The 72,089-nt window shown below is 42.4% G+C and overlaps 1 protein-coding gene, 1 long non-coding RNA gene and 1 pseudogene across 4 annotated transcripts; 1 reads left to right on the plus strand and 2 right to left on the minus strand.

Annotated features, from left to right (window-relative positions):
- Positions 1-9,742: 9,742 nt before the first annotated feature.
- GOLGA5 (golgin A5) lies at positions 9,743-38,757 on the minus strand. 2 transcript variants are annotated; one of them, XM_055418409.2, is made up of 13 exons: positions 38,555-38,757; positions 35,525-36,101; positions 29,856-30,080; positions 28,716-28,935; positions 27,847-27,970; positions 26,223-26,426; positions 22,275-22,445; positions 19,750-19,878; positions 16,907-17,005; positions 15,950-16,175; positions 13,887-13,992; positions 11,634-11,697; positions 9,743-10,301 (listed from the first exon to the last, which is right to left on the minus strand). In XM_055418409.2, exons 2-13 carry the CDS (start codon positions 36,069-36,071, stop codon positions 10,221-10,223), a joined length of 2,196 nt encoding a protein of 731 aa, XP_055274384.2. In that variant the 5' UTR covers positions 36,072-36,101; positions 38,555-38,757; the 3' UTR covers positions 9,743-10,220. The 2 variants fall into 2 exon arrangements, with proteins under 2 accessions (XP_055274384.2, XP_055274383.2); XM_055418408.2 differs by having other exon boundaries at positions 9,744-10,301; positions 29,856-30,083; positions 38,555-38,756.
- Positions 38,758-38,888: 131 nt separating this feature from the next.
- Positions 38,889-53,978, plus strand: LOC129550602 (uncharacterized). The gene is made up of 3 exons (XR_008684854.2): positions 38,889-39,005; positions 52,816-52,919; positions 53,842-53,978. It is a non-coding gene; the product is annotated as an uncharacterized LOC129550602 (long non-coding RNA).
- LOC129550598 (serine/threonine-protein phosphatase PP1-gamma catalytic subunit B pseudogene) lies at positions 49,519-53,958 on the minus strand (annotated as a pseudogene). Its single transcript, XR_016035611.1, has 3 exons — positions 53,821-53,958; positions 51,652-51,911; positions 49,519-51,429 (listed from the first exon to the last, which is right to left on the minus strand). The product of XR_016035611.1 is annotated as a serine/threonine-protein phosphatase PP1-gamma catalytic subunit B pseudogene (transcript).
- Positions 53,979-72,089: the final 18,111 nt, after the last annotated feature.

The following is a 72,089-nucleotide window of genomic DNA, read 5'->3' on the forward strand; positions in this document are numbered from 1 at the left end:
GTCCCTGGGATTCTCCAGGCAAGAACACTGGAGTGGGTTGCCATTTCCTACCCTTACCCACCCACCACTATATCCTCATTTACTGAGTATTTACAATTGAGCAGTAGAAATCATTCCTTCCTAATTTAAGAGGAGTTATCCTTGGGAAGTGGCTAGATAGCAAAGTGCGAAAAATGCACTAGAGCCTTTTGCTCTGCATATGGTATTGCTTTGGGCTTCCCTGGTGGCTCAGATGGTAAAGAATCTGCCTGCAATGCAGGAGACCTGGGTTCAGTCTCTGGATCTGGAAGATCCCCTGGAGAAGGGAATGGCTACCCACCCCAGTATTCTTGCCTGGGAAATCTCACGGACAGAATTGTTTGGTGGGCTACAGTCCATGGGGTTGCAAAGAGTTGGACATGACTGAGCAACACACACACTTGGTATTGCTTATAATTTTTATAATGAGCATGTAGTACATATTTTAGAAATACGATTAAAGTTTAAAATTATATATACGGTGTAAATTCCACTATAAGCTGTTTTTTCTCCACTTCTGGACCACTCCATATGTATACACATACACACACACAAAAAAAAAAGACTGGAAGGAAACAGGCCCAAATGCGAAGACTTACTGATTTAGAGTGGTGGGTCTATGGATAAATGATACCCTCTTCTTTACACTTTTCTGTATTTTTCACAACAGGAATATTATTCTAATAATCAGATTTAAAAAAAAAACAAGTGATTGGAAATGTTTTTTAGGTCTAATATTCTGACTAAAAATAAAGCAAACCCTCTTGTTTACCTTCTACGGAAGGGTAATTTCCTGCTGGGGCGGCTGGTGGAGTGTCTGCTTCTAGATCTCAACGGAAGAAATCAGATGGCAGCGGGGAACACACACCTGCTTCCTCTCATGCTGATAAAGAACAATTAACTCTCATCAGAATATCTGGCTTCGGCCCAGGACTAAGCGTTATTTGAAAAAATATGGCAGGTTTTCTCCAGCAACTAAAAGCTACTGGAAGGTTCTAGCCACGATGAGAAATAGGAGCCTGGGTGCCAGACAGATCTGGTGAGTTGACATGTTCAATAATCAAATAGCCCAAGTCCATGGTGATATGAAAACAAACACAAGACAAGTTTGATATCATTTTTGTAGCTAATTGGAGGACCTTGATGGGTCTCCTAATCTGTTTTCTTGTCTGTGAATTTAAAATTAATTATGAAGAGCTTCCAGTGGGCCAAAGACCACACCTGAAGTCAAAACATATAAACAAAATACAGACTCCCAAATTTAGGTTTACCAAGCTTGCTGTAGCCAAGGAGAAGGTGTCCTCAGGAATGTCCCAGCAGGGGAGATGAAAGGGGCTTATTCTAGGGTTTGTGTTTGATGATTCAGAGGTATGTTAAAGTTCAGGGGCCTCCCCTGGGTTTGTGTGTGTGTATGTGTGTGCACGTGTAGTTGTGCCCTACTGTTTGCAATCCCATAGGCTGTGGGCTGCCAGGCTCCTCTGTCCATGAACTTTTCCAGGCCAGAACACTGGAGTGGGTCACCCTTTGTTGAATGCTGTCAAGAAGCAGGGGCAACTGGATGACCGAGTACTTAAGTGATTGTCATCTAAAAGGAGATTTAATGGGGCTTGACTTGTTATTGGTTGAAACAGCAGCAATTTCTCAGAAAGGAGGAATGCATGTCAGAGAGTGTATTGGAGTGTTTAGGAATTTGGGGGTTGACAAGAGTGACTTTGCCAATGTCTTGTTCTGAGCATTGTTCATGTTTGGCTGGGAACATGGCTGACTGGATGTCAGTAGGGCTGTTTTCCATTTTCTCAGTCCCATCCAACTTTAAAATAAACAGCATCTGATTAAAAAAAATACAAACGAACGAACATTTGTATACACTTTCAACTTAGAAAATGCTCTTTTACCTGGGGGAAATTCTTTGTGTTTCCCTTCAGCTTCTCCATTCTTAAAGATGAGGACACTGAGGAGCAGAAACGTTTAGTGCCTTGCCCAGTACAGCTGATTTAAGCAAACCAGAAAGTAGGAGCCTCCAGCCTAGAAGGTTTATACTTCTTTTCCCCCATCACTGTTCCTCATTAGTCCTGATTGTTTGTTCATTCCAGAATGATGGAGTGATGGAAAGTGAAGAAACAGTTCAAGTCAACATCAGTATTATGCTTAGGGGACTACTGTGCTATTGGAGTTCATAACCAGGGAAGGACACTGCCTTAGTAGTCTATATATGCTATAAAAAATTACTAGAAACTTAGTGCCTAAAAGCAACACAAATTTACTCTCTTATAGTCTTGGAGGTCAGAAGTTTGAGTGGGTCTCACTGGGTCAAAATCAAGGTCTTGGCAGGGCTTTCTTCCTTAGTAGAGACTCAGGGGAAGAATCTGTTTCCTCGCCTTTTCTAGCTTCTAGAGACTGCCTCCATTCCTTGACTCCTGGCCCCTTCCTCCATCTTCAAAGACAACAATTCAGTCCTTCTGACTTCTGCTTCTGACATGACATCTCTGACTCTGCTGCTTTCTTCTTCCATCTTTTAAGGACCCTTATGTTTACACCCAGGCACAGCTGGTTAATTTAAGATAAGCTTCTTTTGTTATAATCCTTAATCACATCTGCAATGCCCCTTTTGCTATAACACATTTATACGTTTCGGGAATTAAGACATGGACGTACTTTACAGGGGGCCATTATTCTGCCTACTAGAGACACCCAGCCTGTTATTTTTTTGCTGGGGAGGGGAAGGGAGGAACTCTGACTTAATAGAGAAAGAGTCATCTAAACTGGCAGCAGGAGAGGTCAGGAACCAAGAAGGGAAGTGTCCTCAGCATAGAGGAGGTCTGGAGGTGAAGAAAAAGCAGGATACATTGGCAGGTCCATTAGTCATCTATTGCTGAGTTATGATGAGGTTAACAACCAACCTCCAAAATCTCAGGGGCTCACAAAAGCCAAGTTGTACTTTTCGTTCAAGCTCTATGTCCATTGTGGACACATGCCATGTTTTGGCTCTGCTCCATGTCCTCTTCATTCTAGGATCTAGACCAAAGAAGTAGCCCCTGCCTAGAATACGTTGGGCTCATCATGGAGAAACAAGTTGGGGAGTAAAACTACAAGATGATACTTAAAGCTTGAGAATGGCTCGTGTCCCTTCCACTCGTATTTCACCAACCAAATCAAGTCAGGTTAGGTGGCTGAGGCTGACATTAGCGGGACAGGAAATTAAATCTTCCCACAGGAAGAGGCAGTGAATAATCAGAACAGCAATCGACTAGATCAGTACAAGACTGGAGGGTCATAGAAGATGTGGAGGGTGGCTTGCAGTTCATGAGGCAGTGAAGGCAGATCATGCATGACTTCAAAGCACAGTTTCCTTAGTTAGAATGTAGGCTTCACGAGGGCAGGACCTAGGTTGCTTTATCTTTCGAGTCCAGAATTTCTCAACCTTTTTTTTCATTATTACCCTGCACCCCAATAAAATCTTAATGTCACAGATTTACTGTTACATACTGCATGTATGTTGTTCAGTCACTAAATTGTGTCTGACTCTTTGTGACCCCGTGGACTGCAGCACGCCAAGTTTCCCTGTCCTTCACTATCTCCTGGAGTTTGCTCGAACTCATGTGCATTGAGTCAGTGATGCCATCCAACCATCTCATCCTTTGTTGCCCCGTGGAGAAGGGAATGGCAAACCACTCCAGGATTCTTGCCTTGAGAACCCTATGAACAGTAGAAAAGGCATAAGTGAAGTGAAAGTGTGAAGTCGCTCAGTCGTGTCCGACTCTTAGCGACCCCATGGACTGCAGCCTACCAGGCTCCTCCATCCATGGGATTTTCCAGGCAAGAGTACTGGATTGGGGTGCCATTGCCTTCTCCGTTAGACTCCCTGATGCTGCTGCTGCTGCTGCCAAGTCACTTCAGTCGTGTCCGACTCTGTGTGACCCCATAGACGGAAGCCCACCAGGTTCCCCCGTCCCTGGGATTCTCCAGGCAAGAACACTGGAGTGGGTTGCCATTTTATGACACAGGAAAAACATGACACTAGAAGATGAGCCCCCAGGTCAGTAGGTGTCCAATTTTCTCAATGCTACTTGGAAAGAGCAGAGAAATAGCTCCAGAAAGAATGAAGAGGCTGGGTCAAAGTGGAAATGACACTCCGTTGTGGATGTGTCTTGGGGTGAAAGTAAAATCCGATTCTGTAAAGAACAATATTGCATGGGATCTTGGAATATTAGGTCCATGAACCAAGATAAATTGGATGTGGTCAAGCAGGATATGGCAAGAGTGAACATCAACATTTTAGGAATCAGTGAACTAAGATTTAAAAAAAACTGCATGTATATCTGAGCTTTATATATAAAAACAATATTTTTCCCCACCTAAGAATCAATTTTCACCCCGTTGGAGGTGATATCAATCCATGTTGAGTATGCATATTCTAGCCCCAATTACATTTAATGTTTTAATTAACTCATTATTATTATTTTGGCTGTGTGGTGTCTTCATTGGTGCGTGAGCTTTAGTTGCAGCAAGTGGGGCCTACTCTCTAGTAGCGGTGGACGGGCTTCTCTTGTGCAGCACAGTCTCTAGGGGCTTGGGCTTCAGTAGTTATGGTGCATGGGCTTAGTTGCTCAAAGCAAGTGAGATCTTCCCGAACCAGGGATCGAACCTGTGTCCCCTGCTTTGGCAGCTGGACTCTCACCCACTGTACAACCAGGGAAGTTCAGGTTTTAATTAAATCTTGATTTCAGTTGACTTAAGCTACGTTTGTGAATTAATGCAAATTGCTAGTAGTTGATAGGTCTATATGCATCCATCTTATTACTTTGTATGAACTCAGTTTAACTAGCACCACCAAGCAAGAAGTTCATCGGCTAAAGAGGAGGGGTCCGATGGAGTAGAGAGGAAACTTGACATTAGGAAAGAACCTAAAGGTATCTACATGTTGCTTGGCAGAACTTTCAAAAATTGAATCTAAATAGCTTCTTGCTGTCAGAAGTCTTCTCCGCTATAAGCAGCCTTGCCTGTTTTTTCAGGGAGAGAGTCATTAAGCATGACTGAATTTTCCCTGATGATTAAAGTCTTGACTATGAACAGCTAAGATTAGCAGTGTCCGCCGGTCACCTTTTGCTTTTGTATTTTAAACTCATATGGCTTTTCTTTGTGAAAACCCGGACAAGCTGCCCAGTCTAAATCCTCACTTCTAGCAACGTACCTGGCTGGTTAGTTTCTGTTCTTTGCTCCAGTTTTGGAAACTAGAGATGCGGCATGAACAGGGCAGATGTTAGTGAAGGCCCATAGAGCTCTAAAGGAGTTGTATGTTAGTTTAGTGTTTTGGTTAAATGTCAGTCAAGTTCAGTGAGCAACTGAAGGCCGACTCTGTGTCAGGCACTGCTCTAGGCATTAAGGATATAATGGTGGATAAAAAAAGATATCTTTGGGACTTCCCTGGCGGTCCAGTGGTTAGGGCTCTGTGCTTTCACCATCAAGCGCACAGGTTCAGTCTGTGGTTGGAGAGCTAAGATCCCACAAGACGTGTGGTGGGGTCAAAATAATAACATCTTTGTCCTCACAGGATCAGAAATGTCATTGTACGAGTTCTGATAGGGATGACAGTGGAATTCCGGACAGGGGAGCTGTGCTAAGGCTGGTTGATCAAAGGATGGGAGACATTTGCCTTCAGACATGAAGGGCTCTGCTCTTGGATTTCACTTTTCTCTTTGTCCTTGAACGAAGATGAGGCATCAGTTATGAATGTGGAGACCAAGGAGTTACGTTGGAAAGTTACCAATTCTTTGACTTGGTATTCTCTGTAACTGCTCAGGAAAATCAGCCCTTCCTGTTCAGCCTGTCCTCGCCTCAGCAAATTTAGCATTTGCATGTGGAGCAACTGTGATCTGCAGATTTCTGTAACATATTTATTTACTTGCTGGCTGCCCTGGGTCTTAGTTGCGGCACATGGGAGCAATAGCTGTGGCATGCGAACTATTAGCTGTGGATGTGGGATCTAACTCCCTGACCAGGGACGGAACCCAACCCCCTGCGTTGGGAGCATGGAGTCCCAGCCTCTGGGCCACTAGGGAAGTCCCTGCAAATCTGTAGATTTCTAAGTCAGAAGATTTTTAAAGCTTTTCCCTGTTTAAATAAGGCGGTACTTCAGGGGCAGAGGGGCTACTGAGGAGACACTAAATGGGATTTCAAAGTCCTTACGTTGGTCTACAGGTCTCTATCCCACACCGACCCCCACGCCCCACATCCCCTCACTGTGTTCCAGCCACTCTGGGTTCCTGACCCTCTGTTCCTTGCTTGCACCAAGCACATTCCTCTTAGAGGGGTTTGGCACTTTAACCGCTCCACTTTGCATGGCCTGCAACCTTCTTCAAGCTCTGCACCAGTGTCACTCCTGTAGGGAGAACTTCCCTCCACCTTTCCCATCTCCCTCTATACCTTTGTCTCATTTTATTTTTAATCACAGCATTTAACTCTGAGTGACAAGTTATGCATACGTTTGTGGTCTTCCCACCCCTCACTCAAAGGTAAGCTCCACGAGGGCAGGACTTTTGCTCACCACTCTATTCCCAGTTCCTAGAAGGGGCCAGCACAAGGGGCATGTAATCTGACCTATCTTGTGATGGCTTAAAAAATTATTTTACCACCACTTTTTTTCTTTGAGACATCCTCTACAAATGAGGTTTCTGTATGTAACACCCTTGACAAGTGTTCGTACGAAAAAGAACATTTCATTTACTTTGAGGTGTTTGTGTTGGAGTCTGTGTCTGAAGACAGATCCCATATTAGAACTGTGGAAGTTCAGAGCCATTCAATCCACAGTCTTCTCACTCAGGAAAGAGCTCCTAGGAATACGAGCCTTATCGTGTTCAGAATAACCAGAGACACTACGCTGTCATTTCTTTCTTCTGACCAATCACAAACTGAAGTGCTTCAGGCCACCAGTCCCTTTGGCTTTACCCATTCTGTCCTACTTCCATCCAGACCCAGATGCCCATACGGGCCTTTTCCAGTACAGCTGTCCTCCTGCAGTAGAGCTGGAGCCCAGTGAGGCATACTCACGTAGGTTCGATTTTCCCCTCCAGGGTGAGTTGTCTGTTGTTTTCAGTTGCTAAGTTGTTCTGACTCTTTGTGACTCTTTGTGACCCCATGGACTGTAGCATACCAGACATCCTTGTCCTTCATTGTCTCCCAGAGTTTGCTCAAATGCATTCCATTAAGTCAGTGATGACATCCAACCGTCTCATCCTCTGGTGTCCCCTTCTCCTTTTGCCTTCAGTCTCTCCCAGAATCAGGGTCTTCTCCAGTGAGCCAGCTCTTTGCATCAGGTGGCCAAAGTACTGGAGCTTCTGCTTCAGCATCAGGCCTTCCAATGAATATTCAGGGTTGATTTCCTTTAGGATGGACTGGTTTGGTATCCTGCAGTCCAGGGGACTCTCAAGAGTTTCCTCCATCACCACAATTTGAAAGCATCAATTCTTCAATGCTCAGCTTTTTTTGTGGTCTAACTTTCACATTTGTACTGGAAAAATTATAGCTTTAACTATACGTAACTCTTTCTAAATGAAGGCTAGTCTGTCCAGCCCCAGGCTTTATTCCCTTATTGGGACTATAAAACTAACCAGGGTAGACCTAGTTCCACACTTTAACGAAACCCATACTTTTCCTTTGAAGTTTTTGTTCTGCAGCAAGAGAAATGGTAGGTTTTAGCAAACACAAAGTCTAGAGAAAGGGAAATTTCCTTATAATAAGAAAATAATCTTATTTTCCAACTGACAGCCATAAATACAAAGCAGTACATTGAGAAGGCAAAAAAATTCAGCTCTCACACAATCCTTTTAAGTAGGTCAAGAAGGTTTTGTGTTATCTGAGGATAAGTGAATGGAAGACTTTAAAAAAATCCCCTAGTGTGTTAGTGGTCAAGAATACTGAAACTGAAACTCAATTAAAGATTTAAGCAACTGCAGAAAAATAATCTCGGAAACACTTTGTCAAACTATTTCCAAAGCCAAGAATGTGTACAAACTCAACAAAAGATTTAGAGCTGCCCCAACAAAAGCCAGCAGGACACGCAGAGACAGGAAGTCTGGCCATGCAAAATGATGAAGCACGTGCCATTTTCCATTTCAAGTATGTAACCTGGTTTTAATCTTTTTCCAGAAATGTTTCCAAATTAGAAGAAAAAAAAAAAAAAAACCTTTAAAAGATATTAATAAGTCTAAACTGTACTCTGACATCAGACTTGACTTTCCAGCTCAGACTGATAGGCTGTGACACCTGAATAAGAAACAGGACATGTAGATTTAATAACACATCTCTACCCCACCCTGCAAAATCTCATATCCACTTGAGATGGCGTGGAACTCTTTTTCATTCATGGTTGGGAAAGAGAGCCCGAACACACCTAACATGACTTTTAAAACTTCATTTTCTGATAAAAATAAGAAACATCCACAGCTAGTATACCAAAACCTTTGAAGAATTTATAGGACAATTAAAGTCATAGTATCAATATTAAGAATAGAACTGGCCAGGTTTTTGGTTAGGCACTGGCAGGCTACAGAAAGGCAGTAACATTTCTGATAGGAGGCACCATACCCGGGCCCAGCCCAGGATCTCCAAATGCTACTTACGGACAAAGAGAGACTACCAGCGCCCAGCGTGGACACAGTGAGAATTCAGACATGTACACAGGAAGGAAAGCCAAAACGGACATTATGCTGGACTCCAGGCAGAGAGAATGTCTCTTTTTAAAGAAGAATTTGATACCGTCTCTGCACTGGAGTATTTTAAAAATGTAATGGTGTTGGAGAAGACTCTTGAGAGTCCCTTATACTGCAAGGAGATCCAACCAGTCCATTCTAGAGGAGATCAATCCTGGATGTTCATTGGAGGGACTGATGCTAAAGCTGAAACTGCAATACTTTGGCCACCTCATGCGACGAGTTGACTCACTGGAAAAGACTCTGATGCTGGGAAAGGTTGGGGGCGGGAGGAGAAGGGACGACGGAGAATGAGATGGCTGGATGGCATCACCGACTCTGTGGACATGAGTTTGAGTGAACTCCGGGAGTTGGTGATGGACAGGGAGGCCTGGCGTGCTGTGATTCATGGGGTCGCGGAGAGTCGGACACGACTGAGCGACTGAACTGAACTGAACTGAACTGAACTGAATGGTGTTAAACCAAATCTGATGGATGTCCCAAGGTAAACCAAGGTATAGAATGGAGAAAAGGAAAGGGGTGGAGGAAGACAATGGATGTGGGGCGGGACTAGGGGGAAGGGAGAATCAGGTAGTTTGGGATCGACATGTGCGCACCACTATACTTAAAATGGATAACCAATAAGGTCCTACCGAATAGCACAGGGAGCTCTGCTTTGTGCTATGTGGCAGCCTGGATGGGAGGGGAGTTTGGGGGAGAATGGACACATGTATATGTACAGATGTCCCTTTGCTGTCCCCTGAAACTGTCATCACACTGTTGATTGGCAAAAAAAATAAAAAAACTTTAAAAAGAAACTATTTTCTTTTTGAAAAGAAAAATAAAAGGAAGACAGCACGTGGGGTCTGGATAGGCAGGAAAGAGTGTATAAACCACTAATGCAATTCCAAGTGACATTGGCTCTGATTTCTGGCTCTACTCATGAACGCCCATCTGGAAAGGTCTTGTTTAATGGGGATGAAAAACTAATATTTTGAAAAAGAAAAACGCACAGTCAACTTTATTCACATATTTATAAAAAGATTTATACCAATCAGGTCTTTAACATGTAAAAGTAAATCTACATTTGCAAAGTTAAATATATGAAAATACAAGGCAGACTGAATTATCAAAAAGAAAACATTTTATTTATATCACTAAATACAATTAGTTTCCCTGATTATAAGCCATAATGAGTGTCACCTAAAATACAGGAAACCTGTACAGAGGTGTCCAACCCCAGCATCTCTGTGGGTACATATATACACCGTGCCGCTGACCTCAGAAAAAGCAGAGCTGAGCTTGCTAAATTATTTTTGTTTCAGAAACTCTTATCATTTGAAGGAAATCAGAGGAAAATTTGGGTAGCAGAGTACTTGTATAATAACTTAAAAAGTTCAATACTTGTAGTGATAAAATAATGTTGCACACCCCTCTCAGGAATTTTAGGCAAGTGACCCTTCCGCAGACCCCAAGTCTGGAGAAAGGTTGATCACTGAATCAACCAGGCTCAGTTCATTTGCCACGTGGCTGGTCATGGTGCATTTCTGGCGTGTAAGTCAACAGAACAATCATGACCCAGAGATGAAGCAAAGCCTAAAGAAAGAAAAAACAACCTACAGATTAGCCAATCAATCGACCAAAGGCCCACCATGCAGCGCAGAGTGCAGGAGCCGCGTCCCACGAGTCTCTGTATTCCTGCCCGTGCTGTGCCTGCGACCCTGCAGGCACTCAGGACATGTTTACTGGAGAAATGAGGAAGAAACAAACGTACATTCGAGTGAGCTAATAAGTGCAATGAAGGGTGATAAAGAGCCATGATACCTACAGCGTTCTCAGCTGAGAGGAGCAACGTCGTGACCACACTCATAACACGCACATGGACACATAACTGACCGATCAGGGGACTAAAATACAGGGTAGAGGGCCTGATTAAAAGTGCTAGATATACATGACGTTGGTTGGAAAGGGTCTCTGTTATAACAGAGTTATGGCTGCTATTTTGAGAGGGAGTTTAGCCGTGATCTGTGAAGAGGAGATGGGAATAATGTGTCATGTTTCAGAGGCTGACTTAGGGTCCAGCACAGGACCTGCTGATCAGTTTTCACTAACTCCCTCACGGTGGAGCTGACGTGAGGCGGTTCCATGACAAAGCACCTCGCACCCCAGATGTGCAACATCGCATCTCATGCTCCCAGACGGTGCCTGTAATCGCACAATCTCCCAACCCAGATGCGGGCATTTTCTGAATCCTCTCTGATGTTACTCAGTTTTTTTTCCTTTTGCTCTACTACCCATCCCTCTCATATCAAAAACTTTTTATTTAAAGGAGTAACTCTTCCCTCTAGTGGATCACAAGGAAATTTCTAGGTGTGCTTTTATTTCTTCTCAAGAAAATTGCCCGTCTTTATTCAGTTCAACTACTTTTAGACAGCCCCTTTCCAAACAGTTAGTAGGCTCACAGAAGATAAGACACAGCAACCCAAACTATGGTAAGCAATTTATTAGAGATAAGAAATCTAAAAGAATATACAATAACTTTGAGATCCCTTTAGGAAGTAAAGCAAAACTTATGGAAATAAGCTTTACTTCAAGATAAAAATGAAGTCAATTGTTTTGTATTGTATTTTTATAAAAATGAAGTCAATTGTTTTGCACTGTATTTTTATCATTCGAAGGGCTTAGAAATAAAGGTTAACTATTAAACTGCACTACAGTTTCATTATAAGAAAAGCCTTTGAGCAATTTATTTTTTAGACATAATGAATTATTGACTTTACTTGCATACTTTAAGAAAAAAAATTATCAGAGATGAATTCTATACTCTTTCCAAAACTGACTGCTAAACATTTAATTAAAAAGATGAGCACCTGAAAAAACTAGTTAAAAATCAAACGCAGCACTGTTTCCTCAAACAAGTTTACTTACCATATATATAATCACAAAAACTCGTGCGATGGGATATCTTCGGAGAAAAATTCCCAGACGGATGCTGAGCAAGGGGTGGGGGTGGAGAGAGAGGAGACAGTTACACTCAACACGTTTCTGTGATAATGTCTCATGTTTTTTGTTTTTAAAACTATACTCATTTAAACTGTGTGGCCACCATAAGAGAAAGATTAATTTTGTTTTATAGTAGACTGTTCAGAGAAGGCAATGGCAACCCACTCCAGTACTCTTGCCTGGAGAATCCCAGGGACGGGGGAGCCTGGTGTGCTGCAGTCCATGGGGTCGCTAAGAGTCGGACACAACTGAGCGACTTCACTTTCACTTTTCACTTTCACGCACTGGAGAAGGAAAGGGCAACCCACTCCAGTGTTCTTGCCTGGAGAATCCCAGGAACGGGGGAGCCTGGTGGGCTGCCGTCTACGGGGTCGCATAGAGTCGGACACGACTGAAGCAACTTAGCAGCAGCAGCAACAGCATAGTAGACTGTTAAATGATTACTTGTAATAACCATATAAAATATCATAGTAGTGAACAAATACTTTTATCGTTATTTGGCGATTACTAAACTTTTACCACAAGCTACTTCTCTTAATTCTTTTTCCGATGTTAATATTCTAGATCGATTTATTTTTCATAAAACATTTAAAAATTCTTTTTAAGTTAATTACTTATTTATTTGGCTGTGCTGGGTCTTTGCTGCTTGCGTGGGCTTTCTCTAGTTGTGGCGAGTGGGGGCTACACTTTGTTGCATTGCAAGGGCTTCTCACTGCAGTGGCTTCTCTTGCTGTGGAGCACAGGCTGTAAGCACACGGGCTTCAGCAGTTGCACCATGTGGGCTCAGTACTTGAGGCATACAGGCTTAGCTGCTCTGCCGTATGTGGAATCTTTCTGGTCGAACCCTTGTCCTCTGCATTGGCAGATGGATTGTTATGCACTGTGCTACCAGGGAAGTGCTAGATCTATTTTGTTTATAACTTCTCTTCAGCTACAACTGCAGAAAGCAAACTTAGTCCCTTTAGCAATCATTTTTCTTTTAGGAACCAAAGGCAAGTGTGAACACATGAACAGGAAAAAAAAGTCTAGTTGGAATTAACCTCTATATAGCTAATCTGGGAGCTTTTGCATGGACACATACTTGTAAAAGGTTCAAAATTACAGAAACCCAGGTAAACACTTCAAGTAAGAGTGGGAAGCATTATGACATTCAGACCTTACTGGTCATGTCTTTTTGCAACATTTTTTCCCTAAGACAAATACATGTACCAGTACACCTTTCTTCTAAGACCTTATGCTTCTTTCATTATCCTTAGCACAATGACTTGCATACATATTCTCTAAAAATTAATATGTATGTTTAATTACTCAATAGTTGAAATAGATGTGCTCAATAATTTGGAGATAGTAACTATGGCATCCAAAGCCCACAGCTTCAGGAATTCAAATTAGTAAATCATCCTCCTTATTTTTAACACCATAGCTCCATTTTGACACAAAAAGGTAAGAAAAGATTGCTCTATTGTGTAACAATTCATTTAAACTATGTTTAATTACAAAAACTAAAAGGGCAGAGAGTTTAGCAGGTTATTTAGACATGAACTTTCTCAAGGTGATATACATACACTAGCAACACATTTTCTTTATAAGGTGGATGACTGCTAGTATAAAAAGTTTTTTTTACAAATATACATAACATATATATATATAAATTATCCTATTTATATAGTATATATTAAAATCAGTACTATTCATTTGTATACATAGCATCTTCTACTCTAATCATATGATAAAGGAGATAAAATGTTCAAATGGATGTATTCAAATGACAGAGGCTTTCTCAATGAAATTTAATAAATTTTTAAATAGAGTTTACTATAGAAAGGAGAGAAATGGCCAGGGTTAATCACCTTCAATAAAATACAGGCACTGGCAGACTTCTTAAAGAAATTTCATGACACTGAAGTATCATGACAGGAATAAAGTAATCATCGCTTTAATCATCAGCTTGGGAATTCCCCAGTAGCTCAGTGGTTAGGACTCCACGCTTCCACTGCAGCAGGTGTGGGTTCCCTGGAGGGAACTAATCCCACAAGCCAAGTGGCATGTAAGTAAGTTAAGTAAGTAGGTAAATAAATGAGTAACTATATCAGCTCTGCTGGACAGGACTCACTATGAAACCACTGAAAAATGTTATAAAGATACAGTCCATTGCTCATTGACACTGGCATGGCTTACCTAAATTGGTCAATTGAACTAGCAGCTTTGCGGACTTTCCCATACATTCCTGCCAGATTAGTTTCTGTGTCATTAAACAGAACAGGAACGTTTCGCAGACGTGTGCCTGTTTAAATAAGAAAATAATTAATGTACAGACACCAAATCAATTTTCTAACAAAATTATAGTTGAACATACATTATATCGGGTTTCCCTGATAGTTCAGATGGCCAAGAATCTGCTTGCAATGCATGAGACCTGGGTTCAGTCTCTGGTCGGGAAGATCCCCTGGAGAAGGACACGGCAACCCACTCCAGTATTCTTGCCTGGGAAATTCCATGGACAGAGGAGCCTGGTGGGCTACGGTCCATGGGGTCACAAAGAGCCTGATATGACTGAGCAACTAATACTTTCCCTTTCATACATTATGTTACATGTGGAAGAAGTTCTTAAGGCCAACTTTTAAGCAATATAACCAAAGATGAAAACATTTTTTAAAAAGTTAAAATATTTAAACTTCCATGCCCACAAAAGTAAAAATTTTAAAACTAAGAAAATTATTTTCCCGTGAAATGATCAAAAATTAGCATTTACCAAGTGTTGGCAAGAGGTAGCACTAACGGGCACTTTCCTCCTGGGCCAGCAAAAATGAGGCTGCACATTCTATCTACAAAGCTGGTAACTCCCAAACCTGTATCTCCAGCCCAGGCCACCCCCAACTCCAGACTCCAAGTACCCGTTCCATCTCCATGTGAATGTCTGGTGGACTCCTCAACCTAGCACGCCCCAAACTATCATCCTGACTTCCTGCTCTGCTGCCAACCTCTTCTTCCTGCAGTCTTCCCCATCTAAGTACACGAATACTCCATCTTTCCAAACACTTTGACTCCTTCCTCTCAAACTCCACATCTGATCTGCCAGCAAGTCTATCTGCTTCCCTTCAGATAAATCCTGAACCCATGCCTACCGTCCCCACTCTGGTCGGAGTCACCAACGTCTCTCACATGGGCTAACACTAGGGCCCCTCCCTGGTCTCCCTGCTTCAGTGCTTTGTTCTCTGCAGTCTACTCTTGGCACAGCAGCTGGAGCCATCTTGTTAACACAGATAGGCAGCTTAGCCACCCCTCTCCAGACCCATCTATGGCCTCCTAGTTCGTTCAGAGTGAAGTCCTGACACAGCCCTCAACAGCCCCCTCCCAAGGTCTGCCCCCTCACCCAGTCTACTCCAGCTGCCCTGCCCCCTGCACTGCGCCAGTTATACTGCTGCCTCAGGGCCTTTGCACCTGCTCTTCTTTCTGCCTGGAATATTTTTTGCAGATCTCTTCACAGTCTACCACTTTACTTCCTTTGAGACTTCAATAAAATGCCACCTTTTCAATGAAGTCTTCCTTTACTGCCCTATTTATTACCCTGTCCTTACACCTGGCACCTTGTACATCTTTCCTGTTTAACTTTTGTCTTAGCATGCATCAGCATCTCACATAACTTGTTTACTGTATGTCGCCTCCCCTGTATTCCCCCATGACACCAGAATGTAAGATTACAGGATACAGATTTTGGCCTCTTTTGCTGACCACTGTTTTTCTGCAACAGCACCTGATACTGAGTAGGCACTTCGACTGAAGTTTATACTAAAATCTTCAACATTCTTCTTGATCATGTATTTTGAGAATCTATACACTTCTCTACTTATAGAGCAAGCATATACTCATGTGACTGACTATATAGTAACTCTAATATTCACAGTTATGTTTTTAAGCAACTTTTAGAGTCCTGAAAGCCCCTCTCAGGTGAATGATTTGTCCTTGACAGACTGTGAAGTGTCCTTGGACCTCCTTCTCCAGGTTCCAAACCAGTGAGGGATATTAATCAGCCCACTGTCCAGTTCTCCAATGATCATATCAAACAGCGTATAGACCAAGCGTCACATCAGGAGGAAAGCGGGTGCTCTGCTGGATACAACTTCTTTTTAAACAAAAATGTCTTTCTGTGACTTTTCAGATCAGGTTTGAATTAGCAAGGTTGGAAATTAAAGCAATGAAATATTCCTTGGAGACTCCCCACCCCACGCCCCTTTTTTCACCTTCTCCACTGTCAACTCCAGCCATGTTAATAGAAGAACCGTTACTACTGCTTCCGGCAGCACAGTTTATCTGCTGCTCGAGGCGCTCCAGCTGGAAGACCAGAGAGTTCTTCTCTGTGCTGAGACTCTCCAGCATGGTCTGCTTCTGGATAAGAGTCTCAGTCAGCTGATGGAGTCGGTTTTCTAACTCGGACTGACTGCTGTTGCTTAAAGTTTTATTGGTAAGCTGAAAGGCAAGGTGTTCATATGATTATTGTAGCAAACGAAAGGCACAGAACAACATAGAGACCACATTACTACATTCCCCCGCAAGGAATCCATGGCACTCAGTGATTTCTCAAAACTCTACAATTCTTTCACCATCTATAGAAGCGATTTTCTGTTATTCAGAGTGTCAGGAATCAATTTGGTGGGTCACAGTCGCCACTTACAAAAGCAATAGAACGGAGTTGCACATAGAGGGCACAGCATATAGGGTATTATTTTGTGAAACTTCTGTTTTGGTTTTATATGTATAAGTGTGAGTGAGTGGGAGGCACATGTTATTTTTTATGTTTTGCATTTTCAGCTAATAAAAAAGTCGGTAACTTTAATGAAAGACCTATTAGTAAGAAGATTTATCATTGGATTTTTCTTAGGAAACCACCATTATAATACTGGCAAACAGAAAACCACCGATGAGGTTAGAAGACATGAAACTCTAGAGTAATTAATCGCTCCTCGGGTGACTGGTTACAATATACTTGTATAAGAAGCAAGCCGAAGAACAGAGCAAACGCAGAGTCAAATGGCATTAGATGTAAATTCTGTATCAGGTTGAAAATAATATATCATTACTCCAAAAATAAGACTCAGGTAAAAATGTGGCGGGGGGGGGGGGGGAGTCTTAATGTATCCTTAAAAAAATATAGGTTTTACAATGATACCTTTTCCCAAGTTGTGAATACTGTTTCATACCTGGTTCCTGAGTTTTTGAATTTCATCTTCTCGATCTTTAATCCTGCTTTGCAGTGTGTTCTTTGTTCGATACAGATCTTCTTCTATGTAGTGGAATTCCTACACAGTGAGGCACAAATGAACAAAAGCTAAACCAGTGCTCCCCATGCCATCTCCAGTACCTAGAACAGTGCCCGACACAGAGTAAGCACTCCATCAGTATGTGCTGCCTATATACTGAACAGACTTCAAGAGATAATGATGACAAGTTAACACTTCAGCATGCTGCAGCCATCTGTATATGATGGACTACCTAAGCACAGGTTTTTATTAGTCATATGTTTCCTCTTTTCTTGGGTAGATTACGTAGAGACAGAGCTGCTTGATCATACGATAAGTGAATGCCTAACATATCGGAAGAAAACCTGCCAAACTATGTTCTGAATGGTTTTCAAAATACCTGTACCATTTTGCATTCCCACAGGATGATGAGTTCCAGTTCTCCCACATCCTTTCCAACATTAGGTACTGCCAGTCTCTGTAACAGTGGCTATTATGGGGGCAAGGAGTGCAATCTCACTGTGGTTTCAATCTGCATTTCCCTGATGATTTTGAGCAGCATTTCATGGGCTTATTTTTATTAGGCACAGTGGAGACAGTGTCAGACTTTATTTTTTTGGGCTCCAAAATCACTGCAGATGCTGACTGCAGCCAGGAAATTAAAAGACGCTTACTCCTTGGAAGGAAAGTTATGACCAACCTAGATAGTATATTAAAAAGCAGAGACATTACTTTGCCAACCAAGGTCCGTCTAGTCAAGGCTATGGTTTTTCCCGTGGTCATATATGGATGTGAGAGTTGGACTGTGAAGAAAGCTGACCGCCAAAGAATTGATGTTTTTGAACTGTGGTGCTGGAGAAGACTCTTGAGAGTCCCTTGGACTGCAAGGAGATCCAACCAGTGAATTCTAAAGATCAATCCTGGGTGTTCATTGGAAGGACTGATGCTAAAGCTGAAACTCCAATACTTTGGCCACCTCATGTGATGAGTTGACTCACTGGAAAAGACTCTGATGCTGGGAAAGGTTGGGAGCGGGAGGAAAAGAGGACGACAGAGAATGAGATGGCTGGATGGCATCACCGACTCTGTGGACATGAGTTTGAGTGAACTCCGGGAGTTGGTGATGCACAGGGAGGCCTGGCGTGCTGTGATTCATGGGGTCGCAGAGAGTCGGACACAACTGAGCAACTGAACTGAACTGATCCTGCAACTGTTTTGTTCCATCATTGATGAAACAACGAGAGAGGGAAAAAAAGAAATACCTCCAAATTCACTAACAACTGCACCAAACTAGTTTATACAATGGACACAATCAGTAAGAGTCAGGTCAGAATTAAAGAGTAAAGCGATGATAGGAAAGAGAGAGCAATCGTTAACTCGGCACCTTCAGAAGCATTACCTAACTGCAGACAAAGCAAAGGGAGCTGAACGAAGAAGCACACGTGGTATGGACTCAACCTGCTTATTGCACAGGCTGAAAAAACTGAGCAATTTACAAGAAGGTTTGCGGCTTTCTTCTCAGCTCTAGGCTGGCACAAAATTTAAGGCTGAAAGTACTTAAATTACTAGGACTATTTGATCCCAAGATTAAGTACTTCCCATCCAGAACATCTGATTACTAAATAAAGAGCCCAAAGCTACATTCAGTTCCACTTTCCTCTGTTTAACTCCCTCATCTTAGAAAAGGGCACTGGAAGTGGGGTGGTAAAACCATCGGTTATAATAAAATGAAAGTTATCTCACTAACCATCAAGAACATCAAATTCCTGCCTTTTAATATAGACTTAAGTAAATTAAAATGCAATTTCTGGAAGGACAGCTAATCCTATAACTAAATTATCTAAGACAGTCTATGATGTACCCTACAGATTGTTACTCAGTGAATTTTTCTTATACTACTCAGGAAACAATCACTTTCATAATAAAAACAAACACATCTTTAAGAATAGAACCAGTTTCAGAAATGATAAATCCTAATGAAAAAATTCTTAAAAAGAATATAAATAGGCAAAGCTGGAAATGTTATAAGTGATACACTGAGAAATATACAAACAGCTTTCTCTTTTGTAAAATGAAAAGCATAGTATTTCATTGTGAAGATGAAATAAGATAATGTATACTAAGTACCTATAATAATGATGTTACTCAGGATATTATAAAAGTTATGAATATTAAATACAGATTCTTATTGTGAAAATGTGGCTATAAATATGCTTAACTCTGCTAATACTGAAACTATCATATAAGTACTTTAAAGTAATATAATTTGGCTTGGAGAGCAGACAACTGCTAATTGAATAATGAAATATAATTTTAAGCATGATTTGTAAAAAGAGCCTGTGACAAGCATTTTTTTCTCAAACAGAAAGAGCAGTCTATAATGGCACTAATGTCGTATTTCTATTTCTAGTAAATAAAATTTACTATTGCTTCTAGAAAGTAAAAATGTGATAAAATATGAAAATCAACTGACGTCGTTAAGTGTTCTAACATACACACTCTGACAAGAAGATACAATAAAATACAGACAGAGCAGCAGAAAGAATTTTGGACTCCGGGACAGGAATCCTGGATTCTGTTCTCTAATTAGCTGTATGATATTAGGCAAATCTCAAAGTCATTCTATGTCTCTAAGTTTCATCTGTTAAAACAAACAAACAATGAGGAGGGTGGGGTAGTAATAAGGTAGGAGGGACCTCTGAGCTTAAGCTCTAAGAATTTCAATAAGCTGCTTTACTAGAAATCACCTCACATGACTGCTGGTGAACAGTCTTCCCTGGGAATCCTCAATCAAAAATCCGTACCTGCTTCTGTCGGTCCAATTCTGCCTCTAGTTCTTGTTTAGCTGCTCTTTGCCCGGCTATTTGGTCTTGCAGATCCTGTAATTGTTCTCTTGCTGATTCTGCTTCACTCACCTGCTGAGCCTCAATATCCTAAAAAGATGAACCTTGCATGTGAAAGCAATAACGAACTCTCTGGCTCAATATTTACTGAGTGGTCATTATGTGCCGTGAACGGGGCTCAGCAGGCACTGGAGGGATAACGATGAATGAGGCAGACACAACCTGGAAGGAGCTCATACACTGACCCTTCGTTATGTAACACGGCAAACGGTGAGAGAAATGAACAGCATGCTGTGGCAGAAACTGTTCCGTTTAATGGCACGAGCAGACTGCGGCTCACTGGGAGATTTCTCTCTCTGTTCAAAAGCTAACGATTTCAAGAGAAATAGAAATATAACATCAAGGAAGACTTCACTGCCTTAGTCCCCTAAAACTGTAGATTATAATTGGTTCTTGTACATGAGTGGGTATCAGAAATCAACATACAGTAAAAATATAACTTTTTTCCTCATATCATGAGATTAGCATATTATTTTTTTTTCTTTTAGCTCTATTACTATTCTCTGTTTTCACATCTTCCCAAAAATATTTCTCTAACTCCTTCCTTTGGTGTCACTATCCTCACTTCTTCAAATTACAAAACCACCTTCTAGACTATCTGCGAACTCCACTAGCGGCAAAGAACCCGGCTTTAGGTTTCTGTATTTCCTTCTATGGGGTGAGCCTAAGTCCATTCATATAGTGCTACACGAGACAAAAACTGGCATCTCAATTTTGCTTTTTATTTTTTGGTACACTGTGTATATATGCTCATCTCCACAAACTCTGCACTTCACATATCATTTGAAAAGAACTGATAGATTAATGATAACTCCCAGATAATCAAGGTAAAATACTCTTTCACACAACTGTGTGGACATAGCAGGAAACAGCAGTAAGTTAAATTATTTTTCCTTACCATTTTCGGGGTTAGTAGAAAGTAGACTAATTTTTGTTATCAATTTGACTAAATCAGACGAATTCTCAAGAGGTGGGCAGTGTGGTTAAGGGTACAGAGTCTGGCATGAGACAGACCAGGGTTCTAATCCTAGTTCTGCCACCTTACGAGTCACAGCAAGTTACTTTCCTTCTCCACACCTAGATTTCTTCAGACTGTACAATGAGAATCCATCATCTCCTTCAAGGGGTTAAAAGAAGGAAGAAATGAAAGGATACATGTCGAGTGGCTTAGTGCAGTGCTTGGCACATTAAGTGCTCGGCAAATGACAGCTACTACAGTTATCAGCGATTCTTCCATTTTGCCAGACCTAATACTATGGCCCTTATTATCAGTTTCATAAACTTCTTGAGAAAGGGTAGAGATGTGTCAGTGTCATCAGTGATGCTGGGGTAGGGATGAGACATTAAAACCAATCATATTTCCCATCTCACCAAAAAGACATGGAATATATGAAAAACATATATGAAAATATCCAGAAGTTTAGAGTTTATTCAATTTCAAATTCATGGGACTGAAGTCTTTGGAATTCAAAATTATTTATAGAAAAAAAAATCCTACAGTTTAAAGGATAATAAGGAAAAAACTCAGAAATAACAGCAGCTACTATTTACTGAGCCTGTTATGTGTCAGGAACAACGCGAGGCCCTTTATTCATAGGTTCCCAATAGACCCTTGTTCTCATCTGCAATTTACAGAGTAGATAACTACAGCTCAGTGAGAGGTGGTAGTGCTGCAGCATAACATATCTATTAAGTGCCAAAGCCGGGATACAGGATCCGCACCTAGATCGGACAGTCAAGCTTACACCCTAGACAAGCCAGCCCATTCTTACCACTTCCACACTTTTCACTGTTGTTCATATACATCTTAAAAAATCAGTAATTTCCTAAGTTTATGCATGATAAACATTCTTGGCAGATAGTTTTTTCTTTTTTAAAAAACAGAAGGCTCATTATCCCACACTTTTTCTTTCTCATCCTCAGAGGCTCCTCCTGTGTCAAAGACCCTTGTTTAAGATAAATAAGTGGCCCAATTTTATCTTTAAATATATTAATTACACATAAACAATAAATTATAAGAAAATGCATGAAACTATGCAAGATCATCCCTAAGCCCACTCTAATATTAGAAAGCATCCTTGTTTTAGAAGTAAACTCAAATCTACTTTGCATTTAACCACTAGGATGTTAGATCCACAAAATAAACATTCTGTCTGGTTCCCTGTGTAACTCTAAGCCTAGAAGATGCATGGCACACTGCAAATACTTGATATTTGTTGAACGAATGAGTCAGGTTACCTGTGTTTCTTATTCTTATAACTGTAAACTGATCAATGGGCCAGAAGCCTGCTGCTTTAGGTTCCCTTCTATGAGGTTGTGCACATTACGAACACCATTCCCCCCAGAAACAGAACCTATCGCCTCTCAGACCACTAATAGCCAGGGGTAGACGGCCGTCTGTGAGGCCGCACCGTGATGGCCCTCACCTGTAACTCGGACCTCAGCTGATGCATCTGACCCATGAGTCTCTGTATCTCCTCCCTCTGCGCCTCCTTCTCGTGCCGAAGTTCCTCGAGTTCCACGCTGTTAGCAGCACTGCTGTCTAGGCCTTCAAAACCAGATCCTTCCTTTAAGCTGTTAATCAGTTTTTCTTTAGACTGTCATAAAAAAAAAGAATAAGCAAAGCAGAGATTAGCTTGTACACTGAATATCACCTACCACACACCAGTTAAACCACGATGATAACATTTCAATTATATTCTCCATCAGACAAAGTCCACAGAATGTTAAATCCGTAGGGATAAAAATGAAACAGAGCCTTGCTGTATAGAGTTCTTGGACTGTAGTCCCCAGGACCATGTCACTGTTGAAAACTTATTAACAAGAGTATTCTCCAACTTTCTCTTCATTCTTTCTTATGCTTTTTCCCCTCCCATTATATTCCACCCAACAAATATTTATGGAGCATCTACAGTGGGTTCGGCACTATGCTAAGTGTCCTGTGTGATAAAAGTAATGTCTCTCACTCCAGATGGGACCCTCCGCCTTAACAATAAAAGAGAAGTGGCAAAAAAAAAAAAAAAAAGAGAAGTGGCAAATATCCAACAGAAGGCAGTAAACAGAAGCTGAGGGAAGGCTGTATGGAGGAAGATTATTTGCGAAGTTCTGAGCAGGAAAATCCACTTCTGGGGAAGAGAAGGCTTTACTCAAAAGACAGCTCTTATACTGGTCCTGGAAAAAGGCTAAGATTTTAAAAGGTGTACAGAAAACAGAGGACAAAGCATAAAAATCCAAAAGCATGAGAGCCTGAAAGTATTCTGAGATGTGGTCAGATAGCATATTAGGACCAATTTTGGGGGGCCTTCAGATAACAGGCTGAAATGTTTGAATTTTATTTGGCAGTCTAAAACCAACTGCCAGAAAGTGGATAAGGAAGTGCTATGACCGGAGATGCGTTCGAGGAGGGTACCTCTGGGAGTGGTTTAAGGCAGCAGTTCACAAACTATGCTTGATGAGCCAGGTCTGGCCTGTGGCCTTTTTTTGTACAGCCCACTAAGCTAAGAAGGGTTTTTACATGTTCAAAGGATTATAAAAAAGTAAAGACAAAGAACATGTGACAGAAACCACATTCAGCCCTCAAAATCTACAATATGTACTATTTCACCCTTTACAGAAAAAGTTGGTTGACCCCTAGTATAAGGATGAGTTGGAAGAAGAGATTTGAGGTGGGAAGACTAGTTGAAAAAGTGCTGTAATCCAAGGCCAGTAACAGCAAGGACCATTGGTTCCTTCACCTTAAATATTAACTCTCCTCCATCAAAAACAGTTTCTCCTTTTTATGTGGTAGAATTACAGGTGATGTCTGCAAGCTTTTCTGCATTTTTCAAATTTTCTATAATAAACAGGATTAGATCTGTATCTCCATACCTCCATGTGACTAAGGAGCAGACCTCTTTACTGAGTTTCAGACCTGCATTTCTGATGGCCTTCTTGATACTGTCACCTCAATGTCACATCAGCTTTGCAAACTCACCATAATTTATCACAGTCTTCAACCCTAACCTGCTGTCTTTCCTGTTTTCCCTTTGGTAGTACAGGGGAACACTCAAACCAGAAAGCTGGAATCACCCTAGATGCCATCTTAGATGTCAATTCTCCCCTCACCTCTTCATGGCTGCCACAGTTCTTACACCCAAATCTGATCATGCTGCTCAAATTCTAACACTTCTCACCCCCTACCATCACCTACAGGATAAAATCAAAATTCCTCTGCTTGGTATGCAAGGTTTTCCACAATCTGACATCAGCTGTCTTTGAGTCTTCCCTCCTGTCTCTTGATCTCTAATACTTGTTCTAGCAACAGAGAACTAGGTGTAGTCCCTTAAGTATACTATGTTCCCTTGGGCCCCCTTTACTCTGGCACAGGCTGTTCTATCTGAAATCTCTGCCCGATCATGAGTCCTCCTACTCGTCCTTTAAGTTCCTCTTCATACCGATCTCTAATGATCCCAGACATCTGCAGGCAGGTGTTAAGGGCTTCTTCCTTCAAGCTCCCACAGTGCTGCATCAATAATTTCATTATATCAATTGCCTCAGTGTCTTCCCACTAAATCAAATGCTCCCTTAAGAAAGAAGACACATCTTTTGAGCTCAGTATCCTTAGCACCTATCATACAGCAAGTGAATAGTTAGGTGCTCAATTAAGAACCTTCTAAATAAATCAACAAATTACACTTATGCAACACATATAACTACACAGAAGAGTTTGAAGGAGACAGATATGATATTTCACAGAGGTAGAAAAAAAAGCTGTTCCTAGCCAATAGCAGGCAGGGGCTAAAGTCAAAATGACACTATGGTTTCAAGCTTCACTTTCTAGGAAGACAGCAATATTATTTACCAAAACAGGAGAATGAGGGGGGAGCTGATTTGGGGTTTGCGATACCATATCCCAAGTAGAGAAGCACAGCAGGCATTTAGAAACCAGGTAGGAAGTTAGGGTTTAGGCTGAAGTCACATCAAGTGATAGAAGCAAGTGTATACGACAAAGTAAGAAAGAACAACAGCAAAGAAAGAAAGAACAACAGAAGAGGACAGAAGAAGAGCACCTAAGAGAAACAGCAGTGAAGGGAAGACAGAGCTGAGGCCGCACAAGTAAAATTACAAGGCAACTTTAAAGAAGGCAGGAGGGTTCACAGGGTCAAAACATTCTACCAAAATCAAAGTGGATGGAAACTAATAGGAGGACAGGAAATATTTAGGTCATCAAAGACTTTTGAGAAGACAATTTCAGAAATGTAGTGGGGACAGAAATTATTACATGAAGGAATTAAAGTTAATAGTTCTAAAATGGAGGAGACAGAACACTAATCCTGACAAAGTGAAAGTCAATTGTGTCCGACTCTTTGTGACCCCATGGACTGTGGAATTCTCCAGGCCAGAATACTGGAATGGGGAGCTGTTCCCTTCTCCAGGGGATCTTCCCAACCAAGGGATTGAACCCAGGTCTCCCACATTACAGGCACATTCTATACCAGCTGAGCCACCAGGGAAGCCCAAGAGTACTGGAGTGGGTAGCTGATCCCTTCTCCAGTGGGTCGTCCCAACCCAGGAATCGAACCGGGGTTTCCTGAATTGTAGGTTGATTCTTTACCAGCTGAGCCATCAGGGAAGCCCTAATTCTAACAAGTTTGGCATTAAAACAAGGGAGGACAGAGAAATGGATCAAAGTGATCAAAAGGGCCAAAAGCGATGTTTCTTCCACCACAGGTAAGGGGTTTCAAGATCTGGTCTCTGTTCTTCCACTAAGTAACCACAAGCTCTTGAGCAAGCTGAGCCAGAAGAAGGCAGCAGAGACAAAGACACAGGGGAAGACACAGGACAGCCTTAATGGAGAATGGGCTTAACTGAGGTGGAAAGAATCAACGTACAGGCAGAAAAATTACCCAAAGGGGATAAAAAATCAAAGGACATGTCTTCCCTCTGATATGAAAGGCAAAGGAAAGAGAAGTTGAAAACCACATCAGATGACTACAGTCTTGAATTAATTAAAGGGAAGGTGGAAAGGTGGGAGAGGGGATCTGATAGCGGGAGGAGGCCCAGGCCAGTCGCTCTGAAAAATTCAGGAGAGAATCAACATGGGAGAATAGAACAGCTGTTAAAAACCAACACCGCTATTGTCATGGTGATTAAGGTGACAGCTTGAAGACTTGAACTAGGTAGTGAAAGGATGAATTTTTTTCTTAAAAGGAAAAAAGTGGTGGGAACAGGAAACATTTCATCTTTTTTATAATATTTCTAAGAAGAACAAGACACTTGAAGTAAGCTGACCCAGTCAAAAGGAACAAAGCGCCTCACAGATCTACAAAGAGCTTCAGGGATTCTCTCAGTCAACTGGCCGGCCTTAACATTCACACACTGCATCTCAGGCTTACCTGCAGTATTCGAGTAGCTTTTTGCTTGTAGTCAGCTAATTCTTGCTTAGAGGAGTCCAAGTTGGACTTCAGCACTTTGACTTGCTGCTGTAGTTCATCCACTCTCTTCTTCTCATCTGAGTGTTTTCTTTCTGCCAGCGTGACTGCTTCTGCCAAATTCTGACGTTCCACTTCCATTTTATTAAGGCGTGCAGCAAACTCACTCTGTGGTAAATTTTTATATCATATTTATCATTTTGCTTTGAGAGAGTTTACAACCATCCATTTAGATATCTTATGGGATTTATTAGCTCAGCCCATGAAATAGGGAGGTTAAAAAAAAAAGTTCTTCATTTGTTAGGAAGTGATGCACTGGAACTCTAAGGCTGTGGTTCCCAAACATGGCAACACGTCAAAATCAATGAGGAAGTCTATTAAAAATACAGCAAAAAAAAAAATACAGCCAACCAAGGCCTTCCCTGGGCTCAACTGAGTTGAAATTTCCAAGACTGGGGCTTAGAAACCTGTTTTTTAATCAGTTTCCCAGGTTAATCTGATCACTTGGATACCAGGTCTGATCTGATACTAACTGATCAATGAATAAAGGTCTACAGAAAACTAGAAAGTCTATTAGAAAACAAATGGAAGACACTGGTACGCAGCTACATCTCGCTAATATCATGGCTGACGTTTTTCCTTTATTTCAAACTGTCTACTAAACTATTCAATGTAATTTTTTTTTAGCATAAGAAACTTTAAAAGCATACTCTAAAGAAAACAAGGTCTGTCCCTTACTAGCCTAAATTTAGTTCTGAGAATTATTTATATTTTATCCTTATTTTCAAAAGCTGTGTGTGTGTGTTAGTTGCTCAGTCATGTCCAACTCTTTGTAACCCCATGGACTATAGCCTGCCAGGTTCCTCTGTCCATGGGATTCTCCAGGCAAAAATATTGGAGTGGGTTGCCATTTCCTTCTCCAGAGGATCTTCCCAACACAGGGATCAAACCTTGGTCTCCTGCATTGCAGGCAAATTCTTTACTGTCTAAGTCAGAGCTGAAAAATCACTAAACTAGATGCAAAAATTCACTTAAGAGTGTAATTCTAAATAAATATGATGTACAATTTTCTCTTACAATAACAGAATCAGATTAACTTGGAATCAGAAAAAGCTTAAATAAAAAGAATAAATTAGATGCCTCAAATTAGCTTTTAATCAAATAATGGTAATGCTTGTTGCACAATCAAATTAATGAAAAGATGTATGCATCTAATGAATACTAAGTGTTTTAAATTTTCAACACATTGTAAATACATTTAGCAAGGATCAAGATAAATATCCAAATACTTAGTTTTTGTCGCAGAAACAAAATTTTCTGAAATACACTGCAGAATTTTATTATAGTACATGTGCTATGAATGGTATAAAGTGATTCCTCCTCACTCATATAATAAAATAGCCGTGGGACTTCCCTGGTGGTCCATCAGCTAAGACTCTACACTCCCAAGACTAGGGGCCCAGGTTCGATCCCCAGTCATGGAACTAGATCCCACATGCCACAACTAAGACCCAGTGCAGCCAAATGAATAAGTAAATAAAAATAAACATTAAAAAAGAAAACAGAGCCCCGCTGTCCCCATTCTAACCTGCATCTGTTTGTAGCTCTCCTGCTCTCTCTTCAGAGTGGCATCCGCTTCATGCAGTCTCTCCTGAAGAGTTTGCAAAGCTTGATTCTGCAGGCTACTACCCTCACTGTGATCCTGTGTTATTCTAAAGGAAAATACATCATTTGAAATAACTCATTTCCACAGCATACAAGTGAAAAGGTAGAATAATTTTTAGAGCATCAGCAAATTAGCACACACAAAAAGACGGTTTTGACTCAAACGTACTTTGAGAAGTCTTTTTCCCTTTTAATGGACTGTAATCTATATTTTTAGGCATCCAAATACAAGCACATGCCACATGTCATTGTATGTCAAAAGATTAATGACACTGCTTCTCAAATATTTTAAAATTCAGAATTTGCTAATAGTGCATCTCAAGATTCAAATAATACATCCATTTTTAATCACACACATTTCCAGCATTAACCAAAAGCTACATTTTCCCTCTTGCAAATTTCCAAAGTGAAAATTTCACAAGATGGTATGACTACCATGTTTATCATTATGTGCACTGATAAATCGGAGAAGGCAATGGCAAGCCACTCCAGTACTCTTGCCTGGAAAATCCCATGGACGGAGGAGCCTGGTAGGCTGCAGTCCATGGGGTCGCTAAGGGTCGGACACGACTGAGCGGCTTCACTTTCACTTTTCACTTTCACACATTGGAGAAGGAAATGGCAACCCACTCCAGTGTTCTTGCCTGGAGAGTCCCAGGGACAGGGGAGCTGGTGGGCTTCCATCTATGGGGTCACACAGAGTCGGACACGACTGAAGTGACTTAAACAGCAGCAGCAGCAGCACTGATAAATATTCCAGCTCATTTTTTCATTATTAATAGAATTAGCTACCGTGATTTTTCATTCTGTAAGGCTTCCAGTGCTTCTGTGCGAGTATTCAGCAGCTGGTCAGCTTCCTGGAGTCTCACTTTCAACACAGCCAGCTGGGAATCCTTCGCAGCCACCGCTTCAGTCAGGTCATCGACTTGGGCTCGAAGTTCTCGAGTTATTCGGTCAGTTTTTGAATGGTCAACATTCCACTTCTCGACTCTTGCTCTTGCTTTGTTTAATTCTATTTAAAAAAACAAACAAATAAAGAAACGAAAAGAAAGAAGGATATGTCTCCATATAAGTAAACATGTCTTTCTCAGAGCACACAAATATTCTCCTTTAAATCCCTTTAGTACCTACTGCCAAAATTAGGAGCTTACAAATATATTTGAATTTTTTGCTCCAAGAGGGATCTCCATTTTTCAAGGCCAATACTCATATTTAATACTACAGTTAGTTGGTTGGAAAGGGGCATGAAGTTAGCTGCTTTTCGACAAATGTTTCTTTTGTAAAGCATTTGGAAGCCAAAACAGTAGACAGTAGAGAGCTCACAAGACTAAAACGGTCAGTGGGTTTTGGAGTTCTGCTATAGATATTAAAGAATGCAAATTCAAATCAAGGGTGGACAATGTATACCCCAGTAGGATCAAAAGAAACAAAAAAATCTGAAGACAAACACTGGAAAGGAATCTGTTTCTTTCCATTACTGTGGCCAAAAAAAGAGTGTTTTGAACCTAGAAAACTAGTGGTGCAGAAAGAGCAATGCAATATAGATCTCCATACCCTATACACCATCTGTAATTGTATGCCTGACAGCAAAAAATCACTATGTTTTAAATACAGAAGCAAACTGTACAGGGTCTCTGGGAAATATTTCTATGCCTAAATTAGTCTGGGAAAGAGTGAAGCTTCTGAAGTCACTTTAACAAGTCTTAACACATCTTCCTATTCACAGTTTCTAAAGGATGACCAAATAAACCAGTGTTCTGTTTCAGGTGGATAACATGTAGCATTTCCAAATCTGGGCTCTCTATTTCCATGAAAATACTATTCTACAAGTCTCATCCAGGATATTTCTAACAGTTTAAATGCAATCAAGTTTTTAGTGTATGTTTTGAAACGCTACATTCCTAACCCTGGATAATATAGATAAGGCTCTACCTTCTTGAGTTTCCTTGGACCTTTGAAGTAATGAGGCCATTTCTTGATTTAAATTCTGAACTTCATTCCTCAACAATTGGTTCTCCAGGCGAAGGTTAGACAGTTCATGTGACTTGCCGTCATCATTAGGCACTGGGTTGGGATCAGTACAGGCAGCATTTGATAATACATTTTCCTTTGAAGAATCTTCGTGGGCTTCATGGCCAGGATCTGAATCATGAGAGGCTGCTGTAAGAAAGCAAACACATCTTGTAACACTGGATCCCTCCTTACATATGCATTTGTAGCTTACTGTGGTAGAGCATCTTCTGGTTCAAGTTAACTGCTACACTAAAACACCATAAAAAATCAACTTAAATTCTTAAGAGACTTCCCTCTGATGAAATTTCATTCTCACACATAGAGTCTCTAGATTTCTAAGGACCCTCAAAGTCTGGATACAATGAATGAACAGTGATAAAGAACAGATAGAAGAATACAGTTCTGGGAAAGGGAAACGCAGAGATAATTTATGTACCGGGGTTTAGGTAAAAACGGTTTGTCTCCTTTTTGTCTATGAATCATTTTTGAAAACAAGGATGAAGTTTCAACACTGAAAAATATTGGAAAGGCATAAAAGAAGAGCTGTGGGTTTCAAGGCAGTGAGTAATAACAGGTCAGGACAATCTCTTATACGCCAAACTGTAATCTACATTGCCTTACCCAAAGATATACTCGTTAATTCAGATACTCATTGTTTTGGATTTACCTTGTTTCTAATTTGTTACTAAATATAATGCAAATACACTTTTCACTTACTCCCCCCAAATTAAGTATGTGCTAAAAAAATGAACCATATCTAAATGAAAAATTTTCTCAACATCTTTAGTGATCGAGGACATGCAAATTAAAACCACAACAAGAACCAATACACACCTGCTGGCTAAAATTAAGAAGACAACACAAAATGCGGGTGAAAATATGGACCAACTGGAACTCACAGACTGACTGTTGATGGCAATGTAAGTGACAGACTGGGGAAAATGGGAAAAGTTTTCCCAGCTTCTTATTAAACATGTGCCTTCCACCTGACCCAGTAATCCCACTCCTGAGTATTTATTGAAGAGAAATAAAAACATTTTCCCACAAAGAGAAGTACAAAAATGTTCACAGCCACCTTTATTTACAAAAACTAAAAATTGGAAACTACCACAATGTCCAAACAAGAGTGGATAAATTGTGGGATATCCATACTACAGTAAAATTTCACACAATAAAAAAAATATTAATATACTCAATAACATGAGTGAATCTCACTAACAGGTTCAATAAAAGAAGTTAGGTAAGAAACTATTCACACTGTATGATCTCACTTTTTGCTGGCAAACATATGAAGTTTCAGAACAGGCAAAAAGTAATCTAAGGTGAAAGAAATGGTAACAGTGGGAGATTGTAGGATGGGTGGGGAGATTAACTAGAAAAGGACATAAGGCACTCTCTGGCAAAGGAAATGTTCTTTATCACAATAATGGTGTGAGTTCCGTAGGTATAGTCATTTGTATTAATACAACTAAGATTTGCACATCCCAGTATATGTAAAAATGATGAGACAAAGGAAACTTGACTACTGACTAGATATTAGAGGACACTAAGGAATTATTGGGGCTTCCCTGGTAGTTAAGACGATAAAGAAACCGCCTGTAAGGCAGGAGACCTGGGTTCTATCCCTGGGTCAGGAAGATTCCCTGTAGAAGGAAATGGCAACCCACTTGTGTTCTTGCCTGGAGAATCCCAGGGACGGGGGAGCCTGGTGGGCTGCTGTCTATGGGGTCACATAGAGTCGGACACGACTGAAGCAACTTAGCAGCAGCAGCAGCAAGGAATTATTGGGGCTTCCCTGGTAGCTAAGATGATAAAGAAATCGCCTGTAAGGCAGGAGACCTGGGTTCTATCCCTGGGTCAGAAAGATCCCCTGGAGAAGAGAATGGCAACCCACTCCAGTATTCTTGCCTGGAGTATTTCATGGACAGAGGAGCCTGGTGGGCTACAGTTCATAGGTTTACAAAGAGTCAGACACGACTGAGCGACTAACACACATACAAGTAATTAATACATTTTTATGGTGATAATGGTGTGAATGTTTTTAAAACTTATATTTCTAGAGTTAATAAAATATTTATAGAAGAAATGATATGAGATCTGTGATTTACTTCAAAATAATTCTCCAGAGGGTAGAAGTAAAGAAAGAGATTGAAAATGAGAGGGTATAAATTAAACCAGAAAGGCTACAAGCTATTGATTATCACTGCTGGATAAACTGTTGTATGGGGGTGGAGGGGAATGATCAATCTCTACTTTGATATTTTGAAATCTCTAAAATAAAGATATTTTCAATGAATAAAAAATAAGCGTTTTAAAAATTACTTTCAATTTTATAAGATTTTAGAAAGAAATAAAGTATATATCCAAGCCTATCAGATATACCTAAAACAGTATTTAGAAGGACATTTATAGCCTTAAATATTTACATTAAAAATGAAAAAAGGAATTAATGAGTTATGCACCCATCATAAGAATTAAACAGCAAAATAAACCTAAAGAAAGCAGAAATTAATGATAAAGACCAAAAATTAACAAAACAGAAAAGAAACATACTAGAGAGACTTGACATGATCAAAAACGATTTTCTGAGAGAAACACTATAAACTAGATTGTCAATACATTTTTAAATGTACATGATGCTGAAACCTATCAAATTGTACACTTTTAAAATGTATAATTTATTGTATATCAGCTATATTTCATTGCTGCTGCTGCTGCTAAATCGCTTCAGTCATGTCCAACTCTGTGTGACCCCAGAGACGGCAGCCCACCAAGCTCCCCCCGTCCCTGGGATTCTCCAGGCAAGAACACTGGAGTGGGCTACCATTTCTTTCTCCAATACATGAAAGTGAAAAGTGAAAGTGAAGTTGCTCAGTCGTGTCCTACTCTTAGCGACCTCATGGACTGCAGCCTACCAGGCTCCTCCGTCCATGGAATTTTCCAGGCAAGGGTACTGGAGAGGGGTGCCAGTGCCTTCTCCAACATTAGCACTGTTTAAAAAAAAATAAGCATTTAGCACAGTGCCAGATATTGGTATTCCTCAGGTAGTATTTGTGATCAAGCTTTGATTTCTGCAAGGTTACTATAAATGATCAGTGTCTGTGTTAAAATTTCAGCTGTGACCACATTATTTTCCTAACATTAAATAAATAAAATCCTCCCCAAAGTATATGAAATAGACAAATTCTTAGGGAAAAAAATGTAACTTACCAAAAACAGATTCAAAAAGAAATGGAAAATCACTTGAATCAATAATTAAATCTTTCACTAAAAACAGCCCAGACCCTAATGGTTTCACTACTGAGTTTCAGCAAACATTTACTGAAAGTTAAGTTTGGTTTTAGGTTTAAATAAAATAAATCAACTGATTTGTACACCATATCAGTATTAAGGAGAAAGATTGTGATAATCTCAATACTTACAGGAAAAACTGCTAAAATTCAACATGAAAACTCAAACTAGAAATACAGAAAGACATCATTGACCTGATAAAAAGTACCCAAGAAAAACCTAACACAGACTGAAACAGTCAAAGCATTCTTTTTAAGATAAGGAACAAGGCACACAATTGGTTTTCAAGTACTCGCCAATGTAATAACGCAAGAAAAAGATTTTTTAAAAAGATAAAATGGTTAAGCAGAAAACAGTCATTATCCACAGATGATATGATTATGTTGCTGAAAATAACAGAGAATGAGATGGCTGGATGGCATCACTGACTCGATGGACATGAGTCTGAGTGAACTCTGGGAGTTGGTGATAGACAGGGAGGCCTGGCGTGCTGTGATTCATGGGGTCACAAAGAGTTGGACTTGACTGAGTGACTGAACTGAACAGAAAAATATGAAGCCTAAGAGGTGTGTAGGTTGCTGTTTATGTGTGCATGCATGAGTGCATATTTACATAAACCAATATATAGCAACCAACAGAAAGTAAAAAATTTTAAAGCATACTATTTATAAGAGTTTTAAAAAATATAAACTACTCAGGAATAAAACTAACGAAAGTATGCAAGACCTTTATGGAAGAAACAAAACTTTAATCAAAAACATCTAAAAAATAATTATACCATGTTAATAAGTTCGAAGATTCTACACTATAAAAATGCTGATTCTCACCAAACTATGCAGAAGCAAAGGACTCTCAATAAAAAGACCACAGAATTTTTGTGGAACTTGGCAAGTTCTAAGATGCACATGGAAGTACAAAAGTCCCAAGAATAGCCTATATCAAGAACTTCTATTCACTGAGACACAGAAAGAGGAAAAACATATGATAAAACTGGAGGAGGAGAAGAAAGAACTGTCACATACCTTCATATATAAAAAGTATCTATGAAGCAATAAGAAAAAAGACAATGATTCCACAATACTCTGACTATATCTTAACTGCTGCATTTACTACACTACATGTAGATTATCTGTGTACATGTGTATCTCATGTAATAAACTCTAACCCATTCAATTCTTTATCCTGGCCCATTAGGCTCTCAATAAGCATTTGTAAAATTAGTCAAAAAATAGTTGAGAAGAAATTTAGGACTGTTTCTACTTAAATCAACTGCCAGTGCATGTGTCTGTCTTGAAAGCCCAAAACCCATCTCTTTACCAGTTTTTTGTCTTGAAATACAAGAAACATTTTGTTCACTAAGAGCCAAGACTATGTGGTAGTGGTTTAGTTGCTAAGTTGTATCCAACTCTTGCAACTCCATGGACTGCAGACTGCCAGGCTCCTCTGTCCATAGGATTCTCCAGACAAGAATACTGGAGTGGGTTGCCATTTCCTTCTCCAAGCGATCTTCCTGACCCAGGAACCAAACCCATATTTCCTGCATTGCAGGCAGATTCTTTACCAACTGAGCTACAAGGGAAGCCCAAGACTGTGTAAGAGGTTTTAACATTTAAGAACACAAGAAGCTACCATGAATTATCAGCTCTATAAAGAATCCCTGCAAGAACTTATCATGTTCATTGTTGTTTTAAAATGTCTCCTAGGTATACAAATTAGCCAAATCATCATGTAAATATCATTTTTGCAGGTGAGAAGGTGTACATTTTGAGGTAATTTCATAGCAAATGAAACAACTGAAAACCAGAATTCTAAGTTTTTAGTTCACTATTAGGTCAATGCCTTCAACTCTCCAACTTGGATCAAAGTTCAGTTTCTTATGCTTTCCTTTCAGGGAAGGCAGGGAGAAAAACACACCAAAAAACTCACAATCCAGAATGTAAGTGAAGTACAGCCTCCTATCATTTTTATAATACAAATGACAAAGAGAAATGAATTGGAGACATTTCCAAATCCAAAATTATGTTTTCTTCCAGATTTCAAAATTTTCTGGGTAAAGTTACCCACAGACAACATTCAAAACTCCCTACTATAACCATATATTGACTAACAGTGCTCCATGCTGTCTCCCTTGTTCATGCCACACATTTCAGAGAGCCTGCCCTTCTACCAACAAGGAGGTAACAAGTGCCTCCCCTGTCATCCCCCCAGATGATGACAAATGCCACCAGAATACTTTAGGCTATGATAACACATCCAGTTTGGTTAACTCTCAAACAATCAGAGGCCTAATTAACTACCGTGGCTTTGGCTCCCAGAAGGATTTTCTTCAACGGCTTTCACGGTGGTTACACTGGTGTTCACAGAACTGACGCTGGGTGTCCGAGAACTCTGCAAGACAGGGGTTTTGGCCCTTTCTTTTTTGATTTCCACTTTCCCGGTAGGCTCCTTCTGGGAACTATTAAGAAAATCAAACAGCAGCTCATCATCAGGTTCTGACTTTTTTCTTCGAACAAACTGGGATGAAGGCCTAGGAGCAGATGCGTTTTCAACAGGATGGGAGGTCTCCCCCAGAGTCCTAGATCCTACTTTTACATTTGCAGTCCCAGCTAAGATGGTGGCTTTCTGATTTCTAATGTTATCAGCTGCTGAGGAAATATAAGTAGTTTTAGATCCCGTCTGGTAAGTCAAGTCCGTGTCTTGCTGGTGAAGCTCAGAATAGTTAGTGTTTTTGCTATAAATGATGCTGCTGGTGTTCTCTTTTCTACTGAGAGCTGTTGCAGCCCCTTGATCAACTCTGTTTAAAAGATCTTCTGCCTTTCCAGCTAGATCAGCAAACCAGGACATGATGGGAGCAGAATAATCCTGCTGGTGAACCTGTAAAAAGGACGTAAAAGGGTCAGTGTGGCTGAGCAGCAGAGCTCAGTGGGTAAGACCAGCCTCTGGAGTCAAGACGGTCCTGGGATGGAAAGCCTAACCTGTTTCTTACTATGTAACTTCGAGCAAACTATTTAACCGAAACACTTCACCTAGAAAATGAGGAAGATAAGTGTACTTACACTATTGGATGGTTTTCAGATGAAACAATACACTAAAAAACATTTTTAAAATGCCGAGCACATAGCAGGCCCTCATTTCAGTAGTTGTTGTTATTATAATTACAACTACTGCTACTATCATCACTCCTATTTCAACGATGTATAAATCTTGATGTAAAAAAAGCCGATGAATGTCAAATAATATGGCAAAATTCCAGGACAACCAAATAAAAATAATTTTCTAAAGTTTGCTGTAAAGTGCTAAAACTTGAAGAAACTTCTCATTAATACAAAAGCTGCTTCCATGTTAAACGGCAACACTATCCTGGATAATTTAGGCGTGCATGCTGCTGCTGCTGCTGCTAAGTCACTTCAGTCGTGTCCGACTCTGTGTGACCCCATAGACGGAAGCCCACCAGGCTCCCCCGTCCCTGGGATTCTCCAGGCAAGAACACTGGAGTGGGTTGCCATTTCCTTCTCCAGTGTGTGAAAGTGAAAAGTGAAAGTGAAGTCGCTCAGTCGTGTCCGACCCTTAGCGACCCCACGGACTGCAGCCTACCAGGCTCCTCCATCCATGGGATTTTCTAGGCAAGAGTACTGGAGTGGCTTGCCATTGCCTTCTCCTAGGCGTGCATATACACATTTAAAACACACCTCCAATAATTTGGATTCTCTGTACCTACCATATGCACATTAGGCTAAGTTCCAAATAAAACAAGATGATTGCCTGGAGAATCCCAGGGATGGGGGAGCCTGGTGAGCTTCCGTCTATGGGGTCACACAGAGTTGGACACGACTGAAGTGACTTAGCAGCAGCAGCAGAGCCATTCATTTTGATACATATACTTGGGTACTTATCCAGTGCCACAATGAATCAAAATAATGAAATAACTACAGGAAAGTAGTATATTAAAAAGTCAACAACCATTTCTTGAATGTGCACACTGTTTCTTTCAGCTGCAGTGCTGGCATTCTTTCACAATTAACTCTTTCGTTCTTGGTCTTCACCCAAATGGCATCTGCTTCAAAACCAGCTCTTTCTTCCCATCTAAATTAGGTTCTATCATTGTCTGTACAGACACCATTCTCTTCCCTGACAGCCCTTCATGTTGTATATGTATTTTTCCCCCTATCTCTCCCTCTTGGGGAAGGAGAGGAAGAGAGTGGGTAGATAAAGGCCATGTCTTGTGCTCACCAGTGAATTCTCAGCATACCGTAGGCACCATAAATACTGCTGAATGGAATTAATTTTTGTTAGATGCCCTGCAAACATTATCTTTAGAACACATAATTTTCACAACCACATTCTGTGTTAAGTAGCAGTACCCCACCCTTTTTTTCCCCACAAAAAAAAAGGTGGGGAGAAGGTTTAGAAAGATCCCAGAGTTTAGACAGCAGCTCAGACAAAAGTTAGCCAAACCCACTTTTAACCCCTGCCTTCTCAATCTAGCCTACCAGTACTTGAATAACCTCAAGAAGAAACTCACCCCTAAACCTGTTCCTTACAAAATGGGATGTTTACATGACTATGTATTTCACAGAGTTTATGTAAATCAAATGAAAATGGAAGTGACATGCTCCCAAACATATAAAACTCCCTACAAAGTATGTATTATTCCCAAGTAAACACTGGTGGTAATTAGAGGGCAAATTATCTCTCCTAATAAGGTGATCAAAACATACTTAATATTCCATCTTGCCTCCCATCTTAAAGTTTTAAAGGACTTCCAAACAAAAGCCTGTGCCTTAGGACTGAGCACCCAATTAAATGTTAAGACGGGCCCTGGGCATTTCCTCCATGGACAAGAGAAAAACTCTAGCAGACTTCCGAGGTGGCATTCTGAAGTCATTCTGCCCAGTAAATAAACGGCCCACACCGAGGTGAAGAAACAGGGCGAGAGGGCGTGAGACCGGGACGGGTCGGCCGACGGCGGGGGCAGGGCCTGCTAGCCGGCCAGGTGTCAACACGGAGGAAGGGAGGCTGGGGGTCAGCTGGTCGGTCCCCTTGAGTCTCTTGTCGGGATCTCAGGTAGGCGAGTCCAGACCCACCCACTTCGTTGAGCCTCCGGAGGGGGAAGACGGGCCAAACCAGGCTGAGGTCGCGGAGGCAGGAAAGGGGAGGGCACCAAGCAACGTCCGCGGAGATCCAGGGGGGCTCCCCTGCCCTCTTCTTGAGCCCCTAGAAGGGCGGAGAGACCAGGGTCTCCGCCAAGGGGCTGCCGCCCCCGCCTCTAAGGCCGTTAACGCCCCGAAGGAACCCATCGGGCCGTAGGGCCCCTGCGGCCGCCTCACCTGAGGGCTCTGCAGCGGCTGCACCGCGGCCTGCTCACCCTCCCGGGCCGCCCGTCCTCAGCAGCGGGCCGGGAGAGGGCTCAGGTTGAGTAGACCCGGTGCCCGACCTGCCACGGCCCAGCTACTCTTCCGGGAGACGTGGAAGAGCACCGAGGACCCCAAAACAGAGTGCCTTCCGAGCTGCCTGAGCGGCCAGGAACCTAGAGCAGCCACCTGGAGGCGACTCAGGCGGCAGCGCCGCCGGCTGCGGGGTCCTCGCGCCTGGCCACGCCCTTTCTCCGCCTATGGCGAGAAAGGAAAGGGGCGGGGCCTGCGTGCGTGTGACGTTGCTCGCCTCCCTGGGACCGCGGCCCGCACGCGGCCGACACAACATTGGAGGCCCCGCCCACAAGGGGGCGGTCCCCTCTGCGGGCCTCTTCGATGGCAGGGGCGGTCCTCCGCTTCGAGGGAGGTAAGAGAGCTGCAACGCGTGTGTCCCTTCCGCCGTTTACTTTTACCGGTTCTTCCTCCGCCTGCCTAGATTTACGAAAGACAGTGTTGAGACCCGCGGCAGGAGGTGGGAGTAAAGAAAATAAGTTTCAGAGCTTTACCAGAGCTGTACAAGATGATGAGAAGTGACCGGAGGTGGGAGAAGCACTTTAAATGGTGTGGTCAGGGACGGTCTTTCTCTGAGGAGGAAACATTTGAGCTGAGACCCAAAAGATAGAAATGGCCAGTAAAGGCCTTTTCATACAGGTGTATTGTAGTTATCTTATGCAAGCTGTTCACGGAATATTTGAATTAAGTCTAAAATTTTAGTAATTCAGCATATAATCTAGCACTTACTTTGTACATTAAGTGAAAGTGAAGTCGCTCAGTCGCACCCGACTCTTTGCCACCCCGTGGACCCTATCGGGTTCCTCCGTCCATGGGATTTCCCAGGTAGGAATACTGGAGTGGGTTGCCATTTCCTTCTCCAGGGGATCTTCCCGACCCAGGGATCGAACCTTGCTCCCGTGTTGTAGGCAGGCGCTTTACCGTCTGAACCACCAGCGAAGTCACTTTGTACATAGGATTTGGCTAATTTGGTCCTAATTACAAGTCTGTAACATAGTCCAAAGGACTGTTTAACCTAGGGGTTAAATAACTTGTCTAAGATCATGTGCCCCGTATTAAGGAGCCCACATTACTACAAAGCCGGTGCCCTTAGACTTAATGTTTTATTGTCTCCGAATTAAATATTGGGAGTAATTATAGCTCCTTCTTTTCTTCTGGTCAATTCAGGATTAGTCCAGTCCAGTAAACAGAAAATTTTCAGCATCAGGAAATAATAATAATAGCCTGTAATAGTAATTGTGCCCTTATTAAGCTTGTTGTTCATTTGCTGAGTTGTGTCTGACTCTTTGCCACCCCATGGACTGCAGCATCCCTGGCTCCTCTGTCCCTCTTGTCTCCTGGAGTTTGCTCAAATTGATATCTGTTGAGTTGGTAATGCTGTCTACCCATCTCATCCTCTGCCGCTGCCTTCTCCATTTGTCTTCATTTTTTCCCAGCATCAGGGGCTTTTCCAGTGAGTTCACACTTTGCATCAAGCGGCCAAAGTAGTGGAGCTTCAGCATCAGTCCTTCCAATGAATATTCAGGGTTTATTTCCTTTAGGGCTGACTGGTTTGATCTCCTTGCCGTCCAAGGGACTCTCAAGAGTCTTCTCCAGCACCACAGTTTGAAAGCATCAGTTTTCATTGCTCAGTCTTCTTTATGGTCCAACTCTCACATCTGTACATGAGGACCGACAAAACCATAGTTTGACTATATGGTTGTCAGCAAAGTACTTCAGTTCAATCCCTGGTTGTCAAGATACCCTGGAGAAGGAAATGGCAACCCACTCCAGTATACTTACCTGGGAAATCCCATGGAAAGAGGAGCCTGGCAGGCTACAGTTCATGGGATCTCGAAGAGTTGGACACAACTTAGTGACTAAACAAAAACGTATTTTTACCCACTCCAGTATTCTTGCTGGGAAAGCCCTATGGACACAGTGACCTAACAGGCTACATACAGTCCACAGGGTTGCAAAGAGTTGGATGTGACTGAGCATGCCCTTGTTCAGTTGTTGTGTTCTTATAACACAGCATACTCTGTTAAGCATTGGACATACTTCACCTCATTTAATTTTCACAACTGCCATAAGAAAGGAATTGTTATTATTCTGTGGTAGGTGACTTCAGCCATGAAATGAAAAGAAGCTTGTTCCTTGGAAATAAAGCTATGACAAACTTAGACAGCATATTGAAAAGCAAAGACATTACTGACAAAGGTCCGTCTAGTCAAAGCTAACTGATGCAAAGAACTGGCTCACTGGAGAAGACCCTGATGCTGGAAAGATTGAAGGAATGAGGAGAAGGGGATGACAGAGGATGAGATGGTTAGATGGCATCACCGACTTGATGGACATGAGTTTGAGCAAGCTCCAAGAGTTGGTGATGGACAGGGAAACCTGGAGTGCTGCAGTCCATGGGGTTGCAAAGAGTCGAACACAACTGAGCAAGTGAACTGAACTCCTGTGGCATTGTTGTTCCCAGCTTTTAAGTGAGTGTTAAGGATGTAAAAAATTAAGAAACAAAAGCCTGTTAAGGATGTAAAAAGTTAAGAGAAACAGAAACCTGACCAGAGGGGGAGCTCTCCCAACCCAGGACCTAGCACAGCCCAACAACAAATAGAAAGATACCTTTTCTGTCCTGACAACAACTCAGCCAATGAAAAGGTGTTTGTTTACTATAGCCCTCCAACTTTTCTTTCCTTTTCTATAAAACTATTCTCCTTCCCTTGGGGACTTGCAAGTGGCTCACCATGGTTGTAGACCCCACATTGTAATTCTCTATAGATCCCAAATAAACCTATCTTTGCTGGAGAAATACCTGGTAGTCTAGTTTCAGGTCAACAAGGATTATACATCATCACCTGTTGCTATGTGGCTGCAGTGCATCCTGTAGGAAGAATGTCCTTTCCACCCTTACTAATGTCAGGCTTGATCATGTGACTTGCTTTGGCCAATAGAATGTGACTAGAAGTATCTTTCCCCACATCCAAGCAGTTGTGTTAGGAGCCATTATGTTATTTCTACTAGTACTCTTGATCTTTTTCTTCTCTCATGAGTATGCCCTGTCCCAGATGGAGCTGCTCCCTCAGCCTGGGTTCTGGAAGGAAAGACATGTGAAGCCCAATGAGTCACATGAGCAAAAACAGAAAACTTTGCTTTTAAAGATTGGAAATGGTTTCTTACACAGCCTTACCTAATGAAATCTGATGAATACATACCCCATTTAACAGATGATGACCCTGAGATTCAGAGAGGTATAGTAATTTTCCTGAAGTCACGCAGGGAGTTGGTAGTACATCTGGGATTCAAACCTGTATCAGTGTGACTCCAGAAACAATATTATTAATCATTGAAGGGATAAGGATGATTCGAATGAAATTCGAGTCAGATCTCCTAAATGAAAAATTGGCAGTGGGCAGGCTACCCCACTGTTTCAAGAACTCCCACCCATACTTCCTAAGAGTCAGCATATACAGACCTACCACCCAAAAGTCACTGGGACTACTTTAGCTAGAGAAACAGCACTACCAACAGAAAGAGGTTACAACTTTGCCTTGTACAAGACACATGCAAAAAACACTAACCACAGAAGAAAAGACTGAAATTTGGACTTTGTTAAAATTAATAATTTCTTTCCATCAAAAAAAAAGCAAAAGCAACAACAACGAAAATCAAGAAAACATTAAGAGAATGAAAGGCAAATCAAAGATTGGTAGAACATGTTTACAGCACATATATCTGACAAAGGATCTGTATTCAGAATATATAAAGCTCTCTGAGAAATCAATAAGAAAGACCAATCAACCCAACCAAAATGGACCAGTATCTTAAATAAATATTTCATAAGAGAAAATATCCAGTTGGTCAAAGCACAGGAAAAAGTGGTCAACACTATTTATGAGTTATCAGAGAAATGCAAAATTAAAATCAGAAAGAAATACTGTTTTTTTTTAGTTGAGTACAGACTTTACAGACATATGTATTAAATAACTAAGTTTCAAACACAGAGGTACATAAAAAAATAGCTGATAAACTTTTCTTATATTTTTTCACCAAAATGGAATCCTCATAATCATCGAAAATATCCACCATCTTTCCACTAGATTTAAAAATAATAATACATTTGACATCAAAATATTATGAAAGATGTATAATGTCTTAATAACAAAAAGGTTTAGCACTATCCCTTTAAAACTCCAAATTCTGTCTGCGTGTTTGAATGTAATCAATAAGGTTTTTGGAGATGTAAATTAAATAAACATGCAGGTGTTTGTTTGCCTAGATTCTTTATATTCCTTTTTCCCTGGATGGGAACAGAAGTAAATGATATTAGAGCCATGCAATAAAGAAATACTTTCACACATCCACCATAAGTGCTAAAATGGAAAAAGATGGAAATTACCAAGTACTGGTGAGTTTATGGAGCTGCTAGAACACTCATGCATTTTCAGCAGAACTCTAAGTGGTAGAACCACGTTGGAAAACTTGGGCTGTATCCAAGGAACCTAAATATAGGCCTTCTCTTTGACCAGGCATAGGGCCACCGTATGAGTCAGAAGTTCCATTCAAGACAAATGGGGGCAAGTTCCATCAAAAGACATGTACAATGAAAAACAAGAAAGGGTCGGACACGACTGAGCAAGTTCACTTTCAATTTTCACTTTCACACATTGGAGAAGGAAATGGCAACCCACTCCAGTGTTCTTGCCTGGAGAATCCCAGGGATGGGGGAGCCTGGTGGGCTTCCGTCTATGGGGTCGCACAGAGTCGGACACGACAAGTGATTTAGCAGCAGCAGCAGCAGCATACACACCACAACATGGATGAATCAGACATACTTGAGTTAAACAGTGTTGAGTTAAAAGAAGGCAGTCACAAAAGACCACATACCATATAATTTTATTAATATGAAGGTCAAGAACAGATGAAGTTAATCCATGATTGTAGAAGTTATAATAGTAGTTACCTTTGGGGGGTCAGACATTGACTAGGAGGGGTCAAGATGGAGGCTTCTAGGATGCTGAAAATGTACATTGTATGTAAGAATTTATTAAGCTCTGTACTTAACAGCTGTTAACTTTATTGCATGTGCGTTATCCTTCAATTAAAACAATTTTAAAAGTACACATACTCTTTGAGAAAGTGATTTCTCAATATCAACTTTTAGGAAATTATTCTACTTAATAATTTTACATGTGTGAGTATATACACATATGCAAAATTATTAACTATAGCATTGCTTATAATAGCCAGTATTGGAAACAAGTTAAATGTACATTGATTTAAAATCTTGGGGGGACTTCCCTAGTGGTCCAGTGGCCAAGAGTCTGCACTCCCAATGCAGGGGGCCCAGGTTTGATCTCTGCTCAAGGAATTCGATTCCACATGCTGCAACTAAGATCCTGTACGCCGCAAGTAAGGCCTGGCGCAGGCAAATAAAAAAAATTTATTTGAAAAAGAAAAAACTTGGTATATTTGTGTGCTGGAATACTATGCGGGTGTTTTTTTAAGAAAAGAAAAACGAAAGTTCTTATGTAACGCTTGCCCCGACCAGTAATGCTGAAGAAGATGAAGTTGAACGGTTCTATGAAGACCTACAAGACCTTCTAGAACTAACACCCAAAAAAGATGTCCTTTTCATCATAGGGGAGTGGAATGCAAAAGTAGGAAGTCAAGAAACACTTAGAGTAACAGGCAGATTTGGCCTTGGAGTACAGAATGAAGCAGGGAAAAGGCTAACAGACATTTGCCAAGAGAACACACTGGTCATAGCAAACACACTCTTCCAACAACATAAGAGAAGACTCTACACATGGACATCACCAGGTGGTCAATACCGAAATCAGATTCTTTGCAGCCAAAGATGGAGAAGCTCTATACAGTCAGCAAAAACAAGACCGGCAGCTGACTGTGGCCCAGACCATGAACTCCTTATTGCCAAATTCAGACTTATATTGAAGAAAGTAGGGAAAACTGCTAGACCATTCAAGTATGACCTAAATCAAATCCCTTACCATTATACAGTGGAAGTGACAAATAGATTCAAGGGATTAGATCTGATAGACAGAGTGCTTGAAAAACTATGGACAGAGGTTCGTGACACTGTACAGGAGACAGGAATCAAGACCATTCCCAAGAAAAATTCAAAAGCAAAATGACTGTCTGGGGAGGTCTTACAAATAGCTGTGAAAAGAAGAGAAGCAAAAAACAAAGGAGAAAAGGAAAGATATACCCATTTGAATGCAGAGTTCCAAAGACTAGCAAAGAGAGATAAAGCCTTCCTCAGTGATCAGTGCAAAGAAATAGTGGAAAACAATAGAATGGGAAAGACTAGAGATCTCTTCAAGAAAATTAGAGATACCAAGGGAATGTTTCATGCAAAGATGGGCTCGATAAAGGACAGAAATGGTATGGACCTAACAGAAGATATTAAGAGGTGGCAAGAATACACAGAGGAACTATACAAAAAAGATCTTCACGACCCAGATAATCATGATGGTGTGATCACTCACCTAGAGCCAGACATCCTGGAATGTGAAGTCAAGTGGGCCTTAGAAGCATCACTACAAACAAAGCTAGTGGAGGTGATGGAATTCCAGTTGAGCTATTTCAAATCCTAAAAGATGATGCTGTGAAAGTGCTGCACTCAGTATGCCAGCAAATTTGGAAGACTCATCTGTGGCCACAGGACTGGAAAAGGTCAGTCTTCATTCCAATCCCAAAGAGAGGCAATGCCAAAGAATGCTCAAACTACCGCACACTTGCACTTACCTCACATGCTAGTAAAGTCATGCTCAAAATTCTCCAAGCCAGGCTTCAGCAATATGTGAACCATGAACTCCCAGATGTTCAAGCAGGTTTTAGAAAAGGCAGAGGCACCAGAGATCAAATTGCCAACATCCGCTGAATCATGGAGAAAGCAAGAGAGTTCCAGAAAAACATCTATTTCTGCTTTATTGACTATGCCAAAGTCTTTGACTGTGTGGATCACAATAAACTGTGGAAAATTCTGAAAGAGATGGGAATACCAGACCACCTGACCTGCCTCTTGAGAAACCTGTATGCAGGTCAGGAAGCAACAGTCAGAACTGTACATGGAACAACAGACTGGTTCCAAATAGGTAAAGGAGTATGTCAAGGTTGTATATTGTCACCCTGATTATTTAACTTATATGCAGAAACATCATGCATGAGAAACATTCATGAGAAACACTGGGCTGGACAAAGCACAAGCTGGAATCAAGATTGCCTGGAGAAATATCAGTAACCTCAGATATACAGAAGACACCACCCTTATGGCAGAAAACAAAGAACTAAACAGCCTCTTAATGAAAGTGAAAGTGGAGAGTGAAAAATTTGGCTTAAAACTCAACATTCAGAAAACTAAGATCATGGCATCTGGTCCCATCACTTCATGGGAAATAGATGGGGAAACGGTGGAAACAGTGACAGACTTTATTTATTTGGGCTCCAAAATCACTGCAGATGGTTACTGCAGCCATGAAATGAAAAGACACTTGCTCCTTGGAAGGAAAGTTGTGACCAACCTAGGCAGCATATTAAAAAGCAGAGACATTGCCAACAGAGGTCTGTCTAGTCAAAGCTATGATTTTTCCACTAGTCATGTATGGATGTGAGAGTTGGACTATAAAGAAAGCTGAGCACCTTTGGACTGCAAGGAGATCCAACAAGTCCATCCTAAAGGAAATCAGTCCTGAATATTCATTGGAAGGACTAATGCTGAAGCTGAAACTCCAATACTTTGGCCACCTGATGCAAAGAACTGACTCATTTGAAAAGACCCTGATGCTGGGAAAGATTGAAGGCGGGACGAGAAGGGGTCCACAAAGGATGAGATACTTGGATGGCATCACCGACTCAATGGATATGAGTTTGAGTAAATTCTTTGAGTTGGTGATGGACAAGGAGGCCTGGTGTGCTGTAGTCCATGGGGTTGCAAAGAGTCAGACACGACTGAGAGACTGAACTGAACTGAAGGATATAGAGAGAGCTCCAGGATCTTAACAACACATGATGTTTAAAAAACGCAGAAGTTAAAAAAATGGTGTTTGTATGCTATCATTTGTGTAGAAATACCTTTTATGAATAAAATCTGTTTCTTTGCCTCCTTGGAAAACTTGGCTGGGCAACACACGGAAGAGGGTGGTTTTTTCCTTCAGTGAATCCTCTTTTGTATGTACCCTTTGAACGCTGTACCATAAGAATCTATTTTTTTTTAATATTAAACAATTCTTAACTTTGAACATCCTTGGAGGCCTAATGCACTGCCCATGTCTTCATAGCCCTGCCCCTCAGTACCACCTGACACCCTTTGTTTATGTGTCCTGCCCAGCCCTGCAGGCTTTCTCCAGGGATTTTGTGACCCTCATTAGAAGGTTCCTATATTCCTTCAACTCCAGGCTTTTATGATTGTACTCCTTGTTAAGCAACTCTGAAGGATGAAATTGTGAACCTCTTTGTGCATTTCTGTCTTCCAGCAGCAGGAGGCACTTAATACTTAAAAATATGTACATGCATATTATATTTGGATTAACAGGTCAAAGGAGGATTGCTGGACTCTTTTGTTTATAGAACACAGAATGTAATATTTCCATGAATCTGCCCTAGATGACACCCAGGAATTTCATATTCCTGTACCTGTTTGGAAGTTCCTCCAGCTTGACAGGCCATTTCTGGTGATTTCCATGTCATCTGGAATGCTAAGATGCTGCTGGAGATGAGTCCTTCTGCCATGGCACTCCTGATGAAACCTCCTAGGCCCCCATTTACCCCGCACTCTCAGCGTGTCATGAGCACTTTCTGCTCAGATGCCTCCCACCCCCATTTGACCCCCTGTGGGCAGCAGGGCTGGGTGGAGAAGAGGCTTTGAATTTTCCTGGAAATAACACATGCCTGAGAGTCAACAAACAGCACGCTGTGCCTTGTTTTGGTGTCATAACAACTCCCTTTCTCTCGCAGGGCCTCAGTTTCCTCATCTGTAAAATGGGTGGTTAGTGGTTTTGAAGGTGTATGTGAGTGATTTTTATACCATGGTGTTCTTTCTTTAAAGGGAATCTTATGTCTATGCCTCATACGTAAAGTGCACACAAGTGAACCGCTCCTCATTAAAGAGTGTAGATGAAGAGGGTGAAGATGGGGAAGAGGGCACGCAGATCCCCTTCCAGTGTTTCCCCGTGCCCCGCCAAGAAGCTCCTGATGTAGCTCCTAGGGAGTTCAAAATGTCTCTGCACCTGTACTGGGTGTTTTTTGTTTGGGTTTTTTTTTTTTTTTTTTGGCCATGCCATAGGCTTGTGGGATCTTAGTTCCCTGACCAGGGACTGAACCCGATCTGGCAGTGAGAGTGTCAAGTCTCAACCACTGGACCACCAAGGGGTTCCCTGGGTGTTCTTTAAGAGCCTAACTTTGAGGTTCTGGGGTTCTGTGGAAGACCAGTCCAGCTTGGGTGCAGGGAAGGGACCTACATCTTATCTTCTTTGTGCCATGAACCCTTTTGCAGAATTGTGTGGCTATCTTTTTTTTTAAATAATTTTTTCTATTTTAAAATTGCTATTATTTATAATTGAGGGCAGGAGGAGAAGAGGGCAACAGAGGATGAGATGGTTGAATAGCCTCACCGACTCAGTGGACATGAGTTTGAGGAAACTCCGGGACATGGTGAAGGATGGGGAAGCCGGGTGTGCTGCAGTCCATGGGGTCGCAAAGAGTCGTACACGACTGAGTGACTGGGCAACAATGGCTGTGCTAAGTGTTTGTTGCTGCAACAAGAGGGCTTTCTCTAGTGGCGAGTGGGGAATGCTCTCCAGTTGCAGTGTGCAGGCTTCTCCTTGTGGTGGCGCCTCCTGTTGAGGAGCACAGAATCTGGGGTGTGTGCGACTCAGTAGTTGTGGCACACGGATTTAGATGCCCCGCGGCGTGTGGAATCTTCCCAGGCCAGGGATTGAACCTATGTCCCTTGCTTTGGCAGGAGGGTTTTCAACCACTGGACCACCAGGGAAGTCTCCGTTGTTTTATTTTTAACAAGTTCATCATTTAAGAAGTCTGAATTCATTTTCATCACATGATATTATAGACAGTCATCTGCTGAAACAATTCTTTTTAACAGATCACAGTTTTAAAAAGTCATAGATATTGTAAGTTCTGTATAAACTGGTGGATAGTAAGTTGGTTCCTTTGTTTTGATTTATAAGCCTCAACTTTACTAGAGAATAAAGAAAGTCAAGCAAAGAAAGCATAATTGGTCACTTGTTTCAGTTCAGTTCAGTTCAGTCGCTCAGTCGTGTCCGACTCTCCGCGACCCCATGAATCACAGCACGCCAGGCCTCCCTGTCCATCACCAACTCCCGGAGTTCACTCAAACTCATGTCCACAGAGTCAGTGATGCCATCCAGCCATCTCATTCTCTGTCGTCCCCTTCTCCTCCCGCCCCCAACCTTCCCCAGCATCAGAGTCTTTTCACTTGTTTAGAACAGCATTATTTCTGTAATTCAAAGCTTTCTAAATGGACGGGTTCAGACCTGGTACAGGATTACTTAATGAATAGGCTACAGTGAAATTGTACAAAAGGTTATTAATTTTAATCATTAATAGCTTAAGGAGCACTGTGTTACTAATTGCTATTCAAATTCGAAAACCTGTTTTTTAATCCTCAGGAAGTAGCCTGTGTACACAATTACGTCACCTTAGAGGAGCGTCAATATGTAGACACTCAATGTTCAACAAAAACTTTGGCTTTAGGGAAGACAAACATTTAAAATAATGACTTTAATCATCATTTTAAGTATATGATGGGGCTTCCCTGGTAGCTCAGTGGTAAAGAATCTGCCTGCAGGATTTGCATGCAGGACACACGAGTTTGATTCCTGGGTTGGGAAGATTCCCTGGAGAAGGAAATGGCAACCCACTTCAGTATTCTTGCCTGGAAAATCCCATGGACAGAGGAACCTGGTGGGCTACAGTTCATGGGGTCACAAAAGAGCTGGACATGACTTAGCAACTTATTAACAGCAACAAAGGGAAAGTATGCTTTAATTAAATACATATCATAGCAGTGATGCTGGCAAGGTTGAAAGTTATTCCCAACTTGGAGAGCTATAAAAATGTGTGTACATGATAAGACAGTAAGATAAAAAGCAATGCTTTTGAAACAAAGTTTTAAAAATATTTTGTTCACGGTGGTTTGTATCAACAGTATGCATTTTATGATGATAACTTGTACAGATTGAGCACCCTAGGGCTCTCTTTATATCCTAAAGAAAACGAACATTCACATTATTCATGGGTTGTAGTGAATTTAAAACAGATCACTTGTACACTTACCTCCTAGATAGGATAAACTGTCCCAAGACTTTCAGCTTTAATACCATCTTAAAGTTGTTTGCAAAAGGAACAGAGAATTAAAAAACAAAACAAAACATATTTTTCCTGGATGTGGAGAGTTTTCTATTTGCTGTTACAACAAGCAAATATCATTCATTAAGTCAAAAATGGAAAGAGCAAGCTCACCAATGCAATTTGAGCAAGCTGAACAATCCACATAATTTAAAAAATGAAGTTCATATACTCTATATCACAAGTCCCAATTAAGCAGTGTCAAAATGACACCTATTTCTTTGCTTGCCTTGTGATCACACCCCTTGGAGATGTTAATGGATCTCTTGGCATTCGGCTTCTTTTTCTCTGCAAGTTTTGAAATCTGAAAAAGACTTTGTCCACACTTAGAGTGGTATCTCCATTGTTAAACTCTCCACAATAATTGGGTGCAGACAACAGAGTGATCAAATGCTTCTTGGCAAAAAATTCATACCCATCTTCTACCACCTTGTAGGCTGTACATGTAAGATCCAAATCATACTTTTGGAGAAATTTGACAACCACTTCTGCAGCAAGTGTGAAGGACACTCCTCTGTCATTTTTATCCTAAGACAACTTTACCCAGGTCACACCGCAAAAGGTCACAAAGAAGATCTTGATCTGGTACATCAGAGGGTCACATAGTTTTCCAAATCTGCACCATAGATTGAAGATCTGGTGACAAATCTCCAGGACAGCAGAGTATTTTCTTGACCACGAAGGCTGCTACTGGTAAACTGTTAAAGCAGTCAGAGAAACAGGTTTTCCATAGTGTAACATTGTATCTTCTACATTCATCACAAAATCCATACATTCTATTGATACTGGCACATTTGTGGTTTCTTCTGAGAAAAAAAAGTCTCTGGATAATGGATTTTTTTCTTTAGCCAATAAAAAGCAGATAGTCTCCAAAGTCTGTGTCCCCACTATGGTTTGCTTTCTAGTGGGAAACCACCATGCTCCAAAAGTTGAGGCAAATCCAAGTATTGCCTGTGGGTATCATCACTATTTTGAGCAATGCTTCAAGTTCTAGTAGGATGGGCTGACTGAGAAATATTTGGCGGAACTTTAAGCACAGTTCTCTCTTTTTGTTCTCCTTGTAGCCAGATATCCTTGAGCGGCTTAGACCCTTTCATTTGCAGCATCATTGGTTGAGGCTGTTGATGTTGAGTTTATCTGTATCTGCCATCACCTTCTCACAGTTGACCTTCCTGCAGGCATGGGCTCACACCTGGGGCTTTAATACCTCCTTTCCCAAGGCCAGGAGCACAGAGGTGGCCGTGGTGGTGGTGGTGGAGGTGACAACAGAAGCCATAGTGTGTCCCCTCCAGTGGCCTCATTCCCCGCATCCTCTTTCTCTCCCCATTGAAATCCTGAGGCAGAATTGTGTTTTTCGATGCATAAAATAATATGCATAGGATGATAAACTAGATTGGAAATAATTGAAATACAGTTATCAAAATATTTTTAGATTATGTGATTCAATAAGCTATATACTTTTAAAATCAACACATCAAATAACAGTATGTAAAATGAAACCCAGCCTCCCTACTCTGGCCCACAAGGTGTTGCTGAAAATGTCGGCTCTCTTTGCTCCCATGCCAAATAGAAATACGAAGACAGAGGTTTGGAGGAAAGAGAAGGCGTACCTTTATTTCTTTGCCAGGCAAAGAGGCAACCCAGCGGGCTAGTGGTTCCAGAACTGTGCCTGCCCTGGAGGAGTTAGCGAGAAATTTTATAGTCAGGGCTTGCAGTCTGGAGAAGGAAATAAGGCTCAAGGCAGTGACAGGCTTGCGTTCTTATTTTTGCAAAATTTCAAAACAGCCACAGCTGGCGTCAGGCATAACTGGGGTTGGTCTTCTCTGCAGTGATCTGTCCGTGCTGCAATGCTCTGTTTGTGACATTCCTTCTGAAATGAAGAATGTTTCAAGGTAGTGTTACAAAGGAGGGTGTGGGGGAAAAGAATGCCAAGTGCAGGACAGAATTCATATAGACTCAGAGAGTGATTAGCTTGGTGAAGGAAGAGTCTAGCTACGTGTGTTTGTTGGTAGTAACAGCTGAAGAGTAACCAAGGTTGCTGAACTCTTTCGGTCCTGTTTAAGCAGTTTCTCCAGCCTGTTCATTGTTCTCTTATTTCCCTTATTTATGAGAAAAGTCTCATTTCTATTTCTGCTGCAGCAAAGATCTTGCAGGATCTGGCCCAAGCTGCCCTCGCCAGCTCCATCTGGAACTGCTCTTCCTTAGACTCACAGCGTCTGGCCATCCCACCCTCAAGAACACTGGCCTTGCTGTTCCCACTGCCTGGAAATTTCCTCTCCACATGTCCCTTGTTCTCCCACTACCCACAATTCCCACTTCATATCACTGGTTCCCTCCCATCCTTCAGGTCTTGGTATAAAATTCTCCCCTTCTGGAGGCTTCCCTGGCCACTCGGAGTCAGCTAGCTGCTGTTCTCCACATGGTACCTCATTCTTTCCCTTTATAATATTTATGCTAATTTCATTTTGTATAATTTGTACAATTATAATTATGCGAATTTATAATAATTTGTATGGTGTGTATACATGTCCAGTTGTTTCTTTACTTAGTGTCATCTCCCCTCCATGAAGGCATAGACCGCATCTGTCTTTCTCTGTGTACCTAACATCTGGGACAGGGCTTTCTACTTGGTAGATGCTTCTCTCTGCTCTGCGTGTGCATGCTCAGTTGTGTCCGATTCTTTGCGACCCCATGGACTGTAGCCCGCCAGGCTCCTCTGTCCATGGGATTTCCTAGGCAAGAATACCAGAGTGGGCTGCCATTTCCTTCTCCAGGGAATCCTCCTGACCCATGGATCGAACCCGTGTCTCTTGCGTCTCAAGCAGGAAGAGCATTGGCAGGCGGATTCTCTACCACTGCACCACCCAGGAAGTTCTTGGTAGGTGCTTGCATACTTGTTAAATGAATGAATGCAATGGTCCCACCCGGTGGATTAGAGGAGCTGGTTCCATGAGACAGGCAGGTATCTCAGAAAGAATCGATTGGATATGTAAGCATCCAATATAATACCTGGCACATAACAAGGGCTTAATAAATGGTAAGCATGATTTTTATGTCTTTCTGAGTTTTCCCCTGCGTGACCTTCTACTTATTCTTCTCCATCCACAGTCCACATCTAAAGTCCTAGTTCCATCCAGAATGAAGATGTGGGCCTTGCCATGGTCTCCCTGTATCCCTCCATGCCAGCTTGCCTAAACCACAAGGCCTATCTACCTCCTTCCCCCCCAAACTCGTCTCAAGTAGATACCCTACTTGCTTTTCAAAGACCCCAAGGGCATGGAGGTGGTACCTTCTGCTGCAATGCTGGAGGCATTCCTGACATGCAAGCATAAAAAAGCCTGGTGGAGTTCCCCAGGTCTGAGAGGAGGGGTCTTCAGCACTCCGCGGGGGAGACATCACCTTTGCAATTGAGTGCGAATTTGGTGGAGTGACCAAGAGGCAGGACCAGCGCAGCCCCCTTGCCTCAGGAGGCTGAGAAGGAGGTGACGGTCTCAGGGTGGAGGGATAGTGAGTGGGGCTCCCTGGTCACAGGGGCAGAGGAAGAGAGAAGGATGCCCAAGCCTAGGGACGGTGCCCGGGAAGGGGGCATGGCCGGTCCTTGATATCATTCCCTTATAAACTGACTGTTAATCACGATTTGGGGATTTGCCATCTGAACGCAAGTGGGGTAGCCAAATACATGCGTGCTTGTTCAACTCATGTCCCTCTCAGCTGGCTTATTCTCCCATAATTAGGGAACGCAGCAGCCTAGCAGGGGCTCAGTGCCCAGCTTCACTCACCCGATGTTATTTCTCCAATAGATACCGTCTGCTGGATCCAGACAGGTGTCCCCACCATTCTGAAGACAAGCCTTGTGAACTCCCCAGCTTCTGGTCTTCTTTCAGTCTGCCCACTGTCTTCCATTCAGCCACCCATTCCATCTTTGCTGAGGTGTCTGGTCTCTGCCAGGCACAGCGAGGTATTAAGGAGACATGACATCTGCTCTCAGGGAGCTCAAAGTCTGTGTGAACAGATAAGGTAACGGACCGTTATAGACAGGGAGACCTGAGGCATGAATGAATTGGTGAGTTAGTGAGTAAGTGTGTGTGAACACACCTCAGTCTACTCAGTCCTGTGGGCCCCGCTGCAGTGTGTTGTTAGGAGAACCACGACTGAAACCACACGCCCTGGCCAGGCATGGTAGGAACCACTTGCATGAGTTATCTTACAACAGGAGGTCCTGGGTAAGGAATGTGGGTCTAACAACCAGAAGAATTTGGGAAGAGTCCCTAAGGAGAAGGGAGACACAGACACCAGTTGATATGTCATACCAACCTCCCAGAATCCTCCTTGCTGGAATCCATTTTGGCTGAGAGATGCTTGTGCCACCAGGAAGGACCCTAAAGTCAGAATGATTGGCCAGAGACAACCTGGAAACGAATCCCATCACTGAAAAACCCGCAAGACTGCAAGCCACATGGCAGAGCAGTTCTCCTGGCTTCCCTTACCCTGCTGTTTTCCACCCCAGGCGCCCCTTCCCAGTAAAGTCTCTTGTCAGCACACGCGTCTCCATGGACAATTCATTCCTGAGTGTTAGACAAGAGTCCACTCTTGGGCCCTAGGAAAGGTCTCCCTTCCTGCAACAGTGTGACCATCCATGGACAATTCATTCCTGAGTGTTAGACAAGAGTCCACTCTTGGGCCCTGGGAAATAGGTCTCCCTTCCTGCAACAGTGTGACCATCCATGGACAATTCATTCCTGAGTGTTAGACAAGAGTCCACTCTTGGGCCCTAGGAAAGGTTTTCCCCTTCCTTGGCAACAGGTTTTAACCCCCCGGGGGGTTTTTAAATGTCCATCTTTTTAAAAGTGGGTAGGAGCACACATAGGTCTGGGACTGAATTCACAAGATCGTGCCACTCTCTTACAAGAATACACGTGGGATTTCTAAGGCAGAGACTTAGAAGTGGAATTCTTAAAAGTTTCTCCTTTCTATAAAAAAAAATTTTTCCTTTTCCTTTTTCTTGAAACTGACTTTTGGAAAATTCATTCACTGAATGATTCAACAAATATTTATTGAGCATTAAGGGAGATCAACCCTGAATTTTACTCGAAGGTCTGTTGCTAAAGCTGAAGCTCCAGTATTTTGGTCATCTGATGCACACAGACAACTCATTGGAAAAGTCTCTAAGATGGGAAAGATCGAGGGCAGAAGGAGAAGAGGGCGTCAGAGGATGAGATGGCTGGATGGCATCACCGATGTAATGAACATGAACTTGGGCAAACTCCAGGAGATGGTGAGGGACAGGGGGGGCCTAGCATGCTGCAGTCTGTAGGTCGCAAAGAGACACGACTGAAGCGACTAAAAAATTCTCACATGAGCTTAGTAAAAAGGCTGGTTGCTGGGAATAGGAACCAAAGGAACCAAGGTTATATTCTAAAAGAGAGAAGACAGAAAAGTCAAATTCTGGCATCTGAGACAGTGGTAAGTTCTATGGAGGAATACAGAGCAGGGAAGGAGGGGGTGGTGTTTGGAACGGAAGTTGCAATTTTGAACAGGATGGTCAGAGGGAAAGGGTGAATGAGGCGACAGCTCTGTAAAGACCTGAAGGAGGTAAAGAAGTGAGCCCAGAGGACATGGGGTGGGAAAAAGAAGAGTGTTGCAGCCAGAAGGGAGAGTGAGTGTCGAGACATGGGTCGGGGGCAGGGGCGCCAGGACTGCAGGAGCATGAGGGGCAGAAGGACTGGCGGCGAGGGTGGGAGGAGGCAGGGCTCACAACACAGGGGCCTTCTAGGCCGTGTGAGAACTCTGCATGTTATCGTAAAAGCATTAGGAAGCCCTTAGAGAATCTTGAGCAGAGAAATGCTTTAACTTGTTTAGCAATTCAGTGTGCATTTTATGTGTCCACATGACTGGGTCAGGGCACGCCCAGATACCTGGCTCAACACTTTTGTCTGAATGTGTCTGGGAGGGTGTTTCCAGATGCAATTAGCATCTGAAAAGTTAACTGACTTCCCTGGGTCTCAACTTGAAGACAACTCATCACGGCACTTCAAGCCTTCATAACTGCATGAATTAATCCCATATCTTTATCATACATACATACATACTGTTTCTCTGGAGAACCCTGACCAATCCAACCAGGGTCCCTCTGGATGATGTGTTGAGAATGGATTGACATTGACCAAGGACAGGAGCAGGACAACAGTTTCTGGGTAACTGCAATAACCCTGTTGAGAAAGGAGAGCGCCCACCCCAGAATGATAGCTGTGGGGGTGACGAGAAGTGGTCAGATTCTAGAGCTATTCTGAAGAGAATCAGTAGGATTTTGCTGACAGATCATGTCGGGAATAAAAGAAAGAGAAGGGACTTCTCTTTCTGGGGGTCCAGTGGTTAACAATCCACATGCTAATGCAGGGGACACAGGTTCGATCCCTGGTCTGGGAAGATCCCACACGACACGGAGCAACTAAGCCCATGTGCCTAGAGCCAGTGATCAGCAACAAGAGAAGCCACTGCAGTGAGAGGCCCGTGCACCAAACGAAGAGTAGCCCCTGCTCACTGCAACTAGAGAAAGCCCAAGCGCAGCATCAAAGACCCAGCACAGCCTAAATAAATAAATAATATAAATTTTTTAAGGACAGAAAGAGAAGTGTCAAGGATGAAGGCTGTAAGGTTTTCTGCTGGAGGACTTCGAAGGAGGACCTGACATGAATCAGGAAGAGCAGGCTTGGTGGGGAAGGTCAGGGGCTCAGTCTTGATCCGGACAAGTACAACAGGCCAAGTGGAGAGGTGTCAGGGAGACAATAGGATGTGTGAGTCTGGAGTTCTGCCGAGAGTCCTGGATGGAGAGAAAAGCTTGGGGTCATCAGCGCACGGATGGAACTTAAAACCATGACGAGTCAGTCAGGGACTAAGCGGGACAGAGACAGGAGAGGTATAGAACTGGGCCCTGGACCTCGATGTTCGGAGACCGGGGTAAGGAAAACCAGGACTCATGGGGATCCCAGAAGCCTCACGAGGAAAATGTTTAAAGGAAGAGGAAGTGATCAGCTGCATCAAATTGTGGGGAAAGGGCACGATGGCATGTATACAAAATATGCAGAGCAGGTAAATAGAGACAGAGTGTTGGGTGGGGAGTGGGGAGTGAGCACTGATTTGGGTAGAGGTGCTCTTTTTGGGGTGGAGAAAACGTCTTGAAACAGCTGTGGTTACACAACATCGTGCGTATTAAAGGCCGTGAATTTTACTTTTATTAGTTTTATGTTATGTGAATTTCGCATCAAAAAAATTTCTGTGAGCAATCAAGCATGATAAGCATGATAAGATAAGCAATCAAGCATGATAGATCTTGGAAATGACTAAATGATTTAGAAGTGTGGAGGTCTCTGGTGATCTGGACAGAAGTTGTTTTGGGTGGGGCTGGGGGGGACATAGAGCAAAAACTTTAAGGAGAATGGCCGCAGGAGGGCTGCCCAGGCTACAGTTCTCCCAGGAGCTGTTTACCTCTCCACCCAGAGCCAAAGCAAGGATCTCACATTTTCCATCAGTTTTAGTCGTTAGCCTCAAGGCTCATTCGCCTCTGGAATCTGGTTTTGACCTTGCCATCTAGCAGATTTCTTACACTTTTTTTTTTACTTTCTTTCTGACTCCTTTTTGCATTTAAAATGATGGTTTTGTCCAACCTCACAAATTTTGTCAATTCGGCCAGTGTCTAATGGTGCCTCCCTGCTGTTTTTAATATGTGAGCATGTATTGTATGCATACATCTTGATATTGTCAATTACAAGTTGGCACTTGCCGTGGGTACTCACCGTCTACTTCTGTAAGGATTAAATCATGTGCTGCTGCAGCTGCTGACTGTCAACACCCCCTGAAAGGAGTTCAGGCCAGAAATGAGGCACTCTGCTCAGGGAGAAAAACTACGGAGACAGATCTTCAGATAGATATATTCAGGGGACAATTTTATGAGCCCAATTCTTGTATCTCTTTATAGCTAGGAAAATGCTGAAATCCCTCATGGTGATGTCCACTGCTTGTGACTAGCAGGAACCTAACACAAGAAGGCCTTGTGGGAACTTCCTAGATATAAAAGCCCCTCTGTGTCCCCTCTTTCTTGTTTATATAAAAAGGGCGTGGTCTCCTAGGCATTTCTTGATTTCCAAAGTGCAGACTTAAGCAGTTACTAATTAGGGAAGTGAAGGGATGCAGAAACAAAGGGAAAACAATCAAGAAACAATAGTTCAGCAATAGCAATGAGACAGTGTTAGTTCCTCCTCAAGTGATACATATAGAAAACAATCTGACGCATATCTTTTGAGTTGTTCTGCAGAAATGAAGAGCCCACCCCGCCACACCCCCGCCTCCTGTTCCCCTGTTCAACATACTGATGGTGACCACATGCTGACCACAGCATGTCGACCCCAGACTGGTTTGAACCAAGAGGTGGATGATTAAGATTCTTGCAACACCACCGTCACCACCACCAATCAGAAAAACATCATACACCCTGCAGCCCTCACCCCAAAAGTCGCCTTTAAAACCCCTTCCCTGGAAGTCACGGAGGAATTTGTCTTTCAAGCACGAGCTTGGCCCTGGGCCCTGCAGTAAATGCTCACTTTCCTTCACTATAACGTGGTGTCAGTACATCGGCCGTGCTGCATAGTGGGTGAGCAGATCCAGGTTAGGTTTGGTAATACAGTATGCAGTTCTCCATCTGGCTTTTCCTGAGTTGTACCCTTTCACAATAAACTAGTGATCTAGTAAGGAACATGTCTCTCTGTGGGCCATTCTGTTAGTGGAAATACTGACTGAAGTTGCCCACCCTGGCCAGGCACCATAGTAACCATTTGCATGAATTATTTTGCGACAGGAGGTGCTGGTAAGGAACACAGAATCAACAAGCCACCACCAACCAGAAGAATTTGGGAAAGGTCAAAAAAAGACACAGGGCTTCCCTGGTGGTTCAGACGGTAGAGTCTGCCCACAGTGCGGGAGACCCGACCCAGGTTTGATCTCTGGGTCAGGAAGAGCCCCTGGAGAAGGAAAGAGCAACCCATTCTAGTACTCTTGCCTGGAAAATCCCATGGATGGAGGAGCCTGGCAGGCTACAGTCCATGGGGTCTCAAAGAGTCAGACAGGACTGAGCGAATTTACTTCACTTTCTTTCAAAAGAAGACACAAGCCCATATGTCCTACCAGCATCCCAGAATTCTTGCTGGAATCCATCTTGGCTGAGCAATGCCTACCCAACCAGGAAGGACCCTCAGTCAGAGTGATTGGCCAGAGACAACACACAAAATAATCCCATCACCATAAAACCTGAGACTGTGAACCACATGGCAGAGCAGCTCTCCTGGGTTCACTTACCCTGCTGCTCTCCACCCAGGCGCCCCTTCCCAATAAGGTCTCTTTGTCAACACATGTGTCTCCTCGAACAATTCATTTCCGAGTGTTAAACAAGAGCCCACTTTGGGGCCCTTTACGGGTTCCCCTTCCTGCTACAAGTCTAGCAAATTTATCAAGGAGGGCATTTTGAAAACCTCTGATTTATTGTCAATTTGCTAAGAAGTCCAGTTAACAATGTGGACTTGCAACTAGCATCTGAAATCCACGGAAGGGTGTTGGAAGCTCCAATCTTCAGCTGGTTGGTCAGAAGAAGCTAAGACAGATAAGAACTTGGGCTTGTGACTGGTCTCCGAAGTCGGGGGCTGAGGGCGGTGAAGGGCAGTCTTGTAGGACTGAACTCTTGACCTGCGGAGTCTGATGCTGTCTTCAGGCAGACAGTGCCAGAATTGAGTTGAATTCCAGAACACCCAGTGAGTGTCTGAGAACCGTCTGTTACATGGGGATCACCCGCTCCCACGTAGGTGTAGAAAAAGGAACAAATACTGTCACCCTTCCTCCAGTTATACAAAGAGTTAATTCACAACCCACTGCAGGCGCTCACAGACTGCGCCCTGAGGGGAATCAGAACGAAACAGTGGGTGAGGCATCCAGTACTTTGGATAAATAGGATGAGGTTCCAGATAGTTAAGAACAGGCCCCTGTGTAGTCAAGACACCTAGCTCAGGAAAAATTTCAGTGACCCTAGATTCTTGCGTCTTCTCATACATAGAAAAGCACTAAAACCATTAACTTGAGATTCCTGTTCTTTGTGATGAGCAGTAATCCTTCACCAAGATGTTTGCTTGACTTCATGTTTTTCCTGGACAAAAAATTCATATATACCCTGGCCCCTACCTTTTCAGAGTGGATCCTCAGAGATATCAAGAGGGTGTTTCTCAGGCTACCATCCTCAGTGAAACCCCGAATAAAACCCAGCATGCGACGAGTTGACTCACTGGAAAAGAGTCTGATGCTGGGAGGGATTGGGGGTGGGAGGAGACGGGGACGGCAGAGAATGAGATGGCTGGATGGCATCACCGACTCGATGGACATGGGTTTGGGTGAACTCCGGGAGTTGGTGATGGACAGGGAGGCCTGGCGTGCTGTGGTTCATGGGGTCGCGAAGAGTCAGACACAACTAAGCGACTGAACTGAACTGAACAGAAACATTCTCAAAATTGTCTCAAATATGGGGCAATTTTATTAATATGAGCCCGATTCTTGTACCTTCTCATATCTAGAAAAGCACTGAAATCCTTCATGGTGATGTCTGCTCCTTGTGACTAGCAGTAACCTTCTGCAAAAATTATATGCTTGATTGCATGTACTTCCCCTTCACCCAAATCACATGTATACTGACCTTCCCCTGTTCTTCTCTGGAGAAGTTTCTCAGAACTATCTGAAATGCTGTCACACAGGCTATAGTCATCATTTTGCCCCAAATAAAACTTAATTCATAACTTGCACACTGTGCTTTTTTTTTTAAGTTGGCACCCTTAAATTTGCATTGCTATACCATCTAGTTTAATTTTGTCTGTTTATGAACTTTACATCCACGGAGTCATTATGTTTTCTCCTGTATCTGGTTCATTTTGTCAACATAAGGTATAATATTTAGCCACATTGTTGCATGAGGAAATTTCATTATTTTATGGTATTCCATTGTACCTATCTATTATCTATCTATCTAGAGAGAAAGGGGCCGGGGGGTCATGGGAAATTGGAAAGAGTGAGTCTGGTCATTCTTCTAAGGAATTTTGTTGTCAAGGAAAAGAAAAATGGGCAGCTTCTAGAGGGGATGGTGGGGTCAAGAGATGATTTTTTCCTTTCCCTGCTTTTCTTTTTTTAAAGATTGGAGAAAAAGCAGATCTTTCTCTTTTCCAAGAAAACTGCAAAGGAGGAAGAAAAAATGATAATGCAAAAGAGAGAGGGAAGTTGAAGCCATGCCCTTGAGTTGCTGAGAGGGGATGTACACATAGGGCTTGTGGGGAGTCGAGGGGGATGGATGCCTTAGCTAGGAACATGAACAATCTGTCCACCTGTCAACTGAAAGAAAAATGCAGTATGAGGGCTGTGAGTCAAGTTTTATTCAGGTTTTACTAAGGACTGTAGCCTGGGAGACAGTCTCTCGGATAGCTCTGAGTAACTGCTCCAAAGAGGCAGGGAGGGGACTTACCTGGTGGTTCAGTGGCTAAGACTCCGATCTCAATGCAGGAGGCTCAGGTTTGATCCCTGGTCAGGAAACTAGATCCCACATGCTGCAACAAAGAGTTTGCATGCTGCAACTAAAGATTCCCCATGCTGCAACAGAGATCAAAGATCCCAGGAGCCACAACTGAGACCCAGTACAGCCAAATAAATAAGTAATTTTTAGCAGAAGCGAGGGGAAGCCAGTTTTTTTGTGATTTTTGTTGTGAGGGAATACATTCAGTCAGCATACATCTTGGCAAAATGTTACCTGCTAGTCAAAAAGAACAGGTATCTCAAGTTAATGGGTATGGGCTTTTTTATGTACAAAAGGTGTAAGAGGCAGGGTTCATAAGAATTCTCCCTGAAATGCATCAGAATATCTAAGGACCTGTTTGTCCAAAGCACAGGGCAGCCTGTTATCATCTTTAATTTCCTCTGTCTGCAGCACAGAGTGCTTCATCCTGTTATTGCCATCACCTCTTTGTCTGAAGTACAAGTGCCCTGTTAGTTAGCAGCTACTGCGGGTTAATCTCAGTAAATTTAAATGGGGGATGAGATGCTGTTTGCTCTTGCTTTGTTTGCACATCCTAACAGGAAGCAAAGCAGACTATGCAATCACAGATGTAGGTAAGCAGGGTGGATGTGCTGGGGATGCTTGCAGAGGTTCTTTTCACATGGATTCACTTTTCTCAGAAAAATAGAAAATGAGATTACCAACTGAAGATGATTGCGGAGGAGGTCATGGGGTTTTAGGAGTGAGAGAATGTGAAAGCACCACTTGGCAGACTGGAAACTTAAATAACATAATTTGGGTGATTTCTGGACAATCTCCAGGGCCCACTCGCAGTTGGAGGTCATGAATTTATAGCAGCCCGGTTACAGAATGCCCTGCCGTGACATTCTGCCTCATAAGCCCTGGGCCAAGCAGGAGAAACAATGGATTAGCCATGTTCAGCTAAGAGAGAGAAGGAAATGGCAACCCACTCCAGTGTTCTTGCCTGGAGAATCCCAGGGATGGGTGAGCCTAGTGGGCTGCCATCTATGGGGTCGCACAGAGTCAGACACGACTGAAGCGACTTAGCAGCAGCTAAGCAAGCATGAGGAAGTGAAGGAGCCTATGAACGTAGTCATGGAATTGAAAGTGGTTAATGGGCGTGAGGGCATGAGGTAAGTAGCAGACGGGAATATGGTGAGTGAAATGGATTGTGGAGTCTGGAGGGTTACAAGGACGGTGAGGGCTGAGTCCTGGAGAGAATGAAGTGGAAGGTAGGAAGAAGTGGTGGAGAAACGGATGCTTGACATTGGGGTTGTGGAGGATTGGGAGTTCCTGGTTGCTATGAATAGTGTCCCCCACCACCCCAACTCATGTATCGAAGCCCTTATCCACATGTGATTATATTTGGAGATAGGGCCTGTAAGGAGTTAATTTGGGTTAAATGAGGTCATACAGGTGGGCCCTGATGATGAAGGATTAGTATCCTTATAAGAAAAACAAGAGAGCGCTCTTTCTTCCTCCCCATCCTCACGTCACCACCCAGTGAGGATACAGTGAGACGGTTGCAAGCCAGAAGGAACGCTTTCACCAGAAAACAAATCAGCTGGTACCTTGATCTCAAACTTCTGGCCTTCAGAACTATGAGAAAATAAATTTGTATTGCTTAAACTACTCTGTGTACGGTATTTTGTTACAGCAGCTTGAGCAGGCTGATACGCTGGTAATGACATGCTCTACTTTAGGATATGACATAGAAATACGGGTTCAGGATGTTGGAAGGACTAGCCACGGGTATACTGGGATTATTGAGAATCACGACAGGCGTTGTGCGGGAGAAACTGACAATGAGTCAGGAGCAAGGAGTCTGGTTCTGATGTCAGTGAAGACCGCAGTGGGGAGAGATGGTGGTTGTTGCCTCAGGGATGGATGTTGTTAGGGAGGATGTGAGGCAGAACACGAAGGCTCGAAAGCCGAGTCGTACAGCAGAAATCTCATCCGAACCCTGGTTGAAATCCCAGTGCAGACCCAGCTCTGTCTCTTATTCCCTGGGCCGCCTGTCTTCCCAGGCTTGCTGGAGGGGTGAGTCAGTCAGCTGGGAAAGAATTCCGAGCATGCTGGAGGAATCATAATCTTGGCTGAGGAGCCACAGAACAGGCATTGAGCAGACAAGAGGCATCTTGTTCACTTTATGAAGGGTCCGGTTTCACCCCTGGATGGTTTGTGAAATCCCATGAAAATGCCCTAGGTGAAGGGAGCTCTTCAGGGAAAAATGTACTAGATCCACAGGCTGCAAGCAACCTCCACCAATAGCAGAGACTCAGCTGATTTCATTGTCTCTTCCAGAGAGGAGGAGTGAAGTGCAAAGTTCACTCCCACCACAGGGCCTTTGCACTTGTTCCCTCTGCCTGGAGATGTTCACAGAATATGCTGAATTCATTCAGCCTCCCTAACCTGAAGGCCCAATCACCAATCATTCACCATTCCCTAATTCTGCTATTTCCGTGTCAACACTAGAAGGCAAGCCACATGGCAGCAAGAAATTTGCTTTCTTATTCATTTCTAAACTCAAAAGCACCTAGAGCAATGCTCAGTAAATTAAAAATAAATGAATGAATCATCTTAATCCTGAGCAAAGTTATCTGGGTGGGGTCCTGAAGTCAAATTACCTTGCAAAAACAATGCCCAGAGAAAAATACAAAAGGAGACATATACAAGAATATTCATTGCAAATTATTTATGATTGGAAAAGACTGTAAACCACCCAGAGGACCATCAGCTGGGTAGCTGAGAAAGTTGTGCTCCATCCTCATAGTGAAAGACAATGTTCTCTGCTAAGATTCTCCATCATGAAGTTACTTGTTTTTCCTTTAGAAGAAATAATTATTTTGCGGGGAGGTACTTCAAGACTATGTAAATATCCTAATGTAAATTTCTCAACTTATGTTCATCTGCCAGATTTAACATTCATTGATGTGTCTTACCTAAATTGATTATTGCTTTTGCTGCTGTTTAGTCACTAAGCTGTGTCCAGCTCTTTTGCAACCCCATGGACCATAGTCTGCCAGGCTCCTCTGTCCATGGGCTCTCCCAGGCAAGAAGACGGGAGTAAGTAGCAATTTCCTTCTCCAGAGCATCTTCCCAACTGCGTCTCCTGCTTGGCAGGTGGATTCTTTACCACTGAACCACCTGGGAAGCCCCAATTATTGCTATGATGATTGCTAAATAATGATTTTTCTGATCATTCCATTATTCCTTCTACATTTATTAGTTAGCATTCTACTGCAAGTGCTTTCTTTTCACTTCGTTCTTTTATTGTTATCAATGTAGATGCATAGATTCTTGTTTTATTCAGTATAATATGATCTGCTACTCTTATTAACTGTATTAATGTTCAAATTTGCCAAGAATCTGACTTTTTTGTCCTTTGCAATGTCTCTATAAGTTTTAGAGCATCTCTTTTCTTTCTGGAGCCACAGAATGTTTCAGGCTCATCTTATACTCTCTATGCCCTTCTAAAATCAGTAATTTTTTCATTTTGCTAGAAAAAAAATAGGATTTAGAAACCAAGATCTGGGGATTAGGTGTGTTCATTGTTACTTGCTATTTACTTCTACATCTTTGGATTTTGAGAACCATCAGTTGACACCAACACCTCCAATTCCAATCCATCAGCATAAGGTTCATTCTAAACTTCCCATTTTCATATTTCTAATTCTCCCCTCTGACAATGAGAAACCTATTCTCAATATACTTATGTATTTGCTCAATCCCACTTCACATAAGTAATCTCCCAACCCTGCTTTGTCACTGCCCAGTTCAGCCACTTTCTTTGCCAAAGACTCCACTGCCAGGGCACTGACCTGCTGGGCCCACGATCTTTTAAAATGCACTCCTGCATTCATTTGGCTGCACGGAGTCTCGGTCGCAGCACGAGGGTCTTGGTCGCATCATGTGGTCTTTGGTTGCAATGCATGGGTCCCCTGCTTGTGCCGCATGGGCTCTGGAGCTCGCGGGCTCAGTAGTCGTGATGTGTGGGCTTCGGTGCCCCGAGGCAATGCGATCTCAGTCATCCAACCAGGGATCCAACCTACGTCCCCTGCGTTGCAAGACAGGTTTTTAACCACTGGACTACCAGGGAAATCCTAGGCCTATAGTCTTGTATGAACCCTGATCCGCTGTTGGGGCACCTCCAAACTTGGCTCCCTTTCTCACTTGGACCTGTTCAGTCCCTTCTCAGCTGGGTTATTAAGTAAGGAAGCAAAGAAGGTAGGTAGGAAGTCCATATGAATATTTCACATAAATATGAAACAAAATTGTTTAAAGATAAATCCCCCATATCAAAGGAAAAAAAAAACACATCTGTACATTGAGTTGTGGCATAAGCACTCAAACAGAAACCATTTCAAGTCACTTTAATGCAAAGTAATTTGACAGCACATTCCCACAGACACATACACTAAGAACAAAAAGAGCTACAAGAGGGATTTCCTTGGAGGTCCAGTGGTTAGAACTCCACATTCTCATTACCCACGGCCCAAGTTAATTCCCTGGTTGGGAAACTAAGATTACACAAGCCAGATGGAGCAGTCAGAAAATAAAAAGAGCTACAAGAAAACTTAATGGGTTTCAATAATAATCCAGAAATTCCACTCCTCAGTGTATAAATAAGAGTAATGAAAATGTGTGTCCACAAACAAACTTGTACATGAGTGTTCATCACAGCATTACCTATAAGAGACAAGTGGAAACAAAAACCACCAAAATGTCCATCAACCGTTGAAGGCATTTTAAAATGTGGCATATCCATGCAACTGAATATTATTCAGCCATAATAATGAATGCAGTACTAATACATGCTACATGGGAAGGAACCTTGAAAATATGCTAAATGCTTAAAGAATCCAGTCATAAAAGAACACATATTGCATGATTCCATTATATGATATATATAAGCAATTTTACAGAGACAGTAAGCAGATTCACTTCAGTTCAATTTAGTTCAGTCGCTCAGTCATGTCTGACTCTTTGTGACCCCATAGACTGCAGCATGCCAGGCCTCCCTGTCCATCACCAACTCCCGGAGTTTACTCAAACTCATGTCATTGAGTCGGTGATGGCATCCAACCATCTCATCCTCTGTCATCCCCTTCTCCTGCCTTAAATCTTTACCAGCATCAGGGTCTTTTCAAATGAGTCAATTTTTCACATCAGGTGGCCAAAATATTGGAGTTTCAGCTGCAACATCATTCCTTCCAATGAATATTCAGGACTGATTTCCTTTAGGATGGACTGGTTGGATCTTCTTGCAGTCCAAGGGACCCTCAAGAGTCTTTCCCAACCCCACAGTTCAAAAACATCAATTCTTCGGCGCTCAGCTTTCTTTATAGTGCAACTCTCATATCCATACATGACCACTGGAAACACCGTAGCCATGGACCTTTGTTAGCAAAGTAATGTCTCTGCTTTTTAATACACTGTCTAGGTTGGTCATAACTTTCCTTCCAAGGAGCAAGTGTCTTTTAATTTCATGGCTGCAGTCACCATCTGCAGTGATTCTGGAGCCCCCAAAAATAAAATCTGCTACTGTTTCCCCACCTATTTGCCATGAAGTGATGGGACCGGATACCATGATGTTAGTTTTCTGAATGTTGAGTTTTAAGCCAACTCTTTCACTCTCCTCTTGCACTTTCATCAAGAGGCTCTTTAGTTTTTCTTTGCTTTCTGCCATAACGGTGGTGTAATCTGCATATTTGAGGTTATTGATATTTCTCCTGGCAATCTTGACTCCAGCTTGTGCTTCCTCCAGCCCAGCATTTCTCATGATGTACTCTGCATATAAGTTAAATAAGCAGGGTGACAATATACAGCCTTGACGTACTCCTTTTCCTATTTGGAACCAGTCTGTTGTTCCATGTCCAGTTCTAACTGTTGCTTCCTGACCTGCATACAGGTTTCTAAAGAGGCAGGTCAGGTGGTCTGGTATTCCCATCTCTTTCAGAATGTTCCACAGTTTATTGTGATCCACACAGTCAAAGGCTTTGGCATAGTCAATAAAGCAGAGATAGATATATTTCTGGAACTCTCTTACTTTTTCGATGATCCAGTGGACGTTGGCCATTGGATCTCTGGTTCCTCTGCCTTTTCTAAAACCAATTTGAACATCTGGAAGTTCACGGTTCACGTATATTGAAGCCTGGCTTGGAGAATTTTGAGCATGACTTTACTAGCATGGGAGATGAGTGCATCTTTAGCATTGCCTTTCTTTGGGATTGGAATGAAAACTGACCTTTTCCAGTCCTGTGGCCACAGCTGAGTTTTCCAAATTTGCTGGCATATTGAGTGCAGCACTTTCACAGCATCATCTTTTAGGATTTGAAATAGCTCAACTGGAATTCCATCACCTCCACTAGCTTTGTTCATAGTGATGCTTCCTAAGGCCCACTTGACTTCACATTCCAGGATGTCTGGCTCTAGGTGAGTGATCACACCATCATGATTATCTAGGTCGTGAAGATCTTTTTTGTATAGTTCTTCTGTGTATTCTTGTCACCTCTTCTTAATATCTTCTGCTTCTGTTAGGTCTAAATTGGTGTCCAATTGCTATACAATGTGTTAAGTTTGTTCTGTACAACAAAGTGAATCAGTTATATGCATACATATATCCCTTCTCTCCTTACCTTACCTGCCTCCTGAGAAACCTGTGTGCAGGTCAAGAAGCAACAGTTAGCAACAGACTGGTTCAAAGTTGCAAAAGGAGTGTGTCAAGGTTGTATATTGTCACCCTGTTTATTTAACTTATATGCAGAGTACATCATGCAAAATGCCAAGCTGGATGAAGCACAAGCTGGAATCAAGATTGCCGGGAGAAATGTCAATAATCTCAGACATGCAGATGACACCACTCTTATGGCAGAAAGCAAAGAGGAACTAAACAGCCTCTTGATGAAGTTGAAAGAGGAGAATGAAAAAACTGGCTTAAAACTCAACATTCAAAAAATGAAGATCATGACATCGGGATTTCATGGCAAATAGCTGGGGAAACAATGAAAACAGGGAGACACTTTATTTTCTTGGGCTCCAAAATCACTGCAGATGGTGACTCCAGCCATGAAATTAAAAAACACTTTTTCTTTGGAAGTGAAGCTATGACAAATCTAGACAGTGTATTCAAAAGCAGAGACATTACTCTGCCGACAAAGCTCAAAGCTATGGTTTTTCCAGTAGTCATGTGTGGATGTAAGAGTTGGACCATAAAGAAGGCTTGCTGCTGCTGCTGCTGCTGCTAAGTTGCTTCAGTCGTATCCGACTCTGTGCGACCCCATAGACCCCAGCCCACCAGGCTCCCCCGTCCCTGGGATTCTCCAGGCAAGAACACTGGAGTGGGTTGCCATTTCCTTCTCCAATGCATGAAAGTGAAAAGTGAAAGTGAAGGCGCTCAGTTGTGTCCGACTCTTCGCGACCCCATGGACTGCAGCCTACCAGGCTCTTCCGTCCATGGGACTTTCCAGGCAAGAGTACTGGAGTGGGGTGACATTGTCTTCTCCGAAAGAAGGCTTAGCTCTGAAGAACTGATGCTTTTGAACTATGGTGTTGGAAAAGACTCTTGAGAGTCCCTTGGACTGCAAGGAGATCAAACCAGTCAATCCTAAAGGAAATCAACCCTGAATGTTCATTGGAAGGACTGATGCTAAAGCTGAAACTGCAATCCTTTGGCCACCTGATGTGAAGCACTGACTCATTAGAAAAGACCCTGATGCTAGGAATGATTGCAGGAGGAGAAGGGGATCACAGAGGAAGAGATGGTTGGATGGCATCACCGACTCGATGGACATGAGTTGGAGCAAACTCCAGGAGATGGTAAAGGACCTGGAAGCCTGGCATGCTGAAGTCCATAGGGTTGCAAAGAGTTGGACATGACTGAGTGACTGGACAACAACAATCCCCTTCCTCCCGAGCCTCCCTCCCACCCCACCCCCCACGGCATCCATCAGAGCACTGAGCTGAGTTCCTGCAATATGATACATATACACAATGGAACATTACTCAGCCATCAAAAGGAATGAATTTGAGTCATTTGTAAAAAGAGTTTTATCTTTCTAGAGCAGTTTTAGGTTTACAACAACGTTGAAAGGAAAGCACAGAGATTCCCTATTTACCTCCTGTTCCTACACATGCATAACTTCCCCCGTCATCAGTATCAGTCACCCAAACAGTGAACTGTTTATCAAGGATGAACCTACACTGACACATCATAATCACTGAAAATCTGTAGTTCACCATAGGATTCACTTTTGGTGTTGTGTATTCTATGGATTTGAACAAAAGTATAATGACATAAAACCATCACACAGTATCATACAGAGCAGTTTTCTGCCTTAAAAAATCCTCTATGCTCTGCATTTTCACCTCCCTCAACCCCACCCTGGCAACCATCGATCTTTTATTGTCTCCATATCTTTGTTTTCTGATAGCTCAGTCAGTAAAGAACTTGCCTGCAGTGCAGGAGACCCAGGTTCAATCCCTGGGTTGGGAAGATCCCCTGGAGAAGGAAATGCAAGCCACTCCAGTATTGTTGCCTGGAAAATCCTATGGACAGAGGAGCCTAACAGGCTACAGTCCATGGGATTGCAAGAGTCAGACACGACTTAGCGACTAAACCACAGAATGTCTTATCGTTAAAATCATACAGTATGTAGACATTTCAGTTTGGCTGCTTTCACTTCAGTTCAGTTCAGTTCAGTCGCTCAGTCGTGTCCGACTCTCCGCGACCCCATGAATCACAGCACGCCAGGCCTCCCTGTCTATCACCAACTCCCGGAGTTCACTCAAACTCACGTCCACAGAGTCGGTGATGCCATCCAGCCATCTCATTCTCGGTCGTCCCCTTCTCCTCCCGCCCCCAACCTTTCCCAGCATCAGAGTCTTTTCCAGTGAGTCAACTCGTCGCATGAGGTGGCCAAAGTATTGCAGTTTCAGCTTTAGCATCAGTCCTTCCAATGAACACCCACTTAATTATAGGCATTTGTTTTCTCCATTCTTTTAATGGTACTTTTTATGGATGTATACATGCCTATCAAGAGTACAAAAATTTACAGGAATAATAAACATTAAATTATAACAGTAGTTACTTCTGGGCAGAGGAAGCAGGGACAGAGGGGCCTTCAGATACAAGTTTTGTTAAGAGTCAGAACAAATATGGCATGATGTTATCATTTGTTAAGGCTGGAATGTGGATATATGGGCATTTGTTATTGTACAGTCTTATCTTACATTTGAAATATTTCAAAGTAACAAAGTGAATTATGTTTGTAAAAAGGCAGGATACTAACTGCTATTTAATACTGTACTAAAATTCCTAGTCAGTGTAATGAAATAAGATCAAAATATATGCCAGCATGCTTGAAATAGAGAGATCTTTGAGAGGACTCGGGTAAAGAATTTTTTTTTTTTTGGTAACAAAAAAGCATTTGTTCAGGAGCAGGACTAGTATTCGGAGAAGGCACTGGCACCCCACTCCAGTACTCTTGCCTGGAAAATCCCATGGACGGAGGAGCCTGGTGGGCTGCAGTCCATGGGGTCGCAAAGAGTCAGACATGACTGAGCGACTTCGCTTTCACTTTTCACTTTCATGCGTTGGAGAAGGAAATGGCAACCCACTCCAGTGTTCTTGCCTGGAGAATCCCAGGGACGGGGGAGCCTGGTGGGCTGGGGTCTATGGGGTCACACAGAGTCGGACATGACTGAAGTGACTTAGCAGCAGCAGGACTAGTATGAAGACGCCAGAAGTCTTTCTCTGAATGGATAAAGGAAGGGCTTCCCTGGTGCTCAGTGGTAAAGAATCCGCCTGTCAAGCAGGGTATGTGGGTTCGATCCTTGGGTCAGGAAGATCCTCTGAGGAAGGAAACAGCAGTTCACTCCAGTATTCTTGCCTGGGAAATCCCATCGACAGACAGGCTATAGTCCATGGGGTCTCAAATAATTAAACACGAGTTAGCAACGAAACAAGAAGAAGCCCTGGGAGTTTATGAACATAAAGCATCCCTAAGCAAATGAGTGTTGAATCTATTCACAACTCTGCAAAACTTTTCATCGATTCAGGGTCTGTTCACTCATTTATAAAAGCATGAACTTGTTTGGCAGTCTTTTGTTGAGTACAAAGCTTTGTTAGCCATTTACTGCTTCTTTTTTTTTTTTTTAATTTCCTCACTCAGCAATCTCACTTTCAACCAAGTGCTTTGTTATAGAGAAAGAAGAAAAAGAGGAACTCTGGTTAACTATTTTTACTTTGAAATCATGTTAATTACTATCTATGTGCTTTGCTGAACGTCACAAGCAGGTCTCACTATTTATGCAATTCATCCTTAGTTTGGGGGAAATCATGAGTTCTGGGATACAGGCCAAAGAAAACAGTGACTTTTGCCAATGTCTTTTCATGCTCATTGGGACTATATAAAGAAGATGTAAGGAGAGAAAATATTGATAGCATTTCTTTTATTT

This window comes from Moschus berezovskii, chromosome 21, assembly GCF_049115385.1.
Source record: "Moschus berezovskii isolate FMDL1 chromosome 21, NW_MosBer_1.0, whole genome shotgun sequence".
NCBI lineage: Eukaryota > Metazoa > Chordata > Mammalia > Artiodactyla > Moschidae > Moschus > Moschus berezovskii.

What these genes read in the sequence shown, in the direction of transcription:
- GOLGA5 (XM_055418408.2), bottom strand. Translation starts at nt 36,071, where the DNA reads ATGTCCTGGTTTGCTGATCTAGCTGGAAAGGCAGAAGATCTTTTAAAC. An exon ending in TTACAGAATGAAAAATCACG is followed by an intron (nt 27,971 to 28,715) that starts GTAGCTAATTCT and finishes ATTTTCCTTTAG; the next exon opens with AATAACACAGGATCACAGTG. An exon ending in AAGCTACTCGAATACTGCAG is followed by an intron (nt 22,446 to 26,222) that starts GTAAGCCTGAGA and finishes TTTTTATGACAG; the next exon opens with TCTAAAGAAAAACTGATTAA.